General features: G+C 34.0%; 3 protein-coding genes and 2 long non-coding RNA genes across 9 annotated transcripts; 2 read left to right on the top strand and 3 right to left on the bottom strand.

The window, feature by feature from the left end:
- Nucleotides 1–20654: 20654 nt before the first annotated feature.
- Nucleotides 20655–22119, bottom strand: LOC128284152 (uncharacterized). The gene is made up of 3 exons (XR_008274489.1): nucleotides 21115–22119; nucleotides 20958–21034; nucleotides 20655–20862 (listed from the first exon to the last, which is right to left on the bottom strand). It is a non-coding gene; the product is annotated as an uncharacterized LOC128284152 (long non-coding RNA).
- Nucleotides 22120–22833: 714 nt separating this feature from the next.
- Nucleotides 22834–25052, top strand: LOC108460632 (alcohol dehydrogenase class-P). The gene is made up of 8 exons (XM_017760199.2): nucleotides 22834–22986; nucleotides 23191–23327; nucleotides 23407–23453; nucleotides 23528–23939; nucleotides 24024–24099; nucleotides 24197–24354; nucleotides 24439–24600; nucleotides 24674–25052. The coding sequence occupies exons 1-8, from the start codon at nucleotides 22953–22955 to the stop codon at nucleotides 24794–24796; spliced, it is 1149 nt and encodes a 382-aa protein (XP_017615688.1). The 5' UTR covers nucleotides 22834–22952; the 3' UTR covers nucleotides 24797–25052.
- Nucleotides 25053–31062: 6010 nt separating this feature from the next.
- On the bottom strand, nucleotides 31063–39737 carry LOC128284030 (uncharacterized). The gene is made up of 3 exons (XR_008274329.1): nucleotides 39656–39737; nucleotides 39104–39190; nucleotides 31063–31253 (listed from the first exon to the last, which is right to left on the bottom strand). It is a non-coding gene; the product is annotated as an uncharacterized LOC128284030 (long non-coding RNA).
- A 10869-nt stretch (nucleotides 39738–50606) lies between these two features.
- Nucleotides 50607–58131, bottom strand: LOC108460383 (uncharacterized). Of its 4 annotated transcripts, none has more exons than XM_017759865.2 (8): nucleotides 57645–58131; nucleotides 57470–57565; nucleotides 57204–57263; nucleotides 57032–57109; nucleotides 56280–56409; nucleotides 56085–56137; nucleotides 53747–53920; nucleotides 50607–50999 (listed from the first exon to the last, which is right to left on the bottom strand). In XM_017759865.2, the coding sequence occupies exons 1-8, from the start codon at nucleotides 57699–57701 to the stop codon at nucleotides 50850–50852; spliced, it is 798 nt and encodes a 265-aa protein (XP_017615354.1). In that variant the 5' UTR covers nucleotides 57702–58131; the 3' UTR covers nucleotides 50607–50849. The 4 variants fall into 4 exon arrangements, with proteins under 4 accessions (XP_017615354.1, XP_017615352.1, XP_017615353.1 ...); XM_017759863.2 differs by having other exon boundaries at nucleotides 57510–57565; XM_053025142.1 differs by lacking the exon at nucleotides 50607–50999 and adding an exon at nucleotides 53166–53502 and having other exon boundaries at nucleotides 57510–57565; nucleotides 57645–58108.
- A 162-nt stretch (nucleotides 58132–58293) lies between these two features.
- LOC108460382 (L-2-hydroxyglutarate dehydrogenase, mitochondrial) lies at nucleotides 58294–66294 on the top strand. 2 transcript variants are annotated; one of them, XM_053025139.1, is made up of 6 exons: nucleotides 58294–59079; nucleotides 59155–59600; nucleotides 61166–61325; nucleotides 63183–63353; nucleotides 65187–65265; nucleotides 65958–66294. In XM_053025139.1, exons 1-4 carry the CDS (start codon nucleotides 58531–58533, stop codon nucleotides 63297–63299), a joined length of 1272 nt encoding a protein of 423 aa, XP_052881099.1. In that variant the 5' UTR covers nucleotides 58294–58530; the 3' UTR covers nucleotides 63300–63353; nucleotides 65187–65265; nucleotides 65958–66294. The 2 variants fall into 2 exon arrangements, with proteins under 2 accessions (XP_052881099.1, XP_052881100.1); XM_053025140.1 differs by lacking the exon at nucleotides 65187–65265 and having other exon boundaries at nucleotides 58296–59079.
- The last annotated feature ends 5795 nt before the right edge of the window (nucleotides 66295–72089 follow it).

Genomic DNA, 72089 nt, shown 5'->3' with positions numbered 1-72089 from the left:
TACATGTGCTATAAAAGTTATATTGAAATTTTGAATAAGTTTGGAATAAGGAGTAAATTGCATGAATTTCAATTTCCGAGCCTAGGGACGAAATTGGAATTAATTAAAAGTTTAAGGGCAAAATGGTACTTTTGCCTAAAATGTAAAATGGGCTTGATTGAATGTAAAAATCATAGAATTGATGATTAAATTTATTTATATAGATCCGGAAGTGTTGAACAAAGAAAAAGATCGAGGGAAAGAAAAAGTCTCGGATTAGTAAATACGATTAATTGTCAAGGTAAGTTCGTATAACTAAATTAAGCATGTAAATGTATTGAATTGATTGTTGAATATTGTGTATTATGATTTGAAATTGGTATGTACATGTAATAAATCAATCTTGATTTGTGAGGTGTAAATGATGAAATATTACATGAATCCGTTTGAATATTGATTTCCGATTGGACAGGTGATTACCGTGTATATGAGATCCTGCATATGTTGCAATAAAAGTTGTTCCGAAAGGGATAATCTTTTGATCTCATTATGAAAAGGAATGTAACCCGAAAGGGTAATACTTGAAAAGGATTTGTGGACCCAAATGGTACAATTTGAAAAGGTTAGGTATACTTTGTGTATACTATATGAAAAGGAAAGGTATACTTTGTGTATACCATATGAAAAGGAAAGGTATACTTTGTGTATACCATTTGAAAAGGAAAAGTACACTATATGTGTACATTTGAAAAGGTTATGTGCACTATGTGTGTACAAATTGAAAAGGGTATGTACACTTCGTGTGTACCACTTGAAAAGAGAATGTGCACCTCGAGTGAACAATTAGAAAAGGAAAGGTCCATCAGAAATTCAAAGATTCAACGGAAATGTATTAACAAATGAAATAAGAAGAAATGACATAATGAGCTCATCTATGCAAAATAATGTTTTTGTACTAACCAATTTGGTTGAATTGTTGTGTATAGGCCATATTTACTAGTTCGCTAAATTGATGGATAAATTGCCTTATGTGTGATTTACTTGTTATATATGAATGGTAAGTGTTATTTGGTTATATGAACTTACTAAGCATTAATGCTTACTAGGTTTCTATTTTTCCTGTTTTATAATGCTCAAAGCTCGTGAAGGTTGGAATTGGGTTGGAGCTATCATCACACTATCAATCCCTTCATTTTGGTAAAAATAATAAATCTATTTTGTTATAATGGCATGTATAAGCTTTTGAGGCCAAATGATGATGTAATATGTTTGTTTACAACCTAGCCATTGGAATGGTTAGTAATATGTATTTTGAGGTAATATGGTATGTTCATGTTCAATAAAATACAAATCACCTTTCATAAAACATGATTTACAAATCAATGTAAAGGTAAGCTTTAAGGTATGTTTAAAAGTTGGAAATGTTAGATTGAATGATGGAATTTAGTTAAATTGGTCGGTATATACTTGTAAGTTTTCATGCAAGAAAATGGTTAAGTTTGGATGAGAAATAGGGCTAGGAAATGGCCTTATTTGGTCCACACGGGCGTGTCTAGGCCGTGTGTGACACACGGACAGCCCATGGGTGTGTGAAATGACTGTGTGTCCCCTGCATCCTTAAATATGAAGTCAGGATAGTACACGGGTAAAAGACATGATTGTGTGTCTTGACGGTGTGAAGAACACGAGTTTCAAGCATGGTCGTGTGTCAAAATCATGTGAAAAATGGCTTAAAAATGGTGAAAAATCAGTGTACCACACGGCCTAGCCACATGGGCGTGTGCCCAGGTCGTGTGCCCCTTTGATACTTAAGAAATTGCAAGTCAGAATTCCACACAGCCTGGCTACACGGCCATGGGGTCCCCACGGGCTGGCCACACGGCTATGGGATCCCCACGGGTTGGCCACACGGCCATGTCCCAAGCCACACGGGTGTATGCCCCTATCTTCAAGGATAAATTTCTAAAGTTTTCAGTTAAGTCCCGAACTACTTCTAAAGCATGTATTGGGTCCCGTAGGCCCATATTAGGGATTTTTTAATAAAATTTGAAAAGTTTTGATTTGAAATACAAATTTATGACTCGGTTTTATGCAAATGCTAATGTATAAGTTTGATAATGCCTCGTAACCCTATTCTGGTAACAGATACGGGTTAAGGGTGTTACATTTAGTGGTATTAGAGCTACAATTTAGCTGATTTTTGAACTAACGTAACAAGTGTGAATTTAGCTATACATGCCATTATATAATTGATGATAGTGTGATATCTCTTGACCATTTTAAATGTGTTTTTCATATAGTAAATGTCTTCCAACCGAGCAAGAGCAGAATCTGAGGAAGCTGAAAGTGCTTCTCAAGCTTTCGTACGACGAAATGTAAATGGTAGTAGTAGTAGAAGGTCCGAATCAGAGGGCCAAAGTGAATATGCTAAAGAGGCTTTCTTTGAAATGTTGGATAAATGGTTTCCTGAATACTTGAGAAGAAATTCTGTTGCTTTCCAACCACAACCTCCCCTACCAAATACTCAGACCGTTCTTGAGAGACCATCGGGTACTGAAACTGTTAGAATTGGTAAGGCTCCAGTGGATAAACTCAAAAAATATGGAGCTGAGGAATTTAGAGCTACAATCGAAAATGATCTAGAAAAAGCTGAATTTTGGCTGGAAAATACTACTCGAGTGTTAGACGAATTATCATATACTCCAACTGAATGCTTGAAATGTTCTGTATCTTTGTTAAAGGACACGGCTTATCACTTGTGAAAAACAGTAAGTTCAGTAGTTCCAAAAGAAAATATTACTTGGGAATTTTTTCAATCTGAATTCAAAAACAAATATATTAGTCAAAGTTTTCTAGATCAGAAAAGGAAAGAATTTTTAAATTTAAAATAGGGGAATAGGACCGTTGCGGAATATGAAAGGGAGTTTGTACGGTTAAGCCAATATGCTAGTGAATGGGTACAAACAGAGGCAGAAATGTGTAAACGTTTCGAAAAAGGATTAAATGAAAATATAAAGTTACTGATTGGTATTCTAGAAATAAGAGAGTTTGTAGCACTTGTTGATTGTGCAAAGAAAGCTGAAGAGCTAAGTAAAAAAAAGAAGAAGGCAAACCGAGAAGCCCGATCCTCTGGGAACAGACCTATTAGTAGGTCTCAATAATTTTCTTCAAAGAAGTCAAAGAAGTACCAAGAAAGATTTACTATTTCATCTGGGTACTCCGGTAAAGTGCGTGGTTCTCAACGCTCTAATCCCAGGTCATCATCACCGTCAGTGACTAGTGTTGGCAGTGTGGGAAACACGAAGCCAAAATGTAAAACATTGTAACAAATTTCATCATAGGGAATGTTGAATGAAAACTAGTGCATGTTACAAATGTGGTTCATTTGATCATTTCTTGAAAGATTGTCCAGAAATAGTAGAAAGAGATGTTGAACAGACTTCAAAACCAGGTAACACTGCTTCAAGAGGCAGACCACCTAGACACCCCGGAAATGTTAGTGGTAGCCGAAGCACTAAAAAAGATTCAAATGCTAAATTTGAGGCTCGAGCTCCTGCAAAAACATATGTCATACGAGCCCGAGAAGGCTTCAGCACCAAATGTCATTATTGGTACTTTTTCTTTACTAGATACTGATATTATTGCATTAATTGATCTTGGTTCCACACATTCATATATATGCACAAATTTAGTAAATGTTAAAAATTTACCCACTGAATTCACTGAATTTGTGGTGGAAGTTTCAAATCCTTTGGGTCAATGTGTAAAGGTGGATAAAATTTGTAAAAGCTGTCCATTTATGGTAAAGGATAAATGTTTCTTGGCTGATTTAATGCTACTGCCTTTTGATGAATTCGATGTGATATTGGGAATGGATTGGTTAGCCCAACATGATGCAGTGGTTAATTGTAAGCAGAAGTATATTGTATTGAAATGTCAAGACGGTGAGTTATTTCATGTTGAATCTGACAAGCTAGAAGGATTATTTAATATGATTTCAGCAATAGCAGCACAAAATGTATGAAGAAAGGATATGATGCTTATCTTGCATATGTGTTGGATACTAAGGTAACCGAGTCAAATATTCAATCTGTACCAGTTGTATGTGAGTTCCTAGATGTGTTTCCGGAAGAATTGCTTTGCTTACCACCTGTCAGAGAAGTGGAATTCTCTATAGATCTAATTCTGAGAACAACATCAATACCGATAACACCTTATCGAATGGTCCTTGCCGAGTTAAAAGAGTTGAAGGCACAGTTACAAGAATTAATTAACAGGGGTTTTGCTCGACCTAGTTTCTCTCCATGGGGTGCTCTAGTGTTATTTGTAAAGAAGAAAGACGGATCTTTGAGGCTGTGTATTGATTATCGGAAACTCAAAAAAGTCACTATAAAGAATAAATATCCATTGCCTCGAATTGATGACTTATTTGATCAGTTGACGGGAGCTACTGTATTTTCAAAGATTGATATTCATTCGGGTTATTACTAGCTCTAGGTGAAGGATTCAGATCTTCCAAAGACAGCTTTCAGAACTAGATATGGTCATTACGAATTCTTGGTGATGCCATTTGGATTAACAAATGCACCAGCAGTGTTTATGGATTTAATGAATAGGATTTTTAGGCCGTACCTAGATAGGTTTGTTGTGGTATTCATAGATAATATTTTAGTTTATTCTCAAAGTGAAGATGAACATGCTGAACATTTGAGAATTGTGTTGAAAACTTTACGGGAAAAACAATTGTATGCCAAGTTTAGTAAATGTGAATTTTGGCTACGAGAAGTCAGCTTTCTTGGTCACATCGTATTTGCTGAAGGCATCAGGATTGACCTAAGCAAAATTTCAGCAATTATTAATTGGAGTCCACCAAAGAACGTGTCAAAGGTCAGAAGTTTTCTAGGCTTAGCCCGATATTATCGGAAATTTGTTAAAGGATTTTCAATGATTGCTTCTCCGATAACTCGTTTGTTACAGAAAGATGTAAAATTTGAGTGGAATGATAAATGTCAGCAGAGTTTTGATAGACTAAAGACTTTGTTGATTGAAGCACTTGTATTGGTACAACCTGAATCGAGTAAGGAATTCGTAATTTACAGTGATGCATCTCTAAATGTTTTAGGTTGTGTTTTGATGCAAGAAGGTAAAGTAGTTGCCTATACTTCAAATAACTTAAACTACATGAACGAAATTACCTGATACATGATCTTAAACTGGCAGCCATAGTGTTTGCATTGAAGATATGACGGTATTATTTATATGGTGAAAAATGTCATATTTACACTGACCATAAAAGTCTGAAGTATTTAATGACATAGAAAGACTTGAATTTAAGGCAACGCAGGTGGCTCGAGTTAATAAAGGATTATGATTTGATTATTGACTATCATCCAGGAAAGACCAATGTTGTGGTGGATGCACTAAGTAGGAAATATTTGTTTGTCTTAAGAGCAATGAACACTTGGTTATCTTGTTCAGATAATGGTTCAGTCGTAGCTGAATTGAGAGCAAGACCGACATTTATACGGCAGATCTATGAAGCACAGAAGAGTGACAATGAGTTGCAAGTTAAACAGGAGCAATGTTAAAGAAATTCTGATTCAGAGTTTCAAATTGGGTCTAATGATTGCTTGTTGTTTAAAAATAGAATATATGTTCCGAAGAACTCAGAACTGGTACAAAAGATTTTGTATGAAGCTCATAATGGTACAATGTCAGTTCATCCCAATAGTAATAAAATGTATAATGATTTGAAAAAGGTGTATTGGTGGCCAGGAATGAAAAGAGATATTTCTGAATTCATAGCCAAATGTTTAATATGTCAACAAGTGAAAGCTGAGCATTAGGTGCCTTCAGGGTTATTACAGCCAATCAATATACTGGAGTGGAAATGGGAAAGGATTATCATGGATTTTGTAATAGGATTACCTATGTCACCAAGAAAGAAAGATGCAATTTGGGTAGTTGTTGACCGGATAACGAAGACAACACATTTCATAGCGGTATGTATGGACTTTTCATTGGATAAATTAGCCGAATTATATGTCTCTGAAATTGTTGGATTGCATGGTGTACCGGTTTCTATTATTTCTGATAGAGATCCTCGATTTACATCTCGATTTTGGTATAAATTGCAAGAAGTACTAGGGGCACAGTTGTATTTTAGTACTACATTACATCCTCAAACTGATGGTCAATTAGAGCGAGTGATCCAAATTTTAGAAGACATGTTACATTGTTGCGTGCTTGAATTTGAAGGAAACTGAGAAAGGTACTTGCCTTTGATTGAATTTGCTTATAATAATAGCTACCAATCCAGTATTAAAATGGCACCTTATGAAGCTTTATATGGTCAGAAATGTAAAACACCATTGTACTGGATAGAGCTCAGTGAAAGGAAGATTCATGGGGTTGATCTAATTCGAGAAACTGAGGAAAAAGTAGAGGTGATACAAAACAGCTTGAAAGCAGCTTCAGACAGACAAAAGTCTCATGCTGATCTTAAAAGAAAATAAATTGAGTTTGAGATTAAGATTGGTGATAAGGTATTCTTGAAAGTGTCACCTTGGAAAAAGGTTCACTGGTTTGGCCGTAAAGGAAAATTAAGTCCACGGTTTATTGGACCATATGAGGTCATTGAAAGAATTGGACCAGTAGCTTATTGGTTAGCTTTACCGCCAGAACTTGAAAGAATTCACAATGTTTTTCATGTGTCAATGCTAAAATGGTATCGATCGGATCCATCACATGTTATCTCTCCAACAGAAGTGGAAATTCAGCCCGACATGACATATAGTGAGAAACCAATTAAGATCTTAGCACAGGAAACAAAAGAGTTGAGAAATAAAAAGATAGCATTGGTAAAGGTTCTTTGGCAGAAACATGGAATTGAAGAAGCTACTTGGGAACCTGAAGATATCACGAAAATGCAGTACCCGAATCTCTTCACTGGTAAGATTTTCGAGGACGAAAATCCTTAAGAGGGGAGAGTTGTAACAGCCCAATTTCAGTGAAATTGAAATAGTGGTTTCGAGACCACAAATTCGAGTCCGAAAAATGAAATTATTTAAATTTCATAAAATGATAGGTATTATGATAGGAATATTGCATGAAAATTTTTATCGAAAAATTTTATCAATTATGTGCCTAATTGCAAAAAGGACTAAATTGAATAAAATGTCAAAGTTGAATCCTAGAAGTTATAAGGATTAAATAGTTATAGGATTAAAAGTGAGAAGTCCTTATATGGCAATTAGACCATTGATGAAAAATATGTAGATATTTTTATGAGTCATCCATGGAAAAATTGAAAAAGGTTAAGGAATAAATTCGAAATTGAATTAAATAAAGTATGAGAAATGATTACATAGAATTAAACCCATTTTATATCATCTTCTTCTTCATAAAATACATGGAAACCCTAGGAGAGAGAAATGAAAATTCTCAATCTTGATTTGGAAAGTTCTATGTCCCGTTTTTAGTGATTTTTATATTTTTGAGATCGGAAAAGCTTAATTTCTTTATTTGGGTGATTAAATTGAAAGAAAATAAAAGTTAGAAAATTACCCATGGATGAATATGCTATAAATTGAAAGTTTATGATAGGAAATGAAAGGTTATTGATAGAGAAATCACTTTTACAAGGTGATTTTTAGTGAAAGTATGTGTAGGGACTAAATTGCAAAGTAGTGAAATTCTTGGAACAATTATAAAATTTACGAAATACATGTGCTGTAAAAGTTATATTGAAATTTTGAATAAGCTTAGAATAAGGAGTAAATTGCATGAATTTCAATTTCCGAGCCTAGGGACGAAATTGGAATTAATTAAAAGTTTAGGGGCAAAATGGTACTTTTTCCTAAAATGTGAAATTGGTTTGATTGAATGTAAAAATCATAGAATTGATGATTAAATTTATTTATATAGATCCGGAAGTGTCGAATAAAGAAAAAGATCGAGGGAAAGAAAAAGTCTCAGATTAATAAATACGGTCAATTGTCAAGGTAAGTTCGTATAACTAAATTAAGCATGTAAATGTATTGAATTGATTGTTGAATATTGTGTATTATGACTTGAAATTGATATGTACATGTAATAAATCAATCTTGATTTGTGAGGTGTAAATGATGAAATATTACATGAATCCGTTTGAATATTGATTTCCGATTGGACAGGTGATTACCGTGTATATGAGATCCTGCATATGTTGCAGTAAAGGTTGTTCCGAAAGGGATAATCTTTTGATCTCATTATGAAAAGGAATGTAACCCGAAAGGGTAATACTTGAAAAGGATTTGTGTACCCAAATGGTACAATTTGAAAAAGTTAGGTATACTTTGTGTATACCATATGAAAAGAAAATGTATACTTTGTGTATGCCACTTGAGAAGGAAAAGTACACTATATGTGTACATTTGAAAATGTTATATGCACTATGTGTGTACAAATTGAAAAGGGTATATACACTTCGTATGTACCACTTAAAAAGAGAATGTGCACCTTGGGTGTACAATTAGAAAAGGAAAGGTCTATCAGAAATTCAAAGATTCAACGGAAATATATTAACAAATGAAATAAGAAGAAATGACATGATGAGCTCATCTATGCAAAATAATGTTTTTGTACTAACCAATTTGGTTGAATGATTGTATATAGGCCATATTTGCTAGTTTGCTAAATTGATGGATAAATTGCCTTATGTGTGATTTACTTGTTATATATGAATGGTAAGTGTTATTTGGTTATATGAACTTACTAAGCATTAATGCTTACTAGGTTTATATTTTTCCTGTTTTATAGTACTCAAAGCTCGTAAAGGCTAGAATTAGGTCGGAGCTATCATCACACTATCAATCCCTTCATTTTGGTAAAAATGATAAATCTATTTTGTTATAATGGCATATATAAGCTTTTGAGGCCAAATGATGAAGTAATATGTTTGTTTACAACCTAACCATTGGAATGGTTAGTAATATGTATTTTGAGGTAATATGGTATGTTCATGTTCAATAAAATACAAATCACCTTTCATAAATCATGATTTACAAATCAATGTAAAGGAAAGCTTTAAGGTATGTTTAAAAGTTGGAAATGTTAGATTGAATGATGGAATTTGGTTAAATTGGTCGGTATATACTTGTAAGTTTTCATGCAGGAAAATAGTTAAGTTTGGGTGAGAAATAGGGCTAGGAAATGGCCTTATTTCATCCACACGGTAAGACACACGGGCGTGTGTCTAGGCCGGTGTGACACAAGGACAGCCCACGGGCGTGTGAAATGACCGTGTGTCCCCTACATTCTTAAATATGAAGTCAAGATAGTATACGGGCAAAAGACACGGCTGTGTTTCTTGACCGTGTGAAGAACACGGGTTTCAAACATGGTCGTGTGTCAAAATCATGTGAAAATGGCTTAAAAATGGTGAAAAATCAGTGTACCACACGGCCTAGCCACATGGGCATATGCCCAGGCCATGTGCCCCTTTGATACTTAAGAAATTGCAAGTCAGAATTCTACACGGGCTGGCCACAATGCCATGGGATCCCCACGGGATGGGCGTGTGCCTCTATCTTCAAGGATAAATTTCCAAAGTTTCCAGTTTAGTCCAGAACCACTTCTAAAGCATGTGTTGGGTCCTATAGGACTATATTAGGGACTTTTTGATGAAATTTGAAAAGTTTTTATTTGAAATGCAAATATGCAAATGCTAATGTATAAGTTCGATAATGCCTCGTAACCCTATTCTGGTGACGGATAGGGTTAGGGGTGTTACACATAGGTTATAAATCAGTATGCATTTCTAACCTCAATACATGTTATGTTCAACCGTAGAATCGACTAAATTGTGACTGTTATATCACTAAATGTAACACCCTATACCAGGTACAATCACCTGACCTGAGCTATAAGGTATTACGATTGTTAAACGTTACTGTAATAAAAATATTAGGCATAAATAATCAACAATTATATTAAACAACATTAACATAAGTATGGTGTGATTTACAATCAAAATCTGGCATTAATTAAGCATGTAAGACTTTTAAACCAATTCGGAATCAACTCAGAACTAAATTGAAACTTTTATAAAAATTTAGGTAAAAAGTGCAAACAGGGGTCACTCGATCGTGTGGCCAAGCTGTGTGACAAGGTTGAGACTGTGTAGTCCTAAGACATGGCCGTGTTGCCTAACCGTGTGACAAACTAATGCCGTGTAATCTTGGGTCACAAGGTTGTGTCGCCAAGTCGTGTAACATGTTGATATTATGTGAACGAACTTGCACCAAAATCAAACAGGCAACATGGTCATACCATGCAACTGTGTGTGACACAAGGTTGTGTGGCAGACCGTGTCACAGGCGTGTACACCTAAAAACACCTTCTAACCTAAGCAATCACACCTATAGTCCTTTAAGCCACAAGTCATGCCATACCAGCCATTTAACCTATTCAAAATACATTAAAAACTTGCCAAAAATACTCCATATAACATACAACTTAAGTGTTTAACCAATATGTCATCATTGGCACCACAATTCATACATAAAGCATTAACCATTCAAACATAAACAAATTAGCATTTCATATCCATTCCAAACAACATCTATACTTCATTTTCTCATGACTTAAACATTATCAAATAAGGTACTCCATATGGCCTAAACCATACATGCTCATTCAATAAGCCAATTATACTAAAGATACTAAACTTGCATAAACATCATCAACCATCACTAATAAAGCAACCACCATAACTTGCATATTTAAACACATAGTTATTCAAAATAGCATAAAGCTTAACCAAAGTACTTGTACACATATGTAACACCCCGTACCCGAGACCGTTTCCGGAGTCGAACACAAGGTGTTAACGGACTTAATTCATTAATTAAACAGCTCATACAATTCATTTTAAAATTTCCAGACAAGCTGGCTAACTGCATCACAGTCGCTTTAAAATCATATCTCGAGTTACGAAACTCGAAATCCAATTCCGTAAATTTTTCCTGAAACTAGACTCATATATATATCTACTAATTTTTTATAGAATTTTGGTTGGGCCAATTAGTACAGTTTATTAGTTAAAGTCTCCCTGTTTCAGGGTTCAACTACTCTGACCTCTGTGTATTACGAATCAGATATCTCCCTGTACAGAGCTTCAATGACTATACTGTTTGTCTCTAATAAAACTAGACTCAATAAGGAATCTGTACATATAAAGCGTGACTTCTAATTATCTTTGTAAAATTTATGGTGAATTTCCAAAGTCAGAACAGGGGATCCAGAAATCGCTCTGGCCCTGTTTCACAAAAATTTAAACATCTCATAAAATATAGCTCATATACCTGTTTCGCTTATTCCATATGAAAATAGACTCATCAAGCTTCGATTCCATAACTTATTCATTATTTAATTCCATTTCTACTATTTTTAGTGATTTTTTAAACTCACTTCACTGCTGCTGTCTGAATCTATTTTATGGTAAATTTTACCTATTTCATGGTTTCCATGGATTAGCTAGCAATTTGACATACATAATACCAAATATGATCATGATTAGCCATTCCAATGGCTAATCATTACCAAGCATTTCTATTTCCATACAACTCAATAACCATATCATAAGACCATATATACAAAATGATTATAATGCTATACATGCCATACTCAAAATATACAAGCCATTATGCCAAGATGGTATACGGATAGTGTGGCGTGCCTCCGACCGCTTCCGATTTCCGAGCTGGCTTGTCAACACTACAAGGAATGAAAAGGAGGAGTAAGCATAAATGCTTAGTAAGCTCACATGCAAATAGCAAGTAACAAAACCATATAAGCAAACATAAAACATCATTTGCATAATCATCACCAAGACATTCATATCACCTTTTCATTTATCATCATACCATATTGTTGTTATATCGAGTTTTCAACCCGAGGGTTAAGTACATACCTGTTCAAATTATCCATTTCACAACACTTACCAATACGTTCCTTTCATCTTGAGTATTCCTCCATTTGAGTAGAACTTTACCCGTTGAACACATCGAATATAATTCGGATACATGGAAAGTTTGCACATAAGTGCCACATATGTAGCCAAGGTACCATGTAACCCGCCCATAAGTGAACTCGGACTCAACTCAACGAGCTCGGCGTTCGCATCCATAAGTGAACTCGGACTCAACTCAACGAGTTCGGATGCCTAGTTACATCTCACGAACTCGGACTCAACTCAACGAGTTCGGACGTCGCATCCATAAGTGAACTCGGACTCAACTCAACGAGTTCGGATGCCCAAATATCCCAGTGACATGTCACTTGTATCCTAATCCATTCCTAAGGTTCAACGGGACCTTTTCCCAATCATGTGTCTCAACCATCTTCTACGGAATGCCGATCTGATACTCGGTAGTATTTCACATTTTCCAAGTATATCACATAATTTGACATATTATCAAACAATTATCACAAGTATAATATTTCATAATAATTATCATATCATTTAAAAACATTAAAACATTTAAAATAATAACTATGTTACCAACATTTACATATGAACTTACCTCGTATGCTGAAAATGGCTATTTTACCATTTCGTCCACCACTTGGTATTTTCCCCATTTTAGCCCGAATTTCAGTTTTCCTTGCTCTATCATTTAAAATATAGTCTAATTAGGACTCACATTATTCAAATTGACCCAAAATCATATTTTGGAAAAATTATAATTTTGCCCCTAAACTTTTGCATATTTACACTTTTGCCCCAAAGCTCGTAAATTAAAATTCAGCCTATTTTCTTATGTTTTATGACATGCTGATCATTTTTCCCTTCTATGGCAACATCAAATTCTCACTCTAACATGTACTTATGACTATTAGGTATTTTTACCGATTAAGCCCTTTGCTCGTTTTCACTTAAAACCGAGTAGCACAAGTTGTCTAACATAATTTAAAACTTCATATTCTATCATAAAACACCAAAATACACAAATTTCACCTATGGGTATTTTTCCAAATATAAACCCTAGGTTAAATTATTGCTAGCATAAGCTAAATCGAGCTAGGGACTCCAAAAACGTAAAAATCATTAAAAACGAGGCTAGAACGAACTTACAATCGAGCTTGGAAGCTTGAAAACCCTAGCCATGGTTTCTCCTTGCTATATTCGGCCATGGGGTTGAAGATGAGCAAAATTGGCTTTTAATTTTGTATTTTAATTCATTTTACCCTAAATGACCAAAATGCCCTTACTACTAAACTTTCCAAAATTCCATCCATGTCCAATTTTTGTCCATAGACTTAGAAATTGGTAAAATTACTCTTTAAGGACCTCTAATTAATAATCTAATTCAATTTTATGCAAAATACTTCTAGAACACAAGTTTTGCAATTTATTCAATTTAGTCCCAAATTTCAAATTAGGCACTTTATGCATAAAATTTCTTCACGAAATTTTCACACAATCATGCAATCATATCATAGACCTTAAAATAATCATAAAATAATTATTTCTATCTCGGATTTTGTGGTCACGAAACCACTATTCCGACTAGGCCCAAAATCAGGATATTACAACTCTCCCCCTTCGAGGATTTTCGCCCCGAAAATCTTACGAAAAGTGGTCTTCACTTTTAATCTCATATTTGGTGCCAAGAACTTGCACTTAGACTGTACCTCCAATACATCTCTTCAATTTCTCATATGATCTAAAAGCTTACAGTCTCAACTCTCAACCGTTCTTAAATTTTCAACCCTTCTCAATTTCCCATGATATCATGACATAAAACCCGGATCTCAACTTGATTTAATGGAGACCGAATTCCAAGAAATCCGACAATCAAAGAGACCTGAAATTCCATGAATCGATGAGTAGGAATTCATTCAATCTGAGATGTGATTTATAGATCTCGCCAAACATTTAACAATAAGATACATCACATTTTCCTCTTTCCGCCATAGAAATAATTCGATATGGCCTCAAGAATAATCCTTCTCATTTCCATCCCAATATCAACATTGACAAGGATAATTTTGATAGATCCCAATGCTCGCTTTAACCCCTTTAACAACTCCGATTTTATGTAACATCGGATGCTCTAAACTATCACATTACCTCACCTGTCTTGAAACACATCACAATTCATACAACAATACATTCTTGAAAGTCGAAGTCTTTGCTCAATGTAGACTAGTCTAGTTCAGACGCTTTGTTACCAATATTCTCATCTATCCGAACTCTGTCAACATGTAATAAACTTTTCAGCTTTCACAAGATGGAAACCTTATCATTCGTAGTGACTTAAACTAATATTCAACTCTTTCTATTAAATATACACTTCTCGTTCAAACTATTTACTCTTTTATCCGTACAAAATGAAATTCTATTATCGACTTGGGAAAAATAATCGACATAATTGTCACATGAAATCTTTCAAATAAATAATTTACCATACCGACTAAAACTCGCGCTTTTATCACCTATGCCTTTCTTGATGTCAAATCCTTACACGTAAATTAGAAAAATCCCAATACTAAAATCACCACATTACCAAGATCAAATTAGAAGTATAGTCATATTTGACATGATTATCACGAGTGAAGAACGTACTTGAACATGAGTCATAATTGACAAATTATGGAACAAAGATAACAAGAAAACCGAATAAAGAAATCCAAGATAGAGAAACCCGAATAAAGAAATCCGAATAAAGAGATCCGGGATAAAGAAACCCAAGATACGATACTATGCCGGAGAATCGAAAACCAAATTCATAGAGAAAATACAGAATACTCGATAATTCTTCAAAGAAAGAAAGTCCAAAAGAAAACATTATTTAATCCCATGAAATCAAATATAACAAGATCAATATATCTTCCCATACATATATATCGGATGAAGCATCAAGTAGAAGAAACAAAATCATAATATCATATGAATTCTCTCATCAATTCTTATCGAACGAAATGAAATAGAATACCCGATGAAATAGAGCAATATAAATTATAAACCAGTCAGGACTACCAATGCTTTCATCCAACACCAAATTAGAAGACATTCCCATATAACAAGAATTTCTTCGAAGATCAATAGCCATAGAAATATTTCGAGAACGGGTGAACACATAGAACATCTCAAAAGAGATCGCTAAATCTGTCAGGTCATAAGTCACACTCAGATAATTCACATTTGAAATATCATTTCCCAACTAGTTCTGCCGTCACAAATTTCATATTAAATCATTCACTAAAGAATGTCATTCGAATAAATTTCGATTTACCAAAGAGAATTCCTTCTCTAAGCGGGACAAATGCATAATTCCAATAATCTTTATATCAATTAGATACTTTCGGCTCGACTTTACTTATCAGCTCATTTTCAATCTCGGATCATACTTATAATTATTCTATCATTGAACTCTTTGGGTTTTCAACAGAAACTTATTCAATACAAATCTCATGAAATTCCATTATAAGTACCACTTTGGTAAGGGGAGGGTTGTAGGACCTCGACTCGACTTTCTTATACATACACATATGACACAACTTCCATCATCATAGTAACATCATCAAAATCATGTCATTCATTCATGTTGGCTTACACCAATTTTCCTATTGTCCCATTTAGACAATATACTTATGCATACATTCTATATTTTTAGATAGCTTTACTTATCCATTCATTTAATTAAATTAATTCATGCTCATGACATTATATAAGGCCAAACAAACATAAATATTTGCATCACAATCACAACTTTCACTTCGTGCATCATCATGTACATATCATTACAATCATACAATTCAGTCCAACAATTTAACATAGATAAGTTCATTTCATTATAATCCTTTATCTCATAAAAATTGTATATCATTAACATTCATCAACATTCAACGTCCAATCAAGACAAGGACATTTTCATCCGTATTATGATATTATGACCTTTATTCATACCTCTACTACTTTCTATTTATTCCGTTCATCTTATCAAGTAAGCCACATACACTACATCGTATGAGCATTAAGCAAATATGGATATTTATCACAACATGAACTTTCATCTCACATATTATCACATATGTATCATAAACTTTTATTCATACTTTTCTGAACTGAGACTTATCATAATCATAATTTTACTCAAATATCTTCACATAACATTAACATGGTCGGCACATTTCGGTTGGAGAGTACCTGTCTAAATAAGACGGTACTTATACGCGTCGGAAGACATCACACTATCACGATCGATGGCATGTATAGCTAAACTTTTACACATGCTAGGTTAGTCCGAGAACCGACTAAACCTGCTCGATACCACTAAATGTAACACCCGTGCCGAGACCGTTTCCGGAGTCGAACACAAGGTGTTAACGGACTTAATTCATTAATTAAACAGCTCATACAATTCATTTTAAAATTTCCAGACAAGCTGGCTAACTGCATCACAGTCGCTTTAAAAATCATATCTCGAGTTACGAAACTCGAAATCCAATTCCGTAAATTTTTCCTGAAACTAGACTCATATATATATCTACTAATTTTTTTATAGAATTTTTGGTTGGGCCAATTAGTACAGTTTATTAGTTAAAGTCTCCCCTGTTTCAGGGTTCAACTACTCTGACCTCTGTGTATTACGAATCAGATATCTCCCTGTACAGAGCTTCAATGACTATACTGTTTGTCTCTAATAAAACTAGACTCAATAAGGAATCTGTACATATAAAGCGTGACTTCTAATTATCTTTGTAAAATTTATGGTGAATTTCCAAAGTCAGAACAGGGGATCCAGAAATCGCTCTGGCCCTGTTTCACAAAAATTTAAACATCTCATAAAATATAGCTCATATACCTGTTTCGCTTATTCCATATGAAAATAGACTCATCAAGCTTCGATTCCATAACTTATTCATTATTTAATTCCATTTCTACTATTTTTAGTGATTTTTTAAACTCACGTCACTGTTGCTGTCTGAATCTATTTTATGGTAAATTTTACCTATTTCATGGTTTTCATGGATTAGCTAGCAATTTGACATACATAATACCAAATATGATCATGATTAGTCATTCCAATGGCTAATCATTACCAAGCATTTCTATTTCCATACAACTCAATAACCATATCATAAGACCATATATACAAAATGATTATAATGCTATACATGCCATACTCAAAATATACAAGCCATTATGCCAAGATGGTATACGGATAGTGTGAGCGTACCTCAGACCGTTCCGATTTCGAGCTGGCTTGTCAACACTACAAGGAATGAAAAGGAGGAGTAAGCATAAATGCTTAGTAAGCTCACATGCAAATAGCAAGTAACATAACCATATAAGCAAACATAAAACATCATTTGCATAATCATCACCAAGACATTCATATCACCTTTTCATTTATCATCATACCATATTGTTGTTATATCGAGTTTTCAACCCGAGGGTTAAGTACATACCTGTTCAAATTATCCATTTCACAACACTTACCAATACGTCCCTTTCATCTTGAGTATTCCTCCATTTGAGTAGAACTTTACCCGTTGAACACATCGGAATATAATTCGGATACATGGAAAGTTTGCACATAAGTGCCACATATGTAGCCAAGGTACCATGTAACCCGCCCATAAGTGAACTCGGACTCAACTCAACGAGCTCGGGCGTTCGCATCCATAAGTGAACTCGGACTCAACTCAACGAGTTCGGATGCCTAGTTACATCTCACGAACTCGGACTCAACTCAACGAGTTGGACGTCGCATCCATAAGTGAACTCGGACTCAACTCAACGAGTTCGGATGCCCAAATATCCCAGTGACATGTCACTTGTATCCTAATCCATTCCTAAGGTTCAACGGACCTTTTCCCAATCATGTGTCTCAACCATCTTCTACGGAATGCCGATCTGATACTCGGTAGTATTTCACATTTTCCAAGTATATCACATAATTTGACATATTATCAAACAATTATCACAAGTATAATATTTCATAATAATTATCATATCATTTAAAAACATTAAAACATTTAAAATAATAACTATGTTACCAACATTTACATATGAACTTACCTCGTATCATGAAAATGGCTATTTTACCATTTAGTCCACCACTTGGTATTTTCCCCATTTTAGCCCGAATTTCAGTTTTCCTTGCTCTATCATTTAAAATATAGTCTAATTAGGACTCACATTATTCAAATTGACCCAAAATCATATTTTGGAAAAATTATAATTTTGCCCCTAAACTTTTGCATATTTACACTTTTGCCCCAAAGCTCGTAAATTAAAATTCAGCCTATTTTCTTATGTTTTATGACATGCTGATCATTTTTCCCTTCTATGGCAACATCAAATTCTCACTCTAACATGTACTTATGACTATTAGGTATTTTTACCGATTAAGCCCTTTTGCTCGTTTTCACTTAAAACCGAGTAGCACAAGTTGTCTAACATAATTTAAAACTTCATATTCTATCATAAAACACCAAAATACACAAATTTCACCTATGGGTATTTTTCCAAATATAAACCCTAGGTTAAATTATTGCTAGCATAAGCTAAATCGAGCTAGGGACTCCAAAAACGTAAAAATCATTAAAAGCGAGGCTAGAACGAACTTACAATCGAGCTTGGAAGCTTGAAAACCCTAGCCATGGTTTCTCCTTGCTATATTCGGCCATGGGGTTGAAGATGAGCAAAATTGGCTTTTAATTTTGTATTTTAATTCATTTTACCCCTAAATGACCAAAATGCCCTTACTACTAAACTTTCCAAAATTCCATCCATGTCCAATTTTTGTCCATAGACTTAGAAATTGGTAAAATTACTCTTTAAGGACCTCTAATTAATAATCTAATTCAATTTTATGCAAAATACTTCTAGAACACAAGTTTTGCAATTTATTCAATTTAGTCCCAAATTTCAAATTAGGCACTTTATGCATAAAATTTCTTCACGAAATTTTCACACAATCATGCAATCATATCATAGACCTTAAAATAATCATAAAATAATTATTTCTATCTCGGATTTTGTGGTCACGAAACCACTATTCCGACTAGGCCCAAAATCAGGATATTACAACATATGCAATACCATAATCCTATTTACATGTCCATTATAACCGGGCAAAAAAAAAGTAGTTAGTTACAGAAAAAGTTGACGGATAGTGTGATCTTCAGAAATGATCCAATAAACAGCTCGAATTTGACAATTTACATGAAGAAGACAAAACGAGGTAAACTCACTTAAAGTTTAGTAAGTTCGTAAAAATTAAACATCATATATCTTTCATTTAAAGCATACAATTTAATTTAACATATAGCAACAATCCTTGCCTTATTTCACATTGCCTACCATACCAAAAAATTAGTGAACTTCATAACATTGGCAAGATCACAAGATATATGTCTCACATACCATTTGATTTTTATTTAAGTAATAACCAATCATGCCATGAGTTCCATTCCTGAATATTTCATTAATTGTTTTGCCTAAAGAACTTTGATAACTAATTTTGGATACATGGGGAATAAATGCTCATATGAGCTAATCATTGGAACGTTAACCAATACAGAATGCTGCTCACACAAGCCGACAAGAATCTGCAACGAATGTTAGATTCCAGCCATCGGTATGGTATCCACCACTGGTACATAGTATCTAGAAATAAATCACTGGCACAAAGTGCTTGGAACTATAACACCGGTACTTAGTACCTAAAAACTGTAATCATCTGCACCTAGTGCTTGGAACATCCTAATGACATGTTATTTGTATCCTAGTTATTTATTAAGTTCACATGGGTCTTAACTTGTACATCTTAATCTTTTCATAATTATAACCTCATACCATGATCAAATTGATCACAAATATTCCATATAATAGCATGATTCAATTTAAGCAAGTACAATTGCCATTATTTACATTTCAAACGTTTGTTTCCACCTTCAATCTTACCTTAATTAACCATGCCCATTATACACATATATAATTAGAATTTAAAACATCAATAGGCATAACAAATCAATATGAACTTACCTAAATGTAGTAGCTACCAACACCTTGACAAGGACTACTCAATAACTTTTCCTTTCCCGCGATTATCAACCGATTGATCCGTTTCTTGATCCATATTTAATAATTTAACTCAATTAACCAATTAAGATACCTTAAAATTTCTATATTCATGTAATTGACCCTTTAATAAAATTTTATGTTATTACCCTTAACTTTTACCTTTTATTCAATTTAGCCCCTAAAATCGAAACTTTCACATTTATTACAATCAAATCCAATTTAAGATGGTTGAATTCTCTATGACCCTCATACAGACCATAATTAATAAATTCATACAATAATTTAATGCCAAATTTATTATTTTATCATTTTAGTCCCTAAACTTAAAATTAACCAATTTCACTTTATAAAATAGTTCCAACTAACAACCAAGATTAAAAACCTATCAATTACCTTCAATAATCATAAAAAATCAGAAATGGTAAATTTCAATTGTATTTGCAATTTAGTTTTTTTTAGTGTTAGATAATCAATTAGCTTAATTAGCCTCAAATTATGCATTGTCATAATATAGAAATTAGTGAGTAGCTAGCTAAACCTCTTTCTTGCATGCTTGTTTAATAGGAATCATTAAATCACTGACTCTATTAGGTTCGATCCTTGGAATACTTTGGTGTTCCATTAAACACTATAAATATTACAACTTACATGTTATACTTGCAAATATCGCAATATTATTGATTGTTTTAAGCGTTGATTCTCAACCCTAGTGCACACATGTCGAACCGCAGCCAATTGGCCAAAAATTTGGCCGAGATGCATGTTTGAATTTCTTGATCAGCATATGACATCCATTCAAACTGTAGTACAAAATTATAAATTTTGTTATCTACATAATATTAAATTTCAAATCATTATGTATATATTATATATTTGAAAAATTAAAAAAACTAACCTCGACTTCTGATCATTAATCTAACAGTAGTCTCGAGCTCCTCCACTAGTCCAACATAACTCGGGTTATTGTTCCGCCTATTCAAATAATATGTTAATTCAAAAATATAAAAATGAAAAAAATTATTATGGTAACTATATTATCAAATGAATTTTACCTTGTTACGAGTGAAAAAGTATAATGGGCATCAACTCGGGAAGTAAAAATAGTAGTTGATACAGTGCCCATGACTACAGCAGGAGTATGTAACCACTGATCTTAATTTTTTATGGTTGTGTCGCCTGTCACGTCTCTTGGTATAACGTGGCCAACACAATTGATCCCCAACTAAGTCGACCCACTTCTTTCAAGTCAACAAGTTATAGTAGCCACCTTAAATGCACCAGAGTTCAAGATTTATTGGGCATTAGAACACCCTCGATTAACCTTAGGATGAATGCTCGGGTGTTTTGTTCTCTTTGAAGGGCACTTGAGGTATTGTTGAGATAACCGAACTTATCTTCATCTTTCAACCATTTCATCTCTATCCGACTACCAAAAACCTTATCCAACACCTTGCCTAATAGTTGCTCACAAATGATGCCACCCCAAGCGCCAATGACCACTGACCCCGTAACGACTAGCCCATCCATCGGTAAACTGAGTTGTAAAGTTGCGTCCTCGAGTGTAATTGTACACTCACCGCATGGAAAATGAAATGTGTGTGCCTCGAGTCTCCATCTTTCCACCAAAGTGTTGATATGTGTGAAATCCAATTTACACCCCTCGAGCATATGAGACACAAACAAGAATCCTACCTCTTACAATTGAGGTTCAATTACACACAGTGCCCTCGCAGATAGATTGTGTATGTACATCTCCAAAATTCGATCTTCGACCTGATTATATCAACAAAAAAATATAAATTTAATAATGTTAACAACTTAAAAATGAACTTAATTAAAATTTAAAAAATTACAATTTTTTCCTTATCATTTGTAATTTCACGCCAAAAATGTAGTTGTCATCGAAACGAATAAGAGGAATTGCTATTATAAAAATCAATTGAAATGAATAAATTACGAATTAAAAAATTTAAAACAACAAGATTTTGAGAGAAATTTAATGAAAAATTTAAAACTAAAATCTTAAGAGAACTGAGACAATTAAGACCATTAGATTTAAATGAAAATGGGGAAATGGTTGGGTTTATATAGGAAACAAACTAGCCATTGGGAGGATTTGAAATTTGACTAATGGGCGGATTTGAAAATTGATCGTTAGGAGGATTTGAAATTTGACCGTTGGGATGTTACTATTGTCTAAAAGCATACCTTGTAAGATGCGCTTTCCTACCTAGTTGACGAAAACACGTCCAGCAAGATGCATTTTTTTATTAAAATGATAGATTTAAAATATTGAAATTTATCATATTTTATGTTGAAATATTATTATGTGCAATTTCTTTTAAATTTTCACAAAATATAAAATAAAAAATTCTAATAGTGCTAAGGTTTATTATTTATAAAATAATATGTTTTAGTAATTTTTAACTAAGTTGGAATTCATGATGGGTGACAATAAATTCGGTACTTAAATTCAAAATTATTTTCTAAAGTGGCATCTCTATTATTTTTTGTTCAATTTTATAGTAATATTTGACAAAAGTTATATATTTTAGTGCTCAATGGTAATAATGTCAACTTTTAGTGCTTAAATTAGGGTTTTAAAGTTATATATTTTGATACTCAAGTACCAAATGATATAGAAAACTTTTAAATAATAGTATAGATGTGCCAAATAATTTAAAAAAATTATTTTATGCTAATTATCAATATAAATGAAACATAATTGAACTAAAATCCCAAGCAGATATTCTCGTACATTCAAATATTATTTATTGTGCAGTCAACAGTGGACTACAATTTTTTCTATAAATACAACCATTTGAAGCTGCTATTCTCACTACGCTCAGAAGAAAATCTTGTTTAAAATATAAGAAAAAAATCATACGCAATGAGCACTGCCGGTCAGGTTATTCGTTGCAAAGGTGATGATAACCTCTTATCTCTTCTCCCTTACCCCAACAACTACAATTTTTCCTTAATTCCCTTGTCTCCTACATACATATGACCAAATATACCTTTTGTTCTTTGTTCGGGTTACATTGATTTCTTTTCTGACAACATTTACAATATACTTGAATTCATGCCATAGCATTAAATATGTAAAAATAGTGTGGTTTTGATTGTAGCTGCGGTGGCATGGGAGGCCGGGAAGCCACTATCTATAGAAGAAGTGGAAGTGGCACCACCCCAAAAGCATGAAGTCCGTATTAAGATTCTCTTCACTGCTTTATGTCACACTGATGTATACTACTGGGAGTGTAAGGTATTACTGTACGATAAAATGAATATTACAACATTTATTTTCTACAAGTATTTGTCACTGTTTTTCTTCAATTTGGCAGGGTTACACTCCTCTGTTTCCTCGTATACTTGGTCATGAAGCCTCAGGGTATGAAAGTTAAAACCATTTTATTTTTTTATATATTTTTCTGTATCAATATAATCTTACAATTATAATTGTAGGATCGTGGAGAGTGTGGGTGAGGGTGTGAATGATTTGAAACCTGGGGATCATGTGCTTCCTATCTTCACCGGAGAATGCAAAGAATGCCGCCACTGTCTGTCAGAAGAAAGCAATAACATGTGCGAACTGCTTAGGATCAACTGCGACCGAGGTGTTATGCTTGCTGATGGGAAAACCAGATTTTCCATCAACGGCAAGCCTATCTACCACTTTGTTGGAACCTCGACTTTTAGCCAATATACTGTCGTCCATGTTGGCCAGGTTGCCAAGATCAGTCCAACCGCCCCGCTTGATAAAGTCTGTCCCATTAGCTGTGGGATATGTACAGGTTTTGGGGCCACTGTGAATGTTGCCAAACCCAAAAAGGGTCAAACTGTTGCAGTTTTTGGACTGGGTGCCGTTGGTCTTGCCGTGAGTTTATTCTTGTTTCACCTATGGTTTTTCTCTAGGCTATTTGGTAAATGTGTTTGATTCACTTTTATCCATATAAATTAGGCCGCTGAAGGTGCAAGGGTTTGTGGGGCTTCTCGGATCATCGCTGTTGATGTGAACCCCAGAAGATTTGAAGAAGGTACCTATCATAGCATCATTTATATCATTATATGATTTGTCGTTGTTCCTCACTAAAAATATTAATATACTGATCATATTTCTTTGCCTGCCACCAGCTAAGAGGTTTGGGATTACAGAATTTGTGAATCCAAAAGACTACGACAAACCTGTTCAAGAGGTGATTGTGGAGATGACCGGCGGAGGAGTGGATCGCAGTGTGGAGTGTACAGGGAGCGTCCAAGCCATGATTTCCGCTTTTGAATGCGTCCATGATGTAATTTAGCTTCTTCCAGTAAAAAACTATACTACCTCTTTGCATTAATTGTCACACGCATATATGCTTCTTCTTGAATTACAGGGTTGGGGTGTTTGTGTGCTGGTGGGTGTGCCAAAGAAAGACGATGCATTCAAAACTCATCCAATGAATCTACTAAGTGAGAGGACCCTTAAGGGTGCTTTTTATGGCAACTATAAACCACGCACTGATATTCCTATGGTTGTCGACAAATATTTGAACAAGGTAAGGTGATGTCCTCTATACAGATTACAGAATATAGTTCATTTCGATGATGGTTTTGTTGATATTGCTGCAGGAGCTGGGGCTGGATATGGACAAGTTCATCACACACTCTGTGCCTTTTGCCGATATTAACAAGGCATTCGACTACATGCTCCAGGGTATAGGTCTGAGATGCATGATTCATTTGGATGCTTAAGAGAGTGTTGCTGCTGTATATTTGCCCATCCAAGGATCAAAACTCTAATGTTTTGTCCTACTATGTGTTATATTTATGTGCCTACTTAAGCTACCTTTCCCGGTTATCAAGAGTGCCTATATAGAACTCTCTCTCTCTAAAAAAAAAAAAAGAGAGTTCTTTATATGGAGTTTTATATTATGTGCTGAGAGAATAAATTATCTTGTAAAAGCTTGCTTTGTTAATGAAATAAATTCCTATTACTATGATTTTCCAACTTTTTTTTTTTTGAAAGATAAAAGTAGACAAAATCAATTACACTAGATCCTCAAAAGGGGATCTCTAAACAATTTTAAACCTATTCTTCTATCACAAGCCATCTTAATAAGACTATCTACGGTTGTGTTTTCTTCCCGGGGGATATGTTGAATCTTCCGTTATTTTACCAATTTCAGGAGTAGATGAATTCTTTTGACTAGAGCAGAATTAGCGTTTTTAGAATAACCATCCTGAATGACATTACCTCAGGGTCGACTGCTTGAATTGAGACTCTTTCTAATCTCCTATCTAAAATAAGCTTCAACCCATCTGAGATGCCCCAAAGCTCAACCTCTATCACTGTGTAACTTTCCAAGTATCTGCAAAACTCAATGATCCACCCAACATTATGATCACACATTAATCCTCCAGCTGCAGCAAAACCCTCTTAATTCCTAATTGAACCATCCGTGTTCAAGCACACCCAACTACTAGCTATAGAAGGGCTAGCTAAAGATCTTTGTATCTTATGAGGTGATACTTTTGAAACTGAAGTACATTGTCTTGCCCAGCTACGAGAGACCTTAAGGACTTCGTTAATACTTCAGGAAATACTTTGAAATGTAAACAAGTTGTGGTTCTTCCAAATACTCTAAGCAATAATCCCAAAAAGGCACGGTCAATCTACCCCACCCAAAAAAGGAGTTTAATGGTTTTAAAGATTTTTCATCATCCATTCAAGGAGGGATCCGATGTCGAATCTAGAGGGCGTTCCTTCTGGAATGAGCTTGTCCTAGATATTCCTAGTTGTAGGGCAATCTCTGATAACAAGCAACACCTCCTCAGATCCATGCCCACCAAAACCACATGTGTTGTCATTACCAACTCATCGCCTTGCTCTTTCTGTATTCATAAGCACACGTAGCTTGAGAACAAGCCAAATGAAGAATCGAACCCATTACAGGCCTTTAAACTTCTAAGGAAGTTCTTAAATCGGCTCTTTTGTTTTTAATGTACCTTTCCGAATCTTACCATAAGCACTTTTGAGGGAGAAAGAGCCAGTCAAAATAGTCCTCCATTTAATTCTATCTAGACCAAAAGATGGGTGAGGCGGTGGGACAACTATAATCTTATTGATGACATCTTCTGAAACCCAAAGTATAAAAAGGTCCAAATTCCACGATCTATCATTTGTAATCATATTGCTAAGAAGACAATCCATATTAAGATTAGAAGTGGAAGGAATCTATTTATGAAAGGGTCTATAATTCCCATCCCCGATAAATCATAATAAGTTTTCATGAATGAGGGGTCATACCTTAGAAAGGGATTTCCATTAAAAAAGAACTACGTCCTCTTGATAAGTTCTCGGGAAAACCACTTGTAACCCCATACTTTGACCGGAGAATCTGAACCTAAAGGGCATTAGAATTTGAAACAATGTTGAATCCAACATACATCATGAAAGAAGTGTTATGGTCCTTCAAGTGCCTCAGACCAAGACCTTCGTGCGATTTAGGTTGACACACCGAGTCTCAACTTACCGCTTTACCACCATTATAGGACCCCCATACTATCTTCCTAATTGGTCGCTCAATCTCATCACAGAAGCCTTTAGGAACCATCATTGTCTGCATAAAATAGCTTGAAATTGAAAGCAAAATTGATTGAGCCAAAGTCACCTACCAACTAAAGAGAGTTGTCTAACGTCCCAAATAGACAGTTTACAATGCACCTTGTCAACAACAAAATGCAGAGTGTTTTTAGTGACCTTCTCATGGAATAGGGGCATCTAAGGTAAGACCCTAAGTTTCGTACTTCTTGACATCCAAAGTATCCGCTTATACATCTCTTTAAGCTACCATCAATGCTTTTAAAAAAGAAGATATTTGTTTTCCACATATTAATCCGATGTCCCGAATATTCACAGAACTTATCAAGAATGTCTTTGATGACCCAGCTTGATGTTCTTCAGCACGTCCAAATAAGATCAAATCATCTGCGAAGAAGAGATGAGTTAGCGGTGAGCCAATGCGAGCCAAACAAATAGGGGACCAAAGCCTATGGCAGAATGGATACTTTGGCCCAACCATTCCATACACAAAATAAGCAAATAAGGAGACAGCAGACATCATTAGCAAGCACCCCTAACAAGCCAAAATTTCTGTGTTGGAACTCCGTTCCACAAAACCTGTATAGTGGAACTTGAAATTGCAAACATAATAACATTACGGAGAAAATTAGGAATACTTGCAGCTTGAAGCGAGGCATCGATGAATTCCCAATGCACATGATCATATTTTTTCCCTAGATCAATTTGATGGCCATCCATCTTCTAATTTTTGCGTACTCCTTATAGAATGGATAACCTTTTGTGCGATGAGAAAATTAAAAAAGGTTAGTTGCTTATCTTTTATTTTAGAAAACAGTAACATCAGAACAAGATTACAGGTTTTCTCCAAGATTCTAGTACTTTTTCTTCTTGATTTGTTTTGTGGGCCTGCCTTTATTCGTTTGAATATTATGGTAGTAAAGGGGGCGTTCATGTGTGTTGGTGTATCGTGATTATTTCTTGTTTATGTTTTATCGGTGGTGTTTAGTGCCAGTGACTTGTCATGGAATGTCTCTATCAAAGACAGTAGCTGGTAAAAGGTTCTCTTTAAGGTTTTCTTTGGGTTTATCGGTAATCTTGTTTGGTTTCTTTCTCTTTTTTTCTTTTCTTTTAGTAGCTTTTTTCTTTTCGTGTAAGGGGTTCCCTTTTTTTTCTTGTGTGCTGTGCTTGTTTTGTCATTTCTGTGGTAAATTTTTTAAGAGGCCCACGATATATTTTCTATTATCTTCCGTAATTGTTTTGCTCTTTGTTTGTTTTCATGAAAACAGGGTATTTCGAAAGGTCTTTTTATATTTTAGTTACTTTTGTATGCATTAGGGTTTTATGTATTAAATAATAGAGTTTTTGGATATTAGCTTAGATAGTGCTTTGAAAGTCTTGCTAACTCTTTTTTCGTCATTCTATTTTTGATGTTGTTCTTTTGCCTCTTTTTTTTGTTTTTTGTTTTCTGTTAGTTTTGTAGTGCAGTTCCTTGTTTTCTTTTGGTTCTTGCGATTCTTGTGGTTTTCTTCTTTTTGGTTTACCTATAGGTTTTCTTTGTCATATTTGGATTCTGGCATTGGAGTTTCCTTGGGTTTTAAGTCGCCTTTTTTTCAGCTCCCACGAGCTGATGGAGGAGAGTACTATTAGTAATAAGGAAATGATGAATGATGATATAAACGAGTTCTTGAAAAAACTAAAATTTTTGAAAGAAGAGGCTACCAAGGTTATTAGTACAAATGTTGAAAAAAAACTATAAAGGAGATGAATCATGGGCAGTGGGCAAAATTATGGCAAAAGAAAAGCTAAATAGGGAGGCAATGTATAGGGTTTTTAAGACACTATGGCTCATGAAAGAAGAGGTAAATTTTGTTGCTTTGAAGGATGAGGCCATAATTGTTAAGTTTGGTTGTTTGGAAGATAGAACTAGAATCCCCAACCTTATGCCCTAGTTGTTTGAAAACTGCTTATTCTCAATGATGCCTTTTGTAAAAGACAAAGACATTGCTTCCTATGAGTTTAATATATCCCCTTTCTGGCTAAGGATTTACAACATACCTCTAGAATATATGAACCGTCAAACTGCGTTGGATATGGGAAAATCCATAGGTGAACTGATGGCAATTGAATAGAAGGATAGAAATGGAGGATGGACTGAATTTATAAGAATAAAAGTTCAAATCAATACATCAAAACCCTTAAGCAGGATTCTGAAAATTGTATGAAGAGAAGGTTTTTAAATTATATGTGTTCTGAAGTATGAGAGACTACCAGATTTCTGCATTTTTGTGGCTTAATTAGACACACCACTAAAATTTGTTGAAACAAAGTGCAAGGTCCCGAGTTAAGTGCGTTAAAATTACAATATGGTAGGTGGATGAGGGCAAATATAGCAACCCTGAACCAAGAAAGGGGAACATGGCGTAATGGAGTTGAAATAGTGTTGACAAAGACGTTGTCGACTGAGGATAAAGAGAAAAGTAATACAGATACAAGGGAAGACAGTGGACATTTAGTTCAAAAAGGAAAAGAGAAGGAGTGTGAAGAGGATTCAATGTCTACTTCGCCTAAAGAAAAATGAGTCATAAAGCAACGAGGGATGGTTTATTTCGTTTCAAAAATAAGAGAAAGAGACAGAAGGGCCCGAATAGAGATAATATAGATGAGAGTCCATCCAAATTAGTGAGGAGAAAGTTAATGGATAAGGTTTCACCTTTTAAGACGGCGGCTGGTGATCAGCCCCACCAAGAACAATGAAGGTCTTAAGCTGGAACTGCCGTGGCGTTGGAAACCCTGCGACAGTTTGTGAATTGAAGCAACTCCTAGTTGCAAATGTTCCGGATATAGTCTTTTTAAGTGAAACTAAAATTAATTCTAATTGCTTTTCTCGAATTAAAAATGTTTGCAGGCCGAATTGTTTAGTGGTTGACTCGAATATGAGGAGTGGTGGGCTTGCTATGCTCTGGAGCGATGAGGTTGAGGTGGTCATCATAAGTTTTTCGAGCAATCATATAGACTCTTTAGTGAAGGTGGATAATAAATTCAATATTTAGTTCATGTGTTTTTATGGCAATGCGGATCCTAGTGCAAGAGCTCAATCTTAGGAAATCCTAAAAAGTATTGGTAGAATTGTCAAAGAAGAATGGATCGTTGGGGGAGATTCAAATGTTATCTTGGATGATGCGGAAAAAGAAGAAGGGAGAAGGAAGTCGAGAATACAAATGGAGGAGTTTAGAGAGGTGCTTGAGGAGCTAATGTTAGTCGATATCAAACCTACAAGGGGCTGGTTCACTTGGGCCAACAACAGAGATGGTAATGCGCTTGTAAAAGAGCGGTTAGACCGGTTTGTTATGTCTATTAATACTGTTGCTTTTTTCCCGTTTATAGATGTTAATACTATTAGACAGACTAAATCGGATCATAATGTTGTTCTCAAGGATACGATGGGTAAAAAGCCAAAAATGAACCAAAGGGATCCTAGGATTTATTTTCGTTATGATATGTGTTGGGCAAAGGACAAGAGAGAAAAGGAGATAATCAAGGAAAGTTAGAGTAGAAGGGGTGAAAATATTCTAGAGAAATTGGATGGGATGCGTAGGGTGTTGGTTCCTTGGCAGTTCAACAAGTACAACAATATGAAAGCCCAAATTCGTGACTTGACTGAGCAAATCAATAGATCTATCGATGGGCCTATTACTAATGTAACACTCCTTACCCGAGACTGTTGCCAGAATCGAGCACGAGGCATTACTAAACTTATTCTATCCCTTAAATAGGTTTAAATTGTTTATTTAAGCATTTCGGAATGTGCTGCCATTCTGCGTCGTAGTCGCCTAAAAATTCATATCTTGAGTTCCGAAACTCGAAATTAAGATCCGTAAATTTTTCCTGAAACTAGACTCATATATCTATCTACTAATTTTTTTCATAGATTTTTGACTTGGCCAATTAGTACAGTTTATTAGTTAAAGTTTCCCCTGTTTCAAAACTTGACTGCACTAACCTCTTGTTACTACGAACCATGTTTCTTCCTGTACAAAATTCATATCACTAAGCCGTTTGTTTCTATTAAAACTAGACTCAACAAGTATTATAACCATATAAATTATACCTTCTAATTAGTTTTGTACAATTTATGGTGAATTTCCAAATTTGAAACAGGGGTTCCAGAAATCGCTCTGACCCTATTTCATTAAAACTCAGATATATCATGAAATATAATACCTTTACCTATTTTTCTTATTCCATAAGAAAATAGACATAATAAGATTTAATTTCATATATTATTCATCTTCAAACTATGTTTATACAATTTTTAGTGATTTTTCAAAGTTACATCATTGCTGTTACTTGAATCTGTTTTTAGGTTACTTTCACATTTTTCATAATTTTCATGTGATAATCACCATTCAATCATACATATTAATAAACACGCATATCATCGGCCATTTTATTAGCTAATCACTAGCAAGTATTTACACATCATTCATTGTTCATATTATACCAAAAGTGGCTAAGTTTCTATACATGCCATACACAAAACAAAACGTCTAATTATACCGAGTTATTTCTTTGATAGTGTGATCGGCCTCCGACGTTTCCTTCGATCCCCGAGTGGCTAGATAAGTACTATAAGAAGAAGAAAATAAAGAGATTAAGCACTAGGCTTAGTAAGCTTACAAGCAAATAAATCACAACATTCAACATAATGGATAATTATGCATAATATCATCTAACATCATAAATTTCTTTACTTCTCAATTTCTATCTTCTTCTTTATTCCCTTACCTTCTTTCTTACGACCTTTCCTTTTCATAAGTATAATCTACTTTTCCTTTGCTGTTAATTCACTGTAATTTAACTCGTATCCTGACCCGTTGAACCACTCGGAATACTAAGGATACTAGGGTCGCTTCTGCTCTATCAATATCTCGCCAATGCCATGTCTTTGACATGGACTTACATGAATTATTCCTGTCTCCAATGCCATATATAATATGGACTTACATGGCTCAATCCTGTCTCCAAAGCCATATTTCTAATATGGACTTACATGGCTCATTTCGTTCATCTCGTCATACTAATATCCTAACATTCCTAGGGTTCAACCGGGCTTTCTAACACTTTTCCTCTGTCACTTCACCTTAAATTCGACTTTAAATATTTTCATAACATAAATATATAAATGCTGAAATTGACAATAATAATGTAAAATAAAAGAATATTGCATTTATTTCTTGTAAACTTACCTCGATACAAAATGTGACTAAACTTTACAATTTAGTCATTTACTTTTTCTTTTCCCGATCTACTCTAATTTCGCTCTTCTTGATCTATAATAGAAAATTTAGCTTATTTAATATCAACATTTATCAAAACAACCCTTTACTCAAACTTTGGCAAAATTACATTTTGCCCTAAACTTTCACATATTTGCACTTTTGCCCCAAGGCTCGTAAATTAAACTTCATCCTATTTTCTTATGTTTTATGACATGCTGATCATTTTTTCCTTCTATGGCAACATCAAATTCACACACTAACATGTACTTATGACTATTAGGTATTTTTACCGATTAAGCCTTTTACTCGTTTTCACTTAAAACCAAGTAGCACAAGTTGTCTAACATAATTTAAAACCTCATATTCCATCATAAAAATCAAAATACACAAATTTCACCTATGGAATTTTTCCAAATTTGATTCCTAACTTAAATTATTGCTAGCATAAGCTTTATCGAGCTAGGGACTTCAAAACGTAAAGATCATTAAAAGCAGGGCTTGGAATCACTTACTATGAAGCTTGAAAGTTGAAGAAACCTCAGCTATGGAGAGAGGTAAGGTTCTGCTGGTAACTTGAAGAAGATGATACAATTTTATCATCTTTTTACCTTTTATTAATGTTAATAACCAAATGACCAAAATGCCCTCCTTACTAAACTTTCAAAATTCCTTCCATGTCCTAATTTTGTCCATGAACTTAAAATTTGTCAAATTACCATTTAAGATCTCCTAATTAATATTCCAAAATAATTTCATACTAAAACTTCTAGAATGCAAGTTTTGCAAATTATTCGATTTAGTCCCTAACCTCAATTTAAGCACTTTATGCATAGAATTTTATCACGAAATTTTCACACAATCATGTAATCATACCATGAACCTCAAAATAATAATAATTTTTTTTACCCTGAATTTGTGGTTTCGCAACCTTTGTTCGTTTAGGCCCTATTTTGGAATGTTACATTTCTCCCCTTTAGGGATTTTCGTCCGAAAATCTTACCGTGAAGAGATATGGGTCTTGTTTTTTGTATAGCCTCTTGGGTTCCCATGTAGCCTCGTCTACCCCATGTCTATTCCATAGTACTTTCACAAGTACAATACTTTTGTTCCTTAATTGCTTTACCTCTCGAGCTAGAATCTTTCTGGGTTCTTCACCGTAAGTCATGTCTGGTGAATCTCAACCTCTGTTTGAGAAATCACATGTGACGGATCTGAGCGATAACGACGTAGCATAGACACATGAAATACATTATGAATCTTCTCTAACTCAATCGGTAAAGCTAACCGATATGCTAATGGTCCGACTCTCTCAATCACTTCAAACGGTCCAATAAAGCGTGGACTTAGTTTGCCTTTCTTGCCAAATCGAGAACTTTCTTCCACGGGATACTTTCAAAAAACTTTGTCACCAACTTGATATTCGATCTCTTTTCTTTTAAATCGCATCGACTTACGCGTCAAGTCGCTTTTAAACAATTTCGATAACTTTCACTTTTCTTCCGTTTCTTTAACTAGATCAACCCAGTAAATCGGCTTTCTTTAAGCTCATCAATATAAAGGTGTGCGGCATTTACGTCCATACAAAGCTTCATAAGGTGCCATCTTCAAACTTGACTAATAACTATTATTGTAGGCAAACTCTACCAATGGTAAGTATTTTTCCCAACTACCTTGAAATTCTAATACACAACATCTAAGCATATCTTCAAGTACGAATAACTCTCTCGGTGACCATCGATCCGAGGGTGAAAAGCCGTACTAAAACTCAACCGCACCTAAAGCCTCTTGTAACTTCTTCCGAACCGTGAAGTAAATCTTGGATCTCATGCGAAATGATCGATAATGGCACTCCATGTAGTCTAACTATCTCGAAATGTATAACTCGCCAACTTGTCAAGTGAATAATCCATACGGATTGGGATAAAATGAGCCGACTTAGTTAGCTTATCAATCACAACCCATATTGCATCTTTCTTTTTCAGTGTTAACAACAATCCTGTCACAAAATCCATAGTAACTCGTCCCATTTCCATTAGGAACTAGCACAAGTTGCAATAATCCCGAGGGTACCGATGTTCGGCCTTTACACTTGACAAATCAAGCATCTAGAAACAAACTCGAAATATCTCTTTTCATTCCTACCCACCAATACAATTTCTTCAAATCATTATACATTTTGTCTTGCTGGATGAATAGATAAAGAAGCGCTATGTGCTTCAGTAAAATCTTTCGAATAAGCTCATCATTCTTTGGTACACAAATTCGTCTCTAAACATTAAACAACCATCGAACCAATCCGAAATCGATTCTATGCCCGACTCACATTGAACTCTTTTAGCTTGTAAGTCATTATCATCTTTCCGAGCTTCACAAATCTCTTCAAGAAATACCGGTTTAGCTCTAAATTCAGCTAAAATAGAACCATCATCCGACATGGCTAAATTGGTATTCAAAGCTCGTAATGTAAATAAAAGTTTCTGCTTAAAGCGTCAAGAACTACATTTGCCTTACGGGTGATAATCAATCACTAACTCATAATCTTTAAGCAATTCCAACCATCTTCTTTGCCTCAAATTCAAATCTTTTGAGTCATCAAGTATTTCAAGCTTTTATGATCGGTAAATATCAAGCACCTTTCACCATACAAATAATGTCTCCAAATCTTCAATGCAAATACAATAGCATTAGCTCTAAATCATGTGTCGGATAATTTTTCTCATGTGGCTTCAATTGTCTAGAGGCATAAGCAATTACCTTTCCTTCCGCATGAGTACACAACCGAGCCCATTCAAGGATGCATCATCAAATCACAAATTCTTTACCCGGTTCGATTGTACTAAGATAGGAGCTCCGTCAACAATGCCTTTAACTTGTCAAAACTTTGTTGGCACTTCTCATCCATTCAAACTTAACATCCTTCCGTAGCAGTCTAAATCAATCGGGTAGCTATCATGGAAAATCCCTCCACAAATAAATCTATAATATCCGGCAAGACCAAGAAAACTTCTAACTTCTGATACATTTCTAGGAGGCTTCCAATCAACAATGGTTGAAATCTTACTCGTATCAACCTTAATACCTTCACCGAGACAATATGTCCAAGAAAACCAACTTCGTAACGAACTCACTTTTCTTTGAACTTGGCATACAACCGATTATCTCTCAAAATTTGTAAACTCGTTCTCAAATGCTTTGCATGCTCGGTCTCATCATGAGAATAAATCAAAATATCATCAATGAACACAACTACAAACTTATCTAAGTATGGTCTAAAAATTCGGTTCATTAAGTCCATAAAATGGCAGGAGCATTAGTCAAGCCAAATGGCATCACAAGGAACTCATAATGACCATACCTAGTCCGGAAGCGATCTTCAGGACATCGACTCTTTAACTTCAGAATCGATAGTATCCGGATCTCAAACTATCTTGGAAAACACAGTAGCTCCTTCAATTGATCAAACAAATCATCAATTCTAGGCAATGGATACTTGTTCTTTCATTGTTACCTTGTTAAGTTGCCGATAATCTATGCACAATCTCATCGATCCGTCTTTTTTTTTCACAAATAGCACTGGTGCACCCCATGGTGAACTCTGGGTCTTACAAAGCCTTTATCTGTTAATTCTGAATCGAGCTTTCAATTCTTTCAATTCCAATAGAGCCATTCTATAAGGAGCAATAGAAATGGGCGTGGTACCGGAATCAACTCAATACCAAACTCAACTTCTCTAACAGGAGGCAAACACGGTAGTTCTTCCTAAACACATCGGAAACTCACATACCACAGTAATCGATTCAATTTTCAATTCGGATCTTTAGTGTTCAACACAAAAGCAAGATAAGCTTCATACCCTTTTCTCAAGTATTTCGGCGGACATAATGAAATTATAGGAAATAAACTATCGACTCTTCCGAATTAACCCAAGAATTTCACCATTTTCACACTTCAACTCAATGAATTTCTTTCCACAATTCACTATCACATCATGTGTAGTCAACCAATCCATACCAAGAATCACATCAAACTCATCAAATGGCAATAGCATGAGATCGGTAGGAAAACAAGAGCCTCTAATCATTAAAGGACAATTTCTACATACCTTATCTACTAATACATGCTTGCCTAATAGATTCGATACTTTAATCACAAATTCAGAGATTCTATAGGCATACTTATACTAGGCATCAATTTCATACAAACATAAGAATGAGTTGAACCCGGATCAATCGAACAATGACATTAATATCATGTAGAGAAAATGTACCGTAATCACATCGGGAGGATGCCTCTTCGCGTGCACGAATAGCATAAGTCCTTGCAGGGCTCTAACATCCGGTCTCACACCGAATCTCTAGAGGTACCTCATTACTTGCTCCTACTCCGGTTGCCTCGGTGATCGCCTCTAGTAGGAGCATTTAGGATCTAGCACTCTGTGTTACCTCTCGGCTAGCCACTACGGACATTCTCGTACAAAATGATCTGGAGCACCACATTTATAGCAAACATTTTCGCTTTGCCCGACAAGGACCATAATGAAGTCTACCACACCGTGGACACCACGATCTACCCCGTCGACATTACCTACACTCGTAGTCGAGGTGGTCCGAGCCTTGGATCCTTAAATCTGCTACCTCTATTCTGACTAGATTGCCCTGCCGAAAAGCTAGATCTGGTAGAAAACGCTCTGGGCCTCTTGGATGTAGCCTGAAATGATCTGCTCATCTGTCTCTTCTTTGTATCTTGTGTCTCTGTCTCAACTTTGCCTTTTCTTTTAATAGCTCCTCCGCCTTACATGCTCTCTCAACTAAAATAACGAACTCTTTTATTTCTAGGACACCCATCGACAATGGATATCATCATTTAACCCATCCTCAAACCTTTTACAGGATAGCCTCTGTGGACACACATTCTTGAGCATATTTATTGAGCACGACAAATTCACGCTCATAATCGGTCAAATCATATTGCCTTGTTTCAATTCCAGAATTCCTTTCTCTTCGGTCAATAAACCTCGATGATGTACTTTTTACGAAATTCTTCCGAAAGAAATCCCAAGTGACCTCTCTTTCGGTACAACCGATACAAGTGTCTTCCACCAGTAGTAGGTGAGTCTCTAAGAAGTGATACACATTTCATACATTCCTCGGTGTACAAGATAATTCGTCAAAGACCACGATAGTATTTTCTAACCAAAATTCGCTCTTTCGCATCATCATCTTTTGTTGCTCGGAACTCTTTCGCCCTTGTTTCTGATTCTATCAATGGTGGTTTTCTCTTACCACTGCACTGTGGATCGGGAAGCTTGAGCTACATGGGTAGCCCGAGAATCATGAGGGGTGGAGGTCTAACTGCCGGATTCGACGAACGAACTCGGCAAACAAATCATTCAAAGCTCTAAGAGAGCTTCTCGAGTCACTCCTCCCGATCAACTATTCTGGCCTATTCTCGATGGCGCTGCCCTTACGTGGAAGCAGTAGCATTACTTTCTACATCATCATCACCGCCGCCCGGATCCATTACTATAAAACAAAATATTTAAAAAAATCGTCAGAGTCGTCACACTATCAAAATACAAGTATGGCATGTATAGCTAGACTTTTCTCACACTAACTGTTCCGAGAACCAACTAAACCTGCTCGATACCAATAAATGTAACACTCCTTACCCGAGATCAAGGTTTAATCGAGCACGAGGCATTACTAAACTTATTCTATCCCTTAAATAGGTTTAAATTGTTTATTTAAGCATTTCGAATGTGCTGCCATTCTCGTCAGAGTCGCCTAAAAATTCATATCTTGAGTTCCAAAACTCGAAATTAAGATCTGTAAATTTTTCCTGAAACTAGACTCATATATATATCTACTAATTTTTTTTCATAGATTTTTGACTTGGCCAATTAGTACAGTTTATTAGTTAAAGTTTCCCCTGTTTTAAAACTTGACTGCACTAACCTCTTGTTACTACGAACCATGTTTCTTCCTGTAAAAAATTCATATCACTAAGCCGTTTGTTTCTATTAAAACTAGACTCAACAAGTATTATAACCATATAAATTATACCTTCTAATTAGTTTTGTACAATTTATGGTGAATTTCCAAATTTGAAATAGGGGTTCCAGAAATCGCTCTGACCCTATTTCATTAAAACTCAGATATATCATGAAATATAATACCTTTACCTATTTTTCTTATTCCATAAGAAAATAGACATAATAAGCTTTAATTTCATATATTATTCATCTTCAAACTATGTTTATACAATTTTTAGTGATTTTTCAAAGTTACGTCATTGCTGTTACTTGAATCTATTTTTAGGTTACTTTCACATTTTCATAATTTTCATGTGATAATCACCATTCAATCATACATATTAATAAACATGCATATCATCGGCCATTTTATTAGCTAATCACTAGCAAGTATTTACACATCATTCATTGTTCATATTATACCAAAAGTGGCTAAGTTTCTATACATGCCATACACAAAACAAAACGCCTAATTATACCGAGTTATTTCTTTGATAGTGTGATCGGCCTCCGACGTTTCCTTCGATCCCGAGTGGCTAGATAAGTACTATAAGAAGAAGAAAATAAAGAGATTAAGCACTAGGCTTAGTAAGCTTACAAGCAAATAAATCACAACATTCAACATAATGGATAATTATGCATAATATCATCTAACATCATAAATTTCTTTACTTCTCAATTTCTATCTTCTTCTTTATTCCCTTACCTTCTTTCTTACCCGACCTTTCCTTTTCATAAGTATAATCTACTTTTCCTTTGCTGTTAATTCACTGTAATTTAACTCGTATCCTGACCCGTTGAACCACTCGGAATACTAAGGATACTAGGTCGTTCTGTCTATCAATATCTCGTCAATGCCATGTCTTTGACATGGACTTACATGAATTATTCCTGCTCCAATGCCATATATAATATGGACTTACATGGCTCAATCCTGTCTCCAAAGCCATATTTCTAATATGGACTTACATGGCTCATTTCGTTTCGTCTGTCACCCCTAATATCCTAACATTCCTAGGGTTCAACCGGGCTTTCTAACACTTTTCCTCCGTCACTTCACCTTAAATTCGACTTTAAATATTTTCATAACATAAATATATAAATGCTGAAATTGACAATAATAATGTAAAATAAAAGAATATTGCATTTATTTACTGTAAACTTACCTCGATACAAAATGTGACTAAACTTTACAATTTAGTCCTTTACTTTTTCTTTTCCCCGATCTACTCTCGAATTTCGCTCTTCTTGATCTATAATAGAAAATTTAGCTTATTTAATATCAACATTTATCAAAACAACCCTTTACTCAAACTTTGGCAAAATTACATTTTTGCCCCTAAACTTTCACATATTTGCACTTTTGCCTCAAGGCTCGTAAATTAAACTTCATCCTATTTTCTTATGTTTTATGACATGCTGATCATTTTTCCCTTCTATGGCAACATCAAATTCACACACTAACATGTACTTATAACTATTAGGTATTTTTACCGATTAAGCCTTTTTACTCGTTTTCACTTAAAACCAAGTAGCACAAGTTGTCTAACATAATTTAAAACCTCATATTCCATCATAAAACATCAAAATACACAAATTTCACCTATGGGTATTTTTCCAAATTTGATTCCTAACTTAAATTATTGCTAGCATAAGCTTTATCGAGCTAGGGACTTCAAAACGTAAAGATCATTAAAAGCGGGCTTGGAATCACTTACTATGAAGCTTGAAAGTTGAAGAAACCCCAGCTATGGAGAGAGGTAAGGTTCTGCTGGTAACTTGAAGAAGATGATACAATTTTATCATCTTTTTACCTTTTATTAATGTTAATAACCAAATGACCAAAATGCCCTCCTTACTAAACTTTCAAAAATTCCTTCCATGTCCTAATTTTGTCCATGAACTTAAAATTGTTCAAATTACCATTTAAGATCTCCTAATTAATATTCCAAAATAATTTCATACTAAAACTTCTAGAATGCAAGTTTTGCAAATTATTCGATTTAGTCCCTAACCTCAATTTAAGCACTTTATGCATAGAATTTTATCACGAAATTTTCACACAATCATGTAATCATACCATGAACCTCAAAATAATAATAAATTTTCTTTTTTACCCTGAATTTGTGGTTTCGCAACCACTGTTCCGTTTAGGCCCTATTTCGGAATGTTACAACTAATTCTAATATTAACAGTTTAAGGGAAGCTCGTTTGAAGTTAAGCAATCTCTATGCTAAAGAAGAAGGCTACTGGGTGTAAAGATCCAGAATCGGCTAGCTTAAGGAAGGGGATAGGAATACGAAGTTCTTCTATGTTAGGGCCACTAACAAACAGAATAAAAACAATATTGAAAGACTTAAAGGCTATGATGGCCGATAGGTGTGCGATACTAAGGGCATTTGTAAGATAGCCGAGGATTATTTCCAAAATTTGTTCAAGTTGAACGTTGACTATAATGATATGCTAGAGATGAGCTATATTTCTAAGTGTGTTGACCATGATACCAATAATATGTTTGATGAAGGATGTTACGAATGAGGAAATTTTAGATGCCTTCAACTAGATGGACCCTCGCAAGGCTCCGGGCATTGACGGCCTTTCCGGTGTTTTCTTTTGGGAAAACTGGGAGGTTGTGGGTAAATATATTCTAAACCTTTACCATAATTTTTTAAATGGTCAAAAAGATTTTTCTTGCATTAACGAAACGATAATTGTCCTCATTCCTAAAATTAGAAAACCTACTGATATTTCTAATTTTCGGCCTATTAGTTTATGCAAAGTTATTTACAAAATTGTTTTAAAGACTTTAGAGAATAGGTTGAAGAAGGTGTTGCCTAGTTGTATAAGTCAGAATCAAAGCGCCTTTGTACTGGGAAGAATTGTAACAATCCGGTTTCGATCCTAGTCGAAATAGTGGTTTTGGGACTACAAACCCGAGTTAAAAAAATAATTTAATATTATTTTTCGTGCCTATTATAAGTGAATTGACATGTGTGAAAGTCTCGTGTAAAAATTTAACTGTTTGTGTGCTTAATTTGCAAAAAGGACTTAATCACATAAAATATAAAAGTTGCCTGCTGTTTGTTAAAAGTGCCTATTTGACTTGGCTTATTAAATGAGAGGTCCTTATGTTGTTATTTGACCATTGAACTTATGAATAGACATTAATGGCCTTGTTATTAATGTTTTAAATGTTATAAAGTTAAGGGCAAAATGGTAAATGATAAATTAATATATGTTTAATAAAACCAAAACATGAAATTGGCTATTATTCATGTTCCATAGCCGAAAATAGCAAAGAAAATAAAAGAAAAAGAACACCTAAGGTTCGACCATTTCATTCTTTGATTAAGGTATGAGTTTTTTTTCGGTTTTTGATAATTTCTACGTTTTTGTAATCGTTGCTTCGAGTACTATCTAGCCCATGTCTCAATTGTTTAATTTTTTGATGATTTTGAGATATTCCATTGATGAAATTATGAGCTTTTTGATGTTAGTTGATGAATTATGAAAGATATTTTTGTGTTAACATATGTTGTCTTTGAATTTTTGGTGATTTTGAGTAAAATAGGCTAAATTGCAAAAATGTTATTTTGAGGGACTAAAATATGAAATAAATGAAATACGTAGACTAAAATGAGAGTTATGAAAATCAGGCTAAGCTTGTGTATAAGCAAATTGTGTGTATTTTGTGATTTTGTGAATTAGAGACTAAAGTGTCGAAATGTGAAAATATGAGGGCCAGTTTGCAAAATTCCCTAAATATGTGTCTATGGATTATTTTAAATGATTTAATGAATAAAAGGGTTAATTTTTGAATACATATAAATCAAGAAAAGAGGAATTCAGACTTAGACCGAGGGAAGTCGAAGATTGTAGAGTAAATAGTCCGAGTCGACAATTTCGTGTACGAGGTAAGTTTGTACTTAAAACATGATGTTAAGTATGTTTTGATGCTTGATTATACATAGATTATACATATACATAGATTATACATATATGTGTTTGATTTGGATGAATACGATGATAAACTAATGGTAATTGGAACTAAATGTGCGATTTAAACTAGCTTCGGCTATATGAGGCACTAAGTGTGCGATACTGACTTAGCTTCGGTTAATTGACATGGCACTAAGTGTGCAGAATCATTCTAGCTCTGGCTAACTGTTGCAGCACTAAGTGTGCAGATGTTAAAAGCATGAATAATTTACGGACAGTTTTAAAATATTTAAACGAAAGGTGAGAATGAACGTGAATAAGTACGGGAAGATTCAGGTATGTTTGATACCTATGTGGTAAATGATACTATGTATTTAAAGCTCATTGATTTGGTATGAATATATGGATTGTGTTGATATAAATGATTTGAGAATTTGTAAATACTTATGTATTGATGATTTTTGGTATGAGCTTACTAAGCTTTTGGAAGCTTATGTTGTGTGTATTTGCATTGTTTTATAGATATCGACGCTACTGTGAGCTTAGGGATTGTCAAAAATCGTCACCACACTATCGAACCTCATTTTGGTACTTTTGAAAATGTATAATTTTGAAGTATGGCATGTATAGTCTAGTAGTTGTGGGATTATGTTTTGTGATATATATACTTAGCCATGTGATTTGGCTAGTTGGTGTTTAAACTCATAGTTGATAATGACGTATAGTATGTGATGTTAATATGCAATTATGGTATGTTTTAGTTGGTAAGTTTGGTAAGTTTAGCTTGAGATTGAATGATGAATGGAAGGAAATGTTTTGGTATGATTTTATCTTATGTTGGCATGAATTGGTAAGGTTTATAAGTAGGAAAATGGTTGATATTGTTATGATATAAATGATGAATGTTTTGGCATAAAATTGGCTGAAATGGTGATACATAAATGCTTGTTTCTTTGCTTGTAGGTTGATCCAATTTGGGGTGGCAAATTGGCTATTCAAATGGCCTATTTTTGTCCACACGGGTAGAGACAACACACAGCTATGTTGCACTGTTATGTGTCCCCTGGGTACCCTACAATTGTAAGTCAGGCTCGACCACGGCCAAGGTACACGGGCGTGTCTTATGGTGATGTGGGAAAGTCAGTAGCTGTGCCCTGTTTTGCCGCGGCTTAGACACACGGGCGTGTCTAAGACTATGTAAGGCACACGGCCTGTCCACACGGGCGTATGACCTTTTAATAGTTGAAAATTTTTCTAAGTTCTGAAACTTCCTTATGTTATCGAATTAGTCTTGAATGTATGATTTAGACTTATGAATGTTCTATGTTTATTGAAATGAAAGGATATTTGATATTTGATGGTTTTGATCTAAGTTATAAGTCCGGTAATGCCTCTAACCTATTCCGGCGACAGTTACGGGTTAGGGGTGTTACAAGAATGATCCACGACAACATTCTAATTGTGAATGAATTATTGCACTACCTTCAGAGTTCTAAAAACGGTTAAAATAAAGGGCTCGTGGTTAAACTTGAGATGAGCAAGACGTACGATACGGTTGAGTGGAAGTTCCTTAAAGCCGTTATAAAGAATATGAGTTTTGTTGATAATTGGATAAATTTAATTATGAAGTGTGTTTGTTCGGTTAAGTATGTGGTTAAGTGCAATGGGACTTTAACAAATACTATAACTCCGGAGAGGGGCCTCCGTCAAGGGGATCTCCTATCTCCTTATCTTTTCCTATTTTACATGGAGGCATTTTCAAGAATGCTCAATCGTGTTCAACAAGATGAGATTATCCGAGGAGTTCGGGCTAGTATTAATGGGCCAAGAATTAACCATTTATTTTTTGCTGATGATGCTCTCCTCTTTATTAGAAATAAAAAAGAGAAAGTTGAAGCTTTCATAAAAATTTTAAATGATTTTGAAAGGGTGTCTAGTCAACAAATAAACTATGAAAAATCTATGGTTTATTTTAGCCCGAAGACTCCTACAACTCAGAGGGAACACCTTAGTAATATGCTTAGCATGAGGGTTATTGATAAATAATTACCTTGGTTTACCTCTTCATTTTGGAAAGAAAAAATCATTACCTTTTAACGACATACTTAACCACTTCTATTGTAGAATAAATAGTTGGTCCAAAAGTCTGTTATCTTATAGTGGCAGAGAAGTTTTTATTAAATCTATTCTTCAGGCTTTACCCACTTATGCTTTCTCTATTTTTCTTACTCTTGAAAGTGTCATTGAATATATGAATTCAAAGATACGCAAAATGTGGTGGGCAAGCAAAACTAAGGATCGTGGATGGGCCATACTTGTGTAGGACAATGTGTGTGCTCCAAAAGGTATGGGAAGCCTCGGGTTTAGAGATTTTCACTTATTCAACTTGGTTAGACAAGTGTGGAGGCTCCTCACAAATATGAAAACACTTTGCTATCGTGTTCTCAGGTCTAAATATTTTCCTAAAGGTAACATTTTCAGTCCTAAAACAGTGGAGAAACCATCCTTTACCTGGAGAAGTATATCCACAGTGGCTAGGAGATTAAAACAAGATTTTGAGTGGATGGTGGGTGATGGAAAAAGGGTGGACATTCACAATGACGACTGGGGGTTCGAAGGCTTGAATGGGGACTCTTTTATTTGCTAAAAGGTGCTTGTGGGTGAGAGGAAAGTCCATGAACTCTGGGACCCAAACAGCATGCATTGGTACAGAAATAGGGTGTGTGACTTTTATGGGGATAATATGGGGGACCAAATTTGTAATATCCTCATTTTTTGTCATTCTTCGAAAGACGTTCTGTTCTGGTTTCACAGTAATTATGGGATTTTTACGACTAAATCAGCATATTTTTAGCTCATTCTAAAAAAAATGGGCATGGGTCCTTATAGGTTACTTGGGAAGAAAATTTGGAAGCTTAATATCTTGCCCAAAATTCAAGTTTTTGCTTGGAGAGTGGGACATGAGATCTTCCCTACCAATGTTAAAATTGCTTCCATTAGGCATGCAACAAATTTGGAGTGCTAGCGATGTGGAGCCGAAAAGGAAACTCTTATTCATGCCTTAAAGGATTGCCCCATTGCTAGGGATACTTTGGTGTGTGGTGGGCGTGATGATAGACTGGTAAGAAATGATTTCAACCAGTGCATTGATTGGTTGGAAGCTGCTATGAGAATTCTTGATAAAAATCCATGGAAGACTTCATTACTCTAATTTGGAACTCTTGGAACAGCAAAAAGAAGTTTACCTTCCAAGGTAAAGAGGAGAGTGCACTCACGATTTGGAATAAAGCTCGGGCTCTAAGTGATGACTTTAGGATTTATAACCTCAGAGAAAAGTCGATGATACCTATACATCCTGCTATTCGTGGGTAGAAGAAACCTGCTCGGGGTGTTGTAAAAATAAATGTGGATGCGGCCACTATTGAGGAGTGAATGGGGCTAGGGGTTATTGTGAGGGACGAAGATGGTTTTGTGCTGGGTGGCTATGGAAGCATTAAAGAATCGGCTTTTAACAGTGACTGGGCTGAAATTATAGCTATAGAGGAAGGGGTTTTATGGGCAGAAAATATGAACTTAAAAAATGTTCATTTTGAGTCTGATAATGCTAATATTGTAAACAAAATTAACAGAAAGGGGCAGGATATTACTTTTATTGCGCAGCGCACAAATGATGTTTTTAGGCACCTGAAGACTTTTGAGATTGCGATAGTCACGTGGGTGCCTAGAACTAGCAATAGGATTGTTGATTTTATTAGCAATTTTGTCCTTAAAAATAATTGTACGTGGGCTTTTGATGTGAACTACCCTAGAGAGTTACATAATCTTGTTATTTAGGATGCTTTAAATGAAAGTTAAGCCTGTTTGGGCTGGTTTTTGTTCAAAAAAAAAACTTCTTGTGCGATGACAACATTATCAGTGATATTTCCTCCTACTACAAACCCAGTTTGTTCGAAAGTTATAATTCTTGGACAGACCACTTTAAATCGGTTTGCGATGACCTTCATAACTAGTTTGTAAAAAGCAGAGCATAGACTGATTGGTTGAAAAAGAGAGAAACTTTTCAGATTTTGGACTTAAAGGATAAACACGATAAGTGAATTATTCAAATTAGAGTAAATATTTTCTCTATCGAAAACGCTCTTAACCCAATTACAAACGAAGTCACCTACATATTCCCACTGGTTCTGATAAAATAAAGCATGATAGCTATCACTTTCTAGAGCTTTCAACGGAGCCATATCAAAAAGAGTAACTTTAATCTCCTCATCAAAGATCAGTTTATTTAAAAGAGTAACATCTTCATCGTTAAGGCGTGAGAAAGCATTAGGGGGTAATCCTTTCATTGGGCCTGGGTGTTCACTATTCAATTTCATATAGAATTAACCATTTCAAACTTCAAATTGATCCTCATCCAAAATCCACTCACTCATATCATTCTTCAAGGCATCAACTCTATTTTGTTTCATTCTCCTCAAAGCACGCATGTGAAAAATTTTGGTGTTACAATCCCCTAACACCAATCAGTCACATCGTGCCTTTTGATACCATGAAACTTTCTCATGATGTAGAACATTTTCCAATTCTTATCTCACCTCCATTTCAAACTAATTAAGATAAGTAAAGTTCACTCTATCAAGCGCAATCTCAATATTTTTTAACTTTCGAGTCAAATGCTTCTTACGAGTACTAATGTGACCATACAACTCTGTATTTCATCATTTAATATGCTTCGTAAAGTTAGAGTGTACTGCCAACATGTTAGCAAAAACTCTCCAATTTTCTTTAACAAAATCTGAAAAGGCTAGATGTTTGACCCAACCCACTAAGAACCTGAAAGGATGCCCTATTGAGAGGTGATATTCAAGCATAAGAGACAAGCTTAATAGTCTGTGATCGAATTTAAGCCGCGGCAGGTGTGTTAGCATGGAATGTGGAAAAGCAAAGCTCCAAGCATTATTACAAATAGTTATATCCAATCACTCAACAATCCTTCCTCTCTGCTATGTGAACTACGAACCTCGAAAACCCAAATTGTGCAACTGAGCCAAATCCATAAAATAACCAAAAAGTAGACACATTTTCCCTACGGTATGTCCTTCTCTCTTTTCGCTAGAGGAAAGAATAGTATTAAGTCTCCAATCACCATCCATGGAAACCCATCCATTGGAATAGTACTTTGTAAGGCCCCTTAGAGTTGTCTCCGTTTATGGCTATCAGCGCTTCCATATACAAAGGTGACCAAAAAGGACTGCCTAAAAGTATTACCAGAGACTTTAACTAAAACAAATTGGGGATGACTTTTGGTAACCTCAACACAAATCGACTCTCTCCATCCAATCTAAATACCACCTGAAAACCCAACTGCCTCCACATAATGAGAACACTGGAAACTAAGCTTCACAATAATCAAATCTACTTTCCCACCATTGACTCTCATTTTTAAAATGTCAATCAAATCTGGTCTATGTTCTTGGTTATACTCATGGAACACACGGAGAAACTTCGAATTGGCACAACCTTGAAAATTCCAAGGTAAAGTGGTAAAATTCATAAATAAAGTAAAAAGAGGTAGGAAAACCAACCACTAGGATGTAGCAGACGTTTTAACACCATCATCTTGGGCGTCAGCCTTATCTGTTGAAGTTTCCACTTGTGCACTAAGGAACTTTTCCATAAAATTTATGGCTTCTAGAAGTGGGACATGTGAATTGTCAGCAAGTATAAAACGTCTCCCACATCCATGAATCGTTTTATTTAAGGCCCTTCCAAGATGACCACTCCTTCCTTTACTCTCATAGCCATGCCGTTTAGAAGATATTGGAGAAAACTACATTCATTTTTAAATGATTTCATTTCTTTATTTTCATTTTCATTTTGGAGAAGACAATAATCATTTCCAAATGTTTCTAATGAAAATGGAGAAATTAAACCATTTGGAAATGAATGTGGTTTTCTCCAAAATGAAGATGAAAAATGAAAAATATTTGGAAATAAATTTATATTTTTCAAATAAAATGAAGTTCGAAAATGGAATTAAATCATTTAGTCATGGTAAACCCATTGAATGTGAAAATACTCTCATAGACTCTTTTACGATAAAGTCATGATTTTAACGAGATTAGGGTTGGGCTGAGAAGATTATCTAATTGGAAATAAATTGATATGTTTATTTTGAGAAATAGAAGAACAAATATCAGGTTGGATCGAACTATAAAGAATTGGTTAAAAGTTCAAGTACTTGTAATTGGACTCGATATAAGAGAGGCCTAAAAGTCCCTCATGTTAAAGGGAGAGACAACAACCCTAGTATTATTAACTAGGGTTGTCGCCCTCTATACTTCTAGTTAGACTAGGAGTTTGTTTTTCTAATTGAAATAAACTTCTGCAATTCAATAAGGGTTTTACTTTTTCTCCTTATAAATAGATAGCACTAGTAGGGTTATTTACACAACTTTAAGATATTGTTACTCTGCTAAAAAATAGTAAGAATTTGGAATAACAATTCTACTGGTTTCTATGGAAAAGAGATTTTTTTTTTGTTTTCACACTAAAAGTTATTAAAACTATTTTAAGTTCTGTGTTTGATTCGAATCATTCAAGCCCACACTCAAAGCAGTTCATGGTACGAGAATAGTTGAAAATGTCGTTCGATTGAAAGCCAGGAACAATAAGGATCCGTTTAGCTGAAAACACATGTGCGATTTCAGTAAAGGGTTTATTGCTATAAATATCACAAACCAGCTCGGTTTTCAATTTTTTTTTATTTTTTGTTGTGCAAGAAAATCGATTTGGAACCAGATTTTTCCAACACATCTGATATCAACTCACCATTCAATGTAGAAGGTTTCTAGGCATGTGCAAAGAATAACATACATAAATATTCCTATTATTGATGCATATGAAATACTTCTCATATGTTCTCTTTCTTTTTGTTGTTTTAGGATAATCATCCAAATAAATATGAAAACTTGATGTAGAAGGTTGAATGCCTTCCTTCGTACCAAACGTTGCAAATTGTTTTAAGATCTTGCCAATGTATGAAGCTTGTGATAAAATTATCAATTTGTTCTTTTGGTTCTTGTATATTCAAATACCTAGAACATTATTAAACTCACCCAAGTTCTTCATGTCAAACTTTGAGTTAACCATAGTTTAACCAATGGTAGTGTCGCTATATCATTTTTAATAAGTAGAATATAACGACCTTTCTATTCTTCATATGTTTATAAATACAATGTTCATCAATATTTTGCTCAAATCTGAAAGTTTTTATCGTTTGATTAAATCTTAAATTCCAAAAGTGAGATGCTAGCTTAAATCCATAAATGGATCTAAGCAAATTGCAAATTTTATACGCTTGTCCTTTAACATGTAATCACTAGGTTGCACTATATGGATGCTCTTGTTAAGTTAATCATTCTAGAATGCAATCTTGGCGTCTATTTGCCAAGTCTTGTAGTTGAGAGTCGCAACAATAGATAAAAGAATGTGCATATACTTTATCATCACTAGAAGCAAGGTCTCATCATAATTGATACTTTCTTTATGCATGTATCCTTTTGCTACAAATCTAGCTTTATAGGTTTCAACATTTCCTTTTACTTTTCATTTTCTCTTGTAGATTCACTTATCACCTATAGATTTAATCTCATCTAATAAGTCTACAATTTCTTAAGTCATATTGGATTTTATAGAATCTATCTCAGTATCCATAACTTCTTTCCAAAGCTTAGAATCAACATCCTGCATAACATCTTTGTACATGAGTGGACCATCATCTTCTTATTCGATAATTTTTATGTTATAAACATTGTCTATAACACTCCTTACCCAGACTAACAACAGTCTTGAGTAAGTGATCGCATTTAAATATCCAGAGACATCATCCAATTTTCTATCATTCAATCAGATGATCAAATATTCAAATCTCATATTTAAAACTCATTTCAAAACTCAAGTTGTGCTTAAAAAAAAAATTGAAAACTTTTAAATCAATTTCGGGCATAAAAACACAATTTATAAGTGCAATGGCCTATATCTCTAGACATGGCCTGTCACCATTGCAATTTAGCTACTGACATGCATTGTCTCAAGACTAAGGGTCTTTGGACCCCTAGAGCTAAATTTTGGATACTAACTTGCCTGTCTCAAGGCTAACATGCCATATCTCGAGACACGGGTACAAGAGAGCAAAATCTAATTTTATAATATAATATATGCTAAATATAATTATCCCATTAAAACATAAATTTATAATATAATATTTTTAATGCACATATTATAATATTTATTGTCATTTTCATTCTATAAATATCAATTAAGTTTTTATTTAAAGTATTCAACTGATTAAGTTGATAATTAAAATTGAAAGATATTTAACATAATTAATTATAATTACTTTTTATAATTAATAATTATATTTAATTTTGAAAAATAATATTTTATCATATTGATATATTATATATCAATTTGTGTCATTCATGACAAATTTTCAGAGAGTAGACAATTTCTAGAGTGGTGGTTAAAACTTGAGGTAATGCTAAAAATGTTAGGGGTTCGCTTCTTTCTACAAGTATTTGGGAACTCTTAGATTCAAATAACAAATTGAGATAAGTCGATATGCTCCAAAATTATTATTTTTCCTACCAAAAACTACCTTGAAATGATAAAAACTACCTTGAAAATAGACTTAAAAATAGAAAATAAACGAAAATGACACTAACAAGAAGCTTTTACTTAAGAACAAGAAACAAATTAGCTCTAAATTAGTGTTAGATAACATTTTCTTTAGAGTAATCATTTGTCATGAAAGAATAGTACAATGTAAGAATGAAAAGAAATGACCTATTCTTACATGACTAAAAGCATAACCTAGTGGTGTGGCACATGTTGAGAATTCCAAACCTGTGCTGCACATGTATGAGCGAAATCCTTTGCTTGCCACACAATACACATCTTCCTCCTAATATGTTATCAATGAAGGGGCCTACAATGCTTCCATTGTTTCACAGCTTCACTTAGACAACTTGGGACCATAGCTGACCATGAGGTCAAATCTGGCAAAGGTCCTGTTAGGGCAAGATAGTTTTGTCCTTGGCTTTCAGGCATTCTCTTCCAGTTGACCTATATCAGAAAGAAGTCAAATTTAACATTTCCATCCAAGAGATAATGTAAAATAGATATCCACACCAACAGTTAAATTCACAATTGTTGATCTGCATAAGATTAAAAATAAGCAATAACTTGATTGTGAAAATCATATATGATTCATGGTTAGCGATTCTCCATATCATATATGACCTAGTAATTTATGCAATATTGTTCTTCTAGCAAGTAGGATCTTCGTCACCATGATAGTTTGAAACTTGGAACTGTAAAAGAAACAAAGGAAATCTAGGTACTAAAGTCCGAGTTGGACACTTCATGTCAACTTATATGATAAAAGGTTTTCCGATCCTTCTATCATAGGATAGAAAATAGAAGTTTCTGTCTGAATATAAATAGCAGACATGACAAGAGAAAGTGATAGGAATACATAAATGTCTCAAACTCTATATAATATGCGTTATTAACATATCAAAATTCACAATTATAACACAAACACGATACAAATACATGAATAGCCAAGTGTAAAAGAGTGTAAAAGTTATTATTTACCATGAAAAATGTAGTAATTCAAATACAGAATTGGAAATTCCTTGGTATGACGGCTAATGGAGAAGATGCATGATCCTAGTGTTTATGGTAACTCCATAAATACCCGACCTCTTGATTTCATCACCACTTTGAGCTAACACTAAGGTTTTACACCATTTTGGTGAGAACTTCCACCATTTCAGCAAAAAACATTCAATCCATTCCACAACTCATTGTAGATTTGAAACCACAAATAGAAATGCAGCATCTTGCTCTGTCTGATCCAAACAACATCCATAGCTCCCCTAGTTGCAGGATACTCTTCTAATTCATCTAGAGCATCCACCTCAATACAATTTGATTGGTTTAAATAATGAAAAGTTCATGGAATCCTCGATTTTTACTTCTCAACATCCTTTGTTGGTGCAGTGTAAAGCGTATAAAAGCAATGATAGTTTCTCTCTAAACTAGACACTTGGAAAATATGAAATCTTTCTAGAAAATAAGTTCTTATTGCAACTCCATGCCCTTTTGATGAAATTGAATTATGACAATTTTTCCTCAGCGACTTGAGCTATTCTTTCTGACAGTCTTCGTATTGTCAAATGCTTCTAGAGCTGGATTAGACTCCAAGACATTCTGCTTCACAGACTGTTCCAATGCATTGTTAACTCTCCCTCCCAAAGAGGCTAGATATTTACCAACTCCATTTTCACCACTTACCAAAATTGCTAGGCTAATTCCCTTATTGATCATCTGTCTATAGGCAGGATCCACAACTGCAAAAGGGTGTGGGCTCAACTCACCCAAAGTTACGCCTTTGCACTTTTGCTTCTCCTGTTTGTCAATTGTCAGATAAATGTCTGTCTTTGAAAAGGATTTATAGCAACCAATATACTTCTTGTGTAGGTATATAGTTCAAGTGAAACCCAGGTTCACCCAAATATGCTAGCTTTTTGTCATATCATCAACACCACATGAGGAAAATTCAAGGTATTTGAATAGACACTAGATGTCTTGGCCACAACCTGGAATATGAATGGTGACCAAATGGAATGTATAGCAGAAAGTGGTTTTAAAAGGGGATAAAACATCCAAGACTGATGAAGAGCCATTAGATGCGGGATAGGACTTGCTGTTAAGCTATTTTATATGTTCAAACCACCTTTTAAGTGCTTTCACAAAGAATGTGACAGACTGAAACAGACCAAATAAATATTGTCCCATATAGCTTCAAGCAAATATTTATTGTTCAGACACTAGGAAAAACAGTCGTGCAAAAGTATTAACAAAATGTCCTCATTTGTACCTCTCATGAATTTCATCCACTAGCAATTAACTTTCTCCAGGAACGAACTCAATTGGAAAAACAGCTTTCAGAAACTCAGCTTTCATGTTGATTGCAAGCAATTGTTCTCCAACAGGCTGCCTTACCTTCACAATGTTACTTGCCTTCAAGTTTTTATGCTTTTTATTGAGCTCAACGTTGAATTTTCTTAGTAAATTTAGTTTCAATTGTTTGAACAAAATTGATTCTGTTTACTCCAAATTATCACTTGTGTTTCCCTTGAGATATCAAAAGATTTCAGGTTTGCCTACAATCTACACCTTCTTCTGAGGTTGTGACTGTAATTCAATAAACAACCAAAGACATTCCCTCAACCAGATATACATAAATTTTCACTTTTTTCAGAATAGTCATCATACATAGGATACTCTTGCTCTTTCACATGCATTGTGTTACCCGTGTTTAATTCAAGGGCATGCACATAAATTGCACGAGACAATTCTTCAATCGCACATAGCAACCAAGAAGGTTTGAGTAATAATCTTATATCAGCAACACTTTGCTAGTATGTGTAATGTATACAAGATAAGATCTTTGACTTCAATGTGATTCAATTTCCCTTCAGTCTATATTCAACTTTTTGTTTCTTGGTTCAATTTGTAGTTTCTTTCTTGGTTTCCCTTTCACTCCCAAGCTCACGTGCTAATACAAACATTCAAGAATTACTTATCAAGTGTGTTAAATAATAAAAAGAAAAAAAAAAAAAAAAGCATAAGCCAGATAATCTAGGTGGCTCTATATTTTCATCCGTTTTAAACTATTCAACCGTTTGCTAAGATATTACCGGAAAATAGCATCGTCACCCATTCTTACCTAAAAAGCATTATTACTAATCACAAAAATGTTATGTCCTTAAGAAAGAAAAACAGAGAAATAAACAACATACTTGTCCAGGAAATGCTTCAGCTAATGCCTTGATGGTAGAATTTTGCATCCAAATGTCATCAATGGATGGATGCTGTACTTTTCCATCCAAAGATGATTCACTTACACCACCACAATTCACCATAAGGCGACCACCAGGCATCAATCTATCACTTAATTCCAACCATATTTCAACCTGACAAAGGCAATTATAAAACATGTTGCAACCTGTCAAATATGGACGTGGAACATGTAAATGGTAACTAAAAACAAGCTGGCACTAGGTACAAGTTAGAGAGTGCATTAAAATTGTATGACAGTAAAGAAATTGAGAGAAAAAGGCTAAAAAAATGTTCTGTATTTGTATTTCTTGATTTTCTATATAAGCTACATAGACATTTATTGTACATATAGGAAGAAAACATCTAACAAGAATAATTGCGAATTCAGCCTAATTACTATATTTTCATTAACCTTTTTCCTTAAAATCAGAAATAGAATTTCCTAATTTATTCCTGATTTTATGGGATTTGGGATTCCCTTGCTATCTATAATAACAAAAAAACCCTCAAGCTGGATTGTAGATGTTGAAAAAGCCAAGCATGGAAATAAGAATCTTGAATTTGTTTATGGGAAGAACCTTTGTTGAGATATCGCCAACTTGAGTTGATGTAGGAACTTAGAGTACTTTGACACTCCCTTCTTCTATTTTCTCCTGTATTAAATAATGATCAATCTCTACTTGCTTGGTCTAGTCATCATGTACAGGATTCTTAGCAATATTGATGGATGATTGATTGTCACAAAGCGTCTCTATAGAACTGTTGATTTCAACCTTTAATTCCTTTGGTACCCTTTCAAGTTGTATTCTTTCACATATTCCAAGTGCTATCGACCTAAATTTTGCCTCAGCACTACTTCTGGAGACTACACATGGTTTCTTGCTTTTCCAGGTGATAAGTTTCCCCCCCACAGATGTACAATATCCAAAAGTTGAGTGTCGATCTTTTACTAAGCCTACCCAGTGCACATTAGTGAAAACTTCAAACTCTTGGCCGGTATTTCTCATGAAATAGAGATCCTTTCTAGTACATATCAATTTGTTACCAAAACTTAGTAAGAGTACTGAAGTATTCTATCACTGGCATTTCCTCCTCCACTCAAGTTGTGAAGGAGGCTTCCAACTTCAAACAAGACCAAATTATTTTCATTATTGGAATACATTTCTTTAACTGCATCCCAAATGCCTTCAGCAGTTTCTTAAAGAACAAAATTTTCACCAATTTCATTGTTCATAGAATTAATGACATTACCATAGCAGCTTCAGTAATAAGATCATCTTTTCCTTTGTCGTAAATAAAAATCATTACTGATTGGCTCTACTGCAAATAATTGTTCCAGTTTAATTTGTGGCTGGTGACAAGTAGTAAGTTCCCTTCAAATCCTCCATTGGTGTTTGTATTAGCAGGATCTTGGTTGGATGTGACTTCAGAATAAGCGGGCAAAGTTCTCTGGTTGCCATGGGAACTTAATAGATAAGAAGAATTTAAGAATTTACAAAAGAAAAACAAAAGGGATTTGGTTTCAGAAACAGCTCTGACGCCATGAAGAAATGGAGAGAAAAAGGCCAAGAGAATGCATATATTTGTGTTTTTTTTTTTTTTCCTGACTTTTCTGCATAGGGCTATTGTTAAACAACCTTATTTATAGCACATAAAGCAAGGGAAAATCTGGAAACAAAGAATCTCTAATTACGAAATTCTCCTTTATCATATCCCTTAAAATCATAAACACAATATCCTATTTAATTCTTGATTTGATGAGAGATGATATTATGGGATTTAGAAATCCCCTAATATCCATAATAACAACAATAACTTAATATTGCTTTGAGTTAGTTTGCTAGCTTTCAACTTGATAAGTCCTTGTTCGACTAGGATTAGAATATGGCAATGCATTTGAGGGTAGTCATTGTATAGGAAATGAAACTAGTCCAATTGACAAAGCGATGAACCTTAGATGTCAAATGAATGATCCAAGCTAAGTTTAGTGATTCATTCACCTTTTCTATTCAATTTTAGTACTCTTCACTAGGAATTCGACAAAGGATAATCTCATAAAACACAAAATTATATTTTTATTTAAAACCTAAATTACATCCACACTCATAAAAAGTTGAACCAAATGCAAAATTTTCCCAAATAATGCTCACAGTACTAAAACTATAGCTCTTTATCCCTTATTTTCTGCACTCAACCTCAGCCCTATAATAACTCTATAGCCCCACCAAATCTCCCTTAACTAAATCCAAAAATAATCTCTACCCTACATATGTTTCATCATTGGCACATTGTACATACCTCTTGCAACTGTGAAAGAACCTTTCCATCAGAGAACAAGTCAATAATGATGCCTGAACAATAATTGTTCATACAAGTTAGTCTGTGAAACACAATCATCTACTCAAGAGAAACTCAGTGCATGTCTGTGAGTGTTTGTGATCTCAAAATGTCAAATACACATGTTAATGCATATAATTAAAATTGAAATCTCACCAGCATAGCCTGAAGGACGATGTTGTTCATATGAAAAAGCATCATCAATGTGAACTTGAAGCTGACCACCAACGTCATTACACTTCTCAAGATTGGATAGCCCAAAATATTCTCTTGCTTTATCAATTAACTGTTGTAAAAAAATACAAAAAAGGAAATAATAACCATCCACCAAGAAAGGAATCAATTGAGACTGGAATCTTCATTGATTTAAATATTTAAACCCGGAAAATATAGCTAATAAATTTAGCAGCAAAGTCTTCACCAGAACAAATGCCACATTATTTAATTGCTTTAAATGGCATAGAAGGAAAGGGATAGACCATGACTAAAATAAACAGATCCTTGTTTAAATGAATCAAAATAAAGATGAAAAATTCAGCTACTTGTAATATTTCTATTGTGCCTATCTAGTGTTTTAAACTATGTTGTTCTAACTCTTCCTTTTTCATAAAGCATCCATGGAGGTTCAAACCCACAAATATATGAAAGACATAGAAAAATATAAGTGTACCCGTATTAGACACATACCCAAATCCAACACTAAAATCTAAATCCGAGAAATAGAAGTTTTATAAAATTCATCAAATAGGAGACTAAGACTTACCGGTGGCTATCAACAATATAAATCATATTTGTAACTGTGAATAGGAAAAGGGAAATCATGAATCAAAACATTGTATGGCCAAAACAATTAATGTGATAATTGGAGAATGTATATTATGCACTTGTCAACATAAGTTAATTCTTACTATTTCATCAATCTCCCAACCTTCAAGCTGCAATGAAGGCCACACGTCAAGCATCAAATGTGCAGCTGTTCCGCCGCCCTACAGTATGATATATAGCTTCACAAACAAATTCACTGAATTTCAATTTAACAAGAAAAAGAAATTGCAGGTCAGATGAGATGAAATGTGTTACCAATCCGTAGATTGCAATGGGACCTTCAGGTACAATTGGTGGCAAACTAACGAATTCGTCCTAATTTTGAAAAGGGGAGAAAGAAGGGAAAAAAAAGTTAAAACAGGGTTCAGAAAAATCAATTTGAACAAGTTTGTCAATTACAATCACAAAATCAATGGTTTATAAGGTTCAAGAACAAAACAAAACATGTTTAAATTGATTACAACAAAACAAAACATGTTTAAATTGATTACAACAAAACAAAACATGTTTAAATTGATTACATGATGAAAGAACAAAAGAAGAGGCTTCTTCACAGCATACCCAATATGATCCGGTCCATTTCTCATCACCCTTTTGTAGAACGCTATGGACATTATCTGCATAGGGATTTGGGGATGAATCAATCCACTGTCTAACAACAAATGTTAAAAAAGAAAAGAAAAAGAAAAAGCGTACGAGTGGAATCGAGTAGTAGCATCCTAGATTGAGGAGTGTCAAAAATGAGAATGTCATTGTATTGCGTATGGATGGCTGTCAGCACTTGAAAGGTTTCTTCTTCTTCTGCTGCTGCTGCTGCTTGTGGCGTTTCGTCTTGTTTTGGATAAGGATTTGGTGGTGTTTCTTCATGTTGACTTGTTAAGTCTGTTTTCGTACAACAAGTGGATGAAGAGCGTAATTTGAAGGTAGCAGGAGTGAGAGTAGGAGTAGGAGAAAGCGGAGGGAAGAATAATTCAGTGAGAGGGAAAGGGGGCGATGCTATTGCTGTTGGTGACAATGAAATTGATGACCAAAACATCGTTGTGTGTGTGTGTGTTCGAGTTTACCTGATATGATATGATAAAATATTCAGATGAGAGCGAGCGGGGAAATATGCCAATTGGCCTAATATTTCTACAGTCCTTATATGCATTTACTTGTCGGATAAAGGGGAAATCAGTCAGACAAATTTATAAAAGTATAACTGTTACTCAATTTTAGAGTAGGTAATAAAATAATCATCATTTCAGTTATTTAATTTTTAAAAATAATAAAATAATTAATAATATTATAAAAAAAAATGACAAAACAGCTATTAATTAATAGTCGAAAAGAAAAAATTGACAAAGAAAAAAAAAAAAAACTCTTACCCACTGTTGGTGTATTTTACACCTTTACAAAAAGTGAATTAAAATCCAACAGTAAATAACATGTTTCGACACTTTTCGATTTTCATATCTTTCAGAAAAATCACAAGGCTATCGATATTCTCCATTTTGGGTTCCCTAATGAATCATCATTTTGTTGCTTCAACAGTATCAAATGGGAAGCATGATTGACGTTTGCGGAATAAGAAGGTAGAAAGATGCTAAAACAGGTCTTTGTTAGGGGGGTCAAGAGGAGATTTCATTTACCAAAACCATTTGAAACATGGCGGAATGCCCCAAAAGAGAAAGCGGAGTGCGTCGTTATCGGAGCCGGAATCGTGGGACTGGCAGTGGCCAGAGAGCTTTCGTTGAAGGGGAAAGAGGTTTTGGTCCTGGACTCTGCTCCCACCTTCGGAACAGCCGCCAGCAGCCGCAACAGCGAGGTCATCCATGCCGGCATCTACTATCCTTCCAATTCTCTCAAGGCTCGTTTTTGTGTGAGAGGAAGAAAATTACTCTATCACTACTGCTCTCAGCGTGGGATACCTCATAACCAGATCGGTAAACTCATAGTTGCCACAGGTACTTCCGAGATTCCAAAGTTAAATCAACTGTTCAATCGTGGGATTCAAAATGGGGTTGAAAATCTTCGGATGTTGGACGCTTCTGAGGCTATCAAAATGGAGCCTGAATTGCACTGTGTCAAAGCTTTGCTATCCCCTGCTTCTGGCATTCTGGATTCCCATTCTCTGATGCTGTCTTTAGTGGTATGCCTCTTTTATTCTCAATTAATTTGGTGATAGACTTACTTAATTAAGTGACTAACCATTACCACGATCCAGGGGGAGGCTGAAACTAATGGCGCTACCTTCTCTTACAACACTGCTGTCATTGGAGGTCATCTTGAAGGAAATCAAATGGTCCTCCACGTTTGTGAAACCAAAACACTTACAAACTGGGATGGAAACACTCCATTGCAACCGGACCTCCTACTTATGCCTATAATTGTAGTCAATTCTTCAGGCTTGAGTGCTCCCACTCTGGCTAAGAGATTCCATGGTCTAAACACAGCTATCATCCCTCCTGCATATTATGCTCGTGGCTCCTACTTTATCCTTTCAAATGCAAATTCTACTAGACATCCTCCTTTCAAGCACTTGATATATCCTGTACCAGAGGAAGGTGGTCTTGGAGTGCATGTTACTCTGGACTTAGATGGTCAGCTCAAGTTTGGCCCAGATGTTGAGTGGATTCCTCATGTACCTGATACAACCAACTTCCTTAATAAGTATTCTTTTCTCTTCCCATTCCAAATTTTTTTATGCTGCTTTGGGTGTAATACTTTTTTTCCATTCCCAATTTCGTGATTATGAATTTTCTATAGTTTTATTTGTTTACAACCTATACAAGTTCCATAATTTGTAGATTTGTATTTCTTAAAATAACAAGACTACAGTCCCATGTAGAGCAGTAGAGGAATAAGTGATTTACTTCCTTTAAATGGTTATGATTATAACAGGTGTGATTACTTAAGTTTTGAGAGTAATAGTAGAAGGCGCCATTTCCCTTGAGGGTATATTCATTAAAACACAAAATACATGCTAGTGAGTAATTTGGATTAAAATCACAGTAGGTTTTGCTCTTCTTCTTTTTTTGTCTTTCTCTTGTTTGCTGGCAATGGAAAACATGTCATGCATAACAATTATCCCAGCATCAATAGTTCAGTATGTATCATTTGTTTATACTGATGTTGTGCCTTAAATTCTTCCTATTCTACTGTACACTTTGTTTCCATCTCTATGCTAGGTGCTTCTTCCTTTTGTGATTTCATGTCCTCATTGCTCATCATTTTTATTTTTATTTATTGTAATTTGATGAAGAGTTGTTATAGTTATTACTTTATCGTTTCTTCCAGAGCCAGCTTCCTTTCAATAACTTTCATTGTTTTGTTTGTGTGTTAACTTAGATTGTCAGTCCTGCTTTTTTCTGTTACAGTGGCCAATGTCCTAAACTAATACAGTGGTTGGCAGAAATCTCTTGATGCCTAACTTGGAAGAATATTTATCTCATATTAGGATTCTTTCCATTTCACTTATGTTTTGGAAGTTTGTCTACTGTCATGATCACATTTGAGAAACTCTTTTTGAGTAAGAAAATTCCCTTGTGCAGTAGAAATTGCAATTGCATCTAATTAAAATTCAATATAACTTATACTATATTCTCATTTGCTAGAACTTTTTGGACCAAGTAATTTGATTGTGCTATGCTTCTCTTTGCTTTGTTTGAGCAAACACACTCCATTTTGTATCCAATTGTCCTGGAGGGGGAAATCTGACTCTTAGAATAAGTTTGTTCTAGAACTCGGTAGCAGATAGTGCAGTAAGTTTTGTTCAAAGTCTTAGTTGTAATCTTATACGTTAAGGAAGTCTGTACTTCATTTGATATTTCCTTTGTTGAAGTTAGAAGAGCTATATTGGGTGTTGGCATCAGAGGTGGTCTCCAAGAATTTTATTGATTTAGTAGCTTGGCTGGTTAATGAACCCTCTTTCAGAGGTTAAAATTAAAATTTCAGCACATTTCCATTTTATTTCAATAGAGGGGATGAGTTTTCTTTTTTTTTTTTTTGGGGGGGGGGGGGGGGTACCGGTTTGAGCCATTCCATCACTAGCTGTTTTATGGCTCTGCAAATGCACTGGATTTGAAATAAGAAAGAGAACAAATTTTGCTCTTGAGTTCATTCAGATAAGTTAGTTGCTGCATTTGTTGCATAAAAGCAACTGATTAAGTTCTTTTGTATCGTGAAAGTCATTGTCATTTGGTCAAAAACTAAGCTTAGTGGTTCCATGCTCTCAGGTTTGACTATTCTGTAAGTGTTGATCGTGTTGCAAGATTTTATCCAGAGATTCGGAAGTACTACCCAAATCTCAAAGATGGATCTCTAATACCAGGTTATGCAGGGATTCGACCAAAACTTCATGGACCTGGACAGTCTGCCTGTGATTTTGTAATACAGGTTTGTTTCATGTATTCTCTTTAATATGGAGTAATAAAACTGATATATACCTTTGTCAAGCCATATGCCTGAATTTCATTTATGGTACAAAGAGATACTCTTTTTCTTATTATTATTAAGAAATACTGCCTTGCTGAATTTTCTCTAAGAAAGGAATAACAGAAAAGAAGTGTCCACAATTTATGATTGGTAAGAAACGTAGCGAGCAACAAACTACAACCTAGCCCTTCTCACTACTTGGATAAGCTAAATGGACAAGCTTTAGCCAATGTACTGAATCTTGAACCACTGAGTAAGAGCATTAAGTTTGTAGTCCTATTTAATAGTTTTACTTCTATTCCTTAAACATACTCATCATAAATAGGGTCTAACATATCCTCTTGCTATTCTTAGTTAAGTTCACCCTTTGTTCACGACTAGAGTAAGAACTATGGCCATTTTTCCCGCAAGTAAAACAACTAATCTGAGTTGCTGCCATCTTAAGAAGCATTCTGTACAGCTGACTCCAGCCTTATTTTCAAACCCCATGTCCAACTAAAGCCTTCCTCTTTTCACTCCTCTCAATATTGCCCTTGTTTCCTCCATCAACATGTTTCTTAAAGGAAGCTCACTGTTAATTTTAAAGGTTGTTAGTTTAGTTTTAATGCCTTAAATTGCTTCAAGCCCCCTTTTTGCTACTCCTTCAATCCTTCCCGATATAGGCTTTCTTGCACCATACTGTCAAATACATTTTTCAGCCATTAAAGCATGTTTTCATGTATTTTCAAGGTCCAATCCATCAACATGTTTCTTAAAGGAAGCTCACTGTTAATTTTAAAGGTTGTTAGTTTAGTTTTAATGCCTTAAATTGCTTCAAGCCCCCTTTTTGCTACTCCTTCAATCCTTCCCGATATAGGCTTTCTTGCACCATACTGTCAAATACGTTTTTCAGCCATTAAAGCATGTTTTCATGTATTTTCAAGGTCCAATCCATCAACATGTTTCTTAAAGGAAGCTCACTGTTAATTTTAAAGGTTGTTAGTTTAGTTTTAATGCCTTAAATGGCTTCAAGCCCCCTTTTTGCTACTCCTTCAATCCTTCCCGATATAGGCTTTCTTGCACCATACTGTCATACGTTTTTCAGCCATTAAAGCATGTTTTCATGTATTTTCAAGGTCCAATAACTGAACGGCTCCTGTCTCATCCCTCATATATTGGTTTAACCTTGCTAGACAATGAGATCCCATTTATTCTTGTCGCAGCCAATTATGTTTCTTGACGCTAATTTCGTCTTCCTTGACCTCTACCACATCCAATGATAGCTTCATAGCAAACCCTAATATAAACCCTAGGATCTAATGGGAAAATAGTAGTAAATCAATAGAATTAGGTCTAAATAAACAAGTTAGAAAGAAGTTACAGCTTTAGAAAACATAGGGTTTATAGAGAACCTCTAGTTTGTTTCTATTAAATCAAGAAAATGATAAGGATGTTGTTGTAAATATTTTAAAGCTTATTTATTCTAAGATTACAAATAAAATTTTAATCCTAACTCTAGATTTGAATCCTAAAGATAATTAATAATCGTAACCGTGCAATAACAGAAATAGTAATAGTAAATTTATATATTTATTGCTTCTCATGATTTAAATAAACTTGTGACTTGTGGTACATACATTTTATGCGAAGATAACTGCATATGTTTCATAGGTTTATGTTAAACAGTAAGAATTTGGAGGAAAAGTATGATGTCTCTAATGATTTACATGGGTATAGATATACAGATACTATCCATTCTAAACCTGTTAAGAGTTTAGAGTGGATTTTGGTGATTCGGATCTATTGGGTTATTTTGACATAAATTTCTATTTTCTGTAGGGAGAAGACATTCATGGAGTGGGTGGTCTTGTAAATCTTTTCGGTATCGAGTCACCCGGGCTGACTTCAAGCATGGCGATTGCTGAATATGTAGCTGCTTTACTTTTGGGAGGATGATGGAGATATTCACTGTACATTCAAAACAAACTTGGTGTCTTCCCATAGCTATAGGTAAAATTTTCATTTATTTATATTTCCATTGAAAATGATTATATGTTGAACTTGATGTCTAACTAACAAATAAATCATTTTATTAGGATAAAATTTTGTTATTAGTCTATGTACTATGCGAAAGTCATGAATTTAGTCCCTATACTTAATTTGATTGTTTTCAATCCTTTTACTTTTTTATTTTTAAAATTTTAGTCTTGACTAAATGTTAGCTACTAAATTCATTAAGTTTTGTTATTTTCAAATTTTGATGCGGCAAACATATCATTGCATTTGTAATGTTATGTTAGCATGCTATTTCTACACATTACTCACAAGAAAACTAGTTAATGGATTTAATAATGGTCATATGCATCAAGACCAAAATTTTAGAATTCGAGAAATATACCTATTAAGAATGATCCAATTGGAGAATATGGATTGAATCTATAATTTTACGCATATACAGGATTAATAGTAGAATTTAACCACATAGATTTAACTGTTACCGTTTGGTTATGATTAAAATTTTAATATTCAAAAATTGTAAGGGTTAAAAATAACCAATTCGAAAAGTGCAAAGACTAAAATTGATCAAATTAAAATATAGAGACTAAATTTATAACTTTCATAGAGTATGGGGACTAATTGTAGAATTTTACAATAAGAGGAGTTAAATAGATTTTTTATTAGGATAAAATTTTACCATAAGAGGAGTTAATATCCGGTAGGTGAACTTCAAGTGATGATTCAATGACCAATACAATGGAACAGTATTCTTCGACGAGTATAAGAACATATCTTATATTAAAGTTGATCTAATCGATTGATGTCAAAGATCAGAGGAGAAAGCTATTTGAATTTTGGTTCGTTAATGTAACGACCTAAATTTTAAGGTCATCGGAAAATTGTATTTTCAGGTTATAATTTCCGCAAAATGAATTCATAAATATTTATTAGAAATATTTACGAAGCTAGTAGTGTAGTTAATTAGACTTTGGTTAAGTGAATTAGCTTTAATTAAAGCTAATTTAGTGAAAGGACTAGATTGAATATAGGGTAAAAGTTTAATTATAAACTATAGAAAAGTCAAGAGATTAAATTAGCAAATAAGCCTTATGTGACAAGTGTGTGGTATGTATAAGGGATTTGCATTATTGTGATCGGTACAAATGTATGTATAAATATGTAATTACTTATTAAATAAGAAATAATATTTATAATATAAAAACATATAATAATGATATAATATAATAATAAAAGAATAAAAGAAATAAAACATAAAGAAAAAGAAGGGAGAAAGGGACGAAACAGAGGAGAGGAGAAAGGGACGAAACAGAGGAGGGAAAGAAAGAAAGAAAAAGAGAAAGAAAAAGAAAGGAAAAATTGGGTTTTGATGTTTGAAGTTCAAGTGGTAAGTCAATTTAGTCTATTTTCTTGTAATTTTGATGTTTTTGGAATCCTAGAACAAAGCCCTACTTGAATTATGTTGAAATTTAGGAAGATAGTGAAATTTTAGATGTTTAATAAGTTGAATAAATAGATGAATTATGATATAAGGTGATAGAAATTCAAGTTAGAAGTGGGAGAAGGATTGAATTGTAAAAAGAGATATAAGTTTTATTATAGTAGGGACTAAATTGTCTAAGTTGTAGAATTGATGTTTTATATTGAATATGAAGAACTGAAACTTGTTTAAAGTAGCTATTAAATGAAAATATGAGATTTATTTGAAGAAAAATAATGGTTATGGTGGAAGGACTATATTGAAATTTTTATAAAAGTTACATGAAAAATAGAAGAGTGTTATTAAATGATATGTATTGATGATTTTAAATGTTAATTTTTCCTTAGCTAACGTAGCATCGAAAACGTCATCGAAAAAGGGAAAGGAGAAAGTGAACGAGGATATCGAGTAAACTCGAGAATTTCGGTTTGTATTTCTATAAACTATGCTTAATAATTTAATAAAAGTAATTGCTATATTTAATTGTTAACATGTATGATAAAAAAAATGATGAAAATTGTTACTGTTTCTGTATCAAAATGAAATGATTTGAATACCCTATTAACAGTGTCGAGCTAGATGGATATAGTTGGCATGCCATAGTATTGGAAGTGTTCAGGGATATTCCGACTGTGTGTCGATGAGACACTATATGTGTCGACTACTGTGACTGTTCCGGATTCGTTCCGAAGAGGTATTTCGTACTTGAGTATGACTGTTACTGTTACTGTTACCCTACGGTGTATTCCGATTTCGGCCGATGAAACACTATATATTATCCCCGGTGTATGTGTTGGATTTGTGTATCCGTCCAAGTCCGAGTTATGTTAATAGGGGTAAATGAAAGTACTAAAGACAAAGACTGACTGCTATTAATTATGTGACTGTGAATGTTATACAAGTATTGAAAGATATTGAATGATATGAAATGTATATAAAGAATTGTTTAATTTCATTTAAGAACTATAAGTTAAAGGTAAGTGATGAAGCTATTAAGATTATGAAAGTAAAAAGTTTAAGTTATAATGTATATACATAGCTTATTAATGTTTTAAGTATTAGTTTATAGAAATACCACTGAGTGTATACTCAGCGTATGATTTATTTTCCGTGTGCAGGATTAGGTACAAAAGAAAGTTAAAGATTCAGCATCCAAGCCAATCCCGGACTTTAAGTGGTGAATACTTTTCTTTTGATAAAATGGCATATACCTAGGTTGTTAAGGTGTTATTTTGTACATGATAGTGAATATACATGAAAGCTGTTGAAGCATGGTATGAAATATGCATATTTTAGAAGTTAAACTTACATGATTTGGATTAGTATGTTAATGTAGTATAATTTTGATATGAATTGTGGTACATAGTCCTTAAGAGGTATTGAAGTGAATGAATGAATATTTGTTAAGTTTAAATGGCATAATAAATGATATTTGAATTAAGAACTATTAATAAATGCTTGAGCATGAACTGGATGTGTTTAGCTTGTGAAAATAGCTTAAAAATGGTCAAAAATCATGTTTTCACACGGCCAAGTCACATGGGCGTGTGCTCAGGCCGTGTGACTCTCTGTTTATGTTACACGTGTTGTTCCCACGGCCGTGTGTGCAAGTCAGATCTGCCCACGGCTTGGCCCCACGGCCATGGGAGCCCCACGGACTGGCCACACGGCCATGTCCCAGGCCACACAGGCGTGTGCCCCTATCTTTAAGGAAAAATTTCTAAAGTTGCCAGTTTAATCCCGAATTATTTCTAAATCATGTATTGGGCCTTGTAGACCCATATTAAGGACTTTATGGTGAAATTTGAAAAGTTTTGATTTGAAACGAAAATGTATGACTCGGTTTTGTATAAATTCTAGTGTATAAGTCCGGTAATACCTCGTAACCCTATTTCGGTGACGATTTGGGGTTAGGGGGTGTTACAGTTAATTCATGATGTTCAAAGTTATTTTATAGAAAAAAACTAAATCTTAGAAGAGGAGGGGAATGAGAGATTTCGATTGGTGCTGGTGATACTAACAGAGGATATACAACGATGATTTTAACAATCCAAATACTTAAATAAAAAATTTTAAATTGTTCATTGGTCATTTTGTAACTTTTTGAAGTTCAGTGATTAAAACGTAAACTTATTAATAGTTTAGTGACATTAGTTGTAGTTTACCCTTAATATTAGGGTAAAGTAAACTACCTCATTATTTAAAAAAAAAATTGAGGTGACCCGATCACTATTCAAAGTGACTAACGAGGTAGTTTACCATTAATATTAAACATAATTACTTATTTGGCCCTCTAACTTAAAAAAAAAGTCATTTTAGCCTTTTTTTTATTTTTTTTCTTCTTTTAGTCCACAAACTTGTATTTTAGTCAAATCACCTCAAAATGAATGAAAAAATTAATGTTTGTTAATGTCTCGTAAGCAATTGATTATATTTATAAAATTTATAAAATTATTTTTAAAATTTTAAATAAAAATATTTTTAAATAATATTTTATTTTTAAAATATAATTAATTGTTAATATGATATACATATGAATTGCCACATTAGTAAAGTTAACAAACATATTTTTTTCATCCATTTTAAGGTGATTGATAAACAATGCAAGTTTAAGGATTAAAAGAAATAAAAATTAAATAGAGAGTTAAAATAATTTTTATTATAAAATTAGAGAACAAATAAATTATTATACCTTAATATTATTGTTAAAAATTTTAGGGTTTAAAGTATTTAACATTAATGTTATGGGAAATTGAAATGAGTGGTATATATATTTAAATTAAAAACTTTTTAATAGTTAATCATTCTAATAGGCGGTTTTTATTTGGTCACTCAAAAGTTTGTGTTAGTTTGATCATTCAAAAAATTAATTAAATAAATCACTTCACCATAAATGGTATTAAATAAATCACTTCACCAAGAAATGGTAACGAAAGATTAATAAAATATTTGTATTGAAAAATTTTGGGGTAACCAAAATATAAATGAACCTATTTAAAGTGCCTAATAGGTAGTTTACCTTAATTTTAGAGTGGCTTACGTGGAAATGTACCGTTAGATTTCCATTACCATTTAACAGTAGAATAATCAATTTGATCAATCCTTTTCTGGGGTGTTTAAATTAAGACGAGATGGTTTACCCATATTTTAAATATAAAAGTAATAAAATCCTTTTTTTTTAATTAAAATAACTTTATTTTCTTTAGATTATCTAACCATAAATTCATAAAATATAACCTTTGATATTGTAATCATAAAACATAATAACCATTACCTTAACTTGTGTAAATAAAAAGTTGTAAAATTGAAGTTGCCAATTTGGTGTCACAGGGCTGCCCTAAATAACTTACAAATCTACCAATAGAATTGTGATTGCTCCACTACTAATATCACCACTAAGAAGCTTCCTTATTATATTGCACTAATCACCATTTCTTTTTCTGTTTAATCTAATCACCCATTTATATATGTGAAGTGTAAACGCCTATTAATTGGTATCTGTGGATCAATCTAGTTAACGATAACAATAATCAAATCCATTCAAAACTTGGCAGAATAATATTACTAAAATTTTACTTAGATATCACTTTATAAAGAAAAATAAGAGATTTTTCAGAAAAACATAATCTAATAATTATTAAAAAAATAGATTATTGTGTTTGAAAAATTACCTAATAATTAGATTTGAGTTTAATTATTTGTACATGTATGACATGTTTGGGTAATCTGTTTACCATTGAATTAATGTAGTTTGATGGTTTCAATTGCACAATCCGATTCTTAAAGGATAAAAATTGTGATAATTACGCAGTTAATTATAAACAATTACTCTTAAATTTAATTACTTTGAGGATTTCCAACTGAACTAGTATATGATTTAAAAAGTTGTTTTATATATATATATATATATATATATATATATATATTTTATGTCCGTTTTACGGTCCATATTCAGAAGTCATGGTTATCTCTCCCAACAATATTGTGTCTTCAATGTTTAAACTTGAGTCTTCCCTTTAGGAATGTAATGTGTTTTACCATTATACCCAATCACTTATTGGTTTAAGATTATTTTTATACAATAATAATATTGTTTTAATTTTAAGACATATTTTATTTTTAAAAATATGATTATATGTTATTTTACTAATTTTATTTAAATAATTTGAAATTTTTGTTGATGAGTGATAATTCACATATATTTTAACTTACTAAATTAAAATATTCAACTAAATTGTTTAGTATTTAATATAAATCACCGACTTTACTTAATTACATTATATTTATTATTAACTATTTATACTCAAGAAAGACCAACTAATGATGATAATAAATATATGTTACATTCTACACTCAATCTAAAAATCGATCAGATGTGAAGTATTATATCAATTATCGAGTTAACTCAAAGTATTTTTTCTGAAAAATGAATTCACCTATCTAAAATCTTGAACAGATAGATAATCAAAGGTTAATGGAAGGAGTCGAGAGAAAATTAAGAGAATTTTTGTATTGAAAATAAAAGAAATCGTGAAAATGGTGGAGTAACCAATCCCTCCTTTGCCATTTTGCCTAGATGAGCTTGGGATATTTACCAATTAAGGATCTCTCCTCCTAAAAATCTTATTTTCTAGTTCTTCCCACATTAACCGCGCTGATTTGGCTAATCTTATAATTTAGCCCATAAGAAAAACAAAACTGCAAAAAATATTAAATTACACTATATGTAAATGTTGAAGATTAGATTTTTTAAAATCAATACTAAATTGACACAATGTATAAAAGCTGAGAGTTAAAGTTACTATCAAGCTAATTTTCAAAGTTGTCACCATTAGTTAGCTGATAGAGGTGCTCATAGGTCAGGTTAGGCCTAAATATGATATTAACATACTTTATGCTTACCTAATCTTGGTTCGACCAGAAATATGGACTTAAAATTGTCTAAATTCATCTATATTTACAAAAGACCAATCCAAACTTATTTTCAGTATGCCTATATTATTTTTAAATTTTAAAATATATGTTTATATTATATTATTTTAATATTTAATAATTTTATACATTTTTATTTATTGAAAATTTTTATATAATCATTTTAATATTATTTTAATGTTTACATTAGAGTAGTATTATATATTTAGTATAGGCTTATCTTTTAATTTGTTCTAAATTTCATAATATATAAAATAATATAATATAAAATATTATAAACTCAAAAATAGGCCAAACTCGGGTTTTGAATGTTTAAATTCGAGCTTGACCCATATTTTAAATGAGCCTAATTTTTTTAATAAACCTATTTTTCGAGCTTAATCTTTTTACCTAAATCCTCCCAAATTTCAAGTGGGCCTTCAAAATTGAGCAATTAACCTGACCTATGAATAAGTTTATTAGCTGGTGAACAAAAAAGAAAAGAATTAAATAATCGAATATATATTTTGTATCTTTCTACAATTAAATAATCAATAAAAAAATTTATTAATAATTTAGTGATTGTTAATATAATTTAACTTTTTAATAATGATGATGTTATAGCAACCTCAATAGGAATTAAAATAATATTTATGTATTGTGTAAAGTGGTGGAGAACTCTCTGGAAGTGATCGAAAGTGACGGTGATTCACGGTTGTCTGAAGATCGCAATACCAAGAACGTAAGATTCAAAGATGGATCTGATGGGGTCACTGTTGATATGGCTGTGGACTCTGCTCCATCCTCAAGCATGATAATGTCTTGGAAGGACAAACTATCAGGGTCTGGTTCTATTGGGGCTAACCGGGGACTTGCTGGTTTTGATGAGGGAAGTGATGGAGATTTCATTCTGCTAGAAGATAATGTTATCAGATCCACCATTAATGGAATCCCGAGAATTGAATTTTTTGATCGCGTCAAACAAATATTATATAAGGAGATGGAGTTGACAGTGGTTCGGAAACTACTAGGCCGAAATATCAGCTACGGTGTTCTGTTTAATCAAGTTGGTAACCTTTGGAAGCCTATACAACCTTTTCAGTTAATGGATATTGAAAATGGATATTATTTGGCTAAATTTCAGAATAACAATGATTATGAAAAGGTTCTAACCCAGGGACCATGGATAATTTTTGGGTAATATTTGACAGTTCAACCATGGACAAAAGACTTTTCCACTCTCCAACCTTACCCAAGTGTGGTCATGGCTTGGATTAGGCTATCTGGACTACCTGGATTTATGTATAAGAAGAAGATTCTTGAGGTGATTGGCAACACAATAGATAAGGTTGCAAAGTTTTATTTCAAGACTGATAATAGAACTAGAGGGAGATTTGCCAGGATGGTTGTGTTCATTAACCTGGACAAACCTCTTGTCTCTCAAATTCGAGTTAATGGCAATATTCAAAGGGTGGAGTACGAAGGCTTACCAACAGTTTGTTTTGCTTGTGGCAAATACGGACATGTAAGGGAGATGTGCTCACTGTCGAAAGAAGCATCTGGTAATGAGGGAGAAAAACTATGGCCGACTGTGAGTTTAGCAAAAACAACGATAAACGTGGGAAGGAAACCGAACCGGCATTCGGACCTTGGATGATGGTGGAGCGTAGATCCCAACAGAAATTGAGAGATTTGCGAGAATCTGGTAGCAAGGTAGCTGGAAAAGGAAGATTGGGCTCTAGATTTGATGCCCTTATTAATGAGGGAGAGACGAGCGGCGGTGAAAAAGGAAAGATGAAGGAAGATAATGGGGGTTTGATTACTCAGTCGGTAGAAATTGAAATGAATATCCCTGATTCTAAGGATAAGTGAAATTTTAAAATCATGTCTAATTCACATAATGGGCCTGTGAAAGGTTTGGGGATAGATTCTAAAGCCCAAAAAAGGACCGGTAATGTTGTTACTGTGCGCATGGGGACAGGAGCCCAATCGGGCCAAGAAATGAATAGTTTAAGGCTGAAAAGCCTGAGAAAAAGGAGTAAAAATGATGCTGGGTTTAATGGATCTATGGTTGGGTCGCACTCTAAGACAAGCCCAATTAGTCTTGGTCAGCATGTCTGTTTAACAGATGATGGTCAGTCTGCTTCTTGTGCTTCTTTAAATTTGGGGGCCACAGATAACCACGAAAATGGGAATGTAGGGAAGCAAAATTCTACGTTGATTCTATACAGCCTATAAATGACCAACATCAATTTCATGCGATGTCGAATACCGATAATTCTCATGTCCCTTTTAATTTTGATTTAAATTTTTCTAATTTTGAAATTGGAAATGCTTTG

This window comes from Gossypium arboreum, chromosome 2, assembly GCF_025698485.1.
Source record: "Gossypium arboreum isolate Shixiya-1 chromosome 2, ASM2569848v2, whole genome shotgun sequence".
NCBI classification, from domain to species: Eukaryota; Viridiplantae; Streptophyta; class Magnoliopsida; order Malvales; family Malvaceae; genus Gossypium; species Gossypium arboreum.
Note: the sequence above shows the minus strand (reverse complement) of the source record. Positions and strands in the feature narration are given on the sequence as shown.

Excerpts from the sequence above, each read along its gene's own strand:
- LOC108460632 (XM_017760199.2), top strand. The coding sequence starts at position 22,953 with ATGAGCACTGCCGGTCAGGTTATTCGTTGCAAAG. Across the intron at positions 22,987-23,190 it reads TCAGGTTATTCGTTGCAAAG|CTGCGGTGGCATGGGAGGCC; the intron begins GTGATGATAACC and ends TTTTGATTGTAG. Across the intron at positions 24,355-24,438 it reads CTTTTGAATGCGTCCATGAT|GGTTGGGGTGTTTGTGTGCT; the intron begins GTAATTTAGCTT and ends CTTGAATTACAG.
- LOC108460383 (XM_017759863.2), bottom strand. The coding sequence starts at position 57,984 with ATGTTTTGGTCATCAATTTCATTGTCACCAACAGCAATAGCATCGCCC. Across the intron at positions 57,566-57,644 it reads GCTACTACTCGATTCCACTC|ATAATGTCCATAGCGTTCTA; the intron begins GTACGCTTTTTC and ends ATCCCTATGCAG. Across the intron at positions 56,138-56,279 it reads TCGTCCTTCAGGCTATGCTG|GCATCATTATTGACTTGTTC; the intron begins GTGAGATTTCAA and ends ATTATTGTTCAG.
- LOC108460382 (XM_053025139.1), top strand. The coding sequence starts at position 58,531 with ATGCTAAAACAGGTCTTTGTTAGGGGGGTCAAGAGGAGATTTCATTTA. Across the intron at positions 59,080-59,154 it reads CTCTGATGCTGTCTTTAGTG|GGGGAGGCTGAAACTAATGG; the intron begins GTATGCCTCTTT and ends ACCACGATCCAG. Across the intron at positions 61,326-63,182 it reads CCTGTGATTTTGTAATACAG|GGAGAAGACATTCATGGAGT; the intron begins GTTTGTTTCATG and ends TATTTTCTGTAG.